The 72089-nt window shown below is 43.5% G+C and overlaps 1 long non-coding RNA gene across 1 annotated transcript; it reads right to left on the bottom strand.

Moving 5' to 3' along the window:
* Window positions 1-21950: 21950 nt before the first annotated feature.
* Window positions 21951-48847, bottom strand: LOC111827547. The gene is made up of 4 exons (XR_002831160.1): window positions 48811-48847; window positions 45404-45522; window positions 22117-22228; window positions 21951-22026 (listed from the first exon to the last, which is right to left on the bottom strand). It is a non-coding gene; the product is annotated as an uncharacterized LOC111827547 (long non-coding RNA).
* Window positions 48848-72089: the final 23242 nt, after the last annotated feature.

Genomic DNA, 72089 nt, shown 5'->3' on the forward strand with positions numbered 1-72089 from the left:
CCTGGGGATGGTTGCTGCTTTCTGCATTTAGCATCTCTGTCACCTCAGTGTTTGCATTCTCACCATTCCTCCAGAGTGGATGCTTGTTGTTAAAATAATTAGCATAATTTTTGTTATCCTGACTAGAACCCGATGGACACTGTCAATTTTAGGACCCAACCAGGTTCTGCCTTTTTGCTTTTAAATTCACAGGTCCTTCTGCCTAAAATCCCATACCCTAGCTCCTCTGTCTCATCAAGTCCTTCTCATACCTCAAGAGTAGTACATCTGCGTACTGTTTACTTTTCTTCCTGCACTGTGAGCACCTTGCAAATAGGGACTCTATCTTCTCATCTTTTCTGTGTCCCTGTGTTCCCAGAGAGTTGAGCACAATTCTTAGAAGATCATTGTGTTGAGAGACAAAGAAATAGAACCAATAGAGTATAGCACACGCTTATGAAATAAGGAATTGGCTTGTACAATCAGGAAGGCTGGCACATCCCACAATCTACAGGGGGAGTTGGCCAGCATGAGGCCTAGGAGAGCTGATGGTGCAGCTCCCGTCCAAAGGCCCCCAGGCTTGAGATCCAGGAAGAGGCAATATTTCTATTCACATGTGAAGGCAGAAAAAGTCTATTTTATTTGGGAGAAGGTCAGCCTTTTTGTTCCATTCAGGCCTCCAATTCATTGGATGAGGTCTGCCCCCATTACAGTGAGCAACCTGTTTTTGTGTGTGTGTTTGTTTGTTTTTATTGTTGGCACTATTATAAATGTCCCCCATTTCTACCCACTTTGCTGTCCTCTACCTATCCCTCTGCATCCTCCCTCCCCTGGCCTTCACCACACTGTTGTCTGTCCATGGGCTCTGCATATTTGTCTTTTGGCTAATCTTGTCACCTTCTTTTAACCAGTCCCTGTTTTACTTAGGCCACTAAATTAAACATTAATCTCACCCCAAAACACCTTCATATAAACACTGAAAATAATGTTTGGTCAAACATCTGGTTATTCCATGGCTGAGTCGAGTTGACACATAAAATTAAGCATCCCAGTGTGGTTCACTATCCAGTGTGAAAGTTCACTATCCAGTATGGTTAAAAGTTTAGGGATGGTATGGTGTGAATGGTATGGTATGGTATGGCATGGTATGGTATGGTATGGTCTGACCAGAGAGACCTGGATTCAAGTCTCACTCCACCCCTTTCTAGCTTGTGTGACTCAAGGCATGGGACTATACTCTCTGACCTTTGTTTCCTCATCTATAAGGGAGAGTGGCCATGCCTGCTCAGGGCTATTGGTTCTGTGACCCTGAGCTGAGAGGTGTCTTACAGATCGTGCTTCACTCTTTGGAGGCCAGAAAACATTGCAGACCAAAGAAAAGAAAGATCCCTGCCAGGTGGGTGGGGTTGAGGAAGAAACCTGGTTCTTCACTTAGGATGAAGTCATTCAAGAACCTACCCAACCCCAGGCCTGACAAGTGGTGATCAGTCTTAAGTTTCTGATCAGAATAAGTTCCATGTTCTGCTGGGATCTCCCAAACAGCCCAACCTGAGTCAAAGGATCTCAGTCCTGCTGTTGACTTTATAAATGTCCCCAGTGCCACAGAAATAAGACCTGCAGCTCTCTCTTTGCTGTCCTCTCTTCAATGAGACAATGGGTGGATTCTGGGGCTCTGGCTCTCAGCACCTGCAGTGGGTCAGGGGCTGGTGAGTTCCCCCTCGCCTGAGCTCTGTCTATAGGGGATTTCTGCTCATTCGCTTTGAAAGCAGGCCCAAGGAGCATCACCGCTCAGCCACTCAGCTGTCTGACCTGTTGAGTAAGTGGTTTTACTTCTCAGATCCTGAGTTCTTTCATTTGTAAGCTAGGGTAAATAATATAAATTACTCAGAGCTTTATTAATAACTGGAATTTATTGAATTCTTACCATGCCCTAGATGCAGCAATTATCTCAAAAGCTGTAGGAGGGACGGTTTCATATTTCCCAGGGCCCTGACCTTTGAAGGGCCATCTTCACATTCTCAATAACTTTTTAATAAGGTTTCCAATTTTCAACTAAAACTAGACGCTGAACATTTGCAGCCAATCCTGGCTCTAAGAAACAGAAATTACCCTTGTCTTCCTTTTACAGTTGAGTGAATCATGACACAGAAAGGTTCAGGAACTTGTCCAAGGTCATACAGCTAGTAAGTAGCAGAATAAGGAAGTCCCCTGACGCATGCCTTTAACTACTTCTGGATAGTGTCTTAGTGAGAGAACTCCACAGAAAGCCATTATTAGTCGATGCTTTATAACTCTGCTTGGCTTCCATCCCTGAGTAGTCTTTACCCTCTGCTAATGACCCTTAGCCCAGAAGCTATTAAGAAATGACCCCATGTTGCAAATGCATATGATTCTGGAATATGCTGCCTTGTGTCATGCTATGATTAGACTGAGGTGGCCTGCCACAATGAAGTCACTGCCCTGGGTTGAGGCTGAGTCTCTTTAAAGAGAAGCGGAGGATGGAATACCTGATATGAATACTTTAGAAAAGAGACAATAAATTATAAAGTGGACAGAGTCTGGGATAGTCTCTCATCCTGGGAGATCCAGCTCTCTGGTTCTTAGTCACAGAATAGTCAAAATGTTTCAGGTCTATCTTTTTATCCCGGGCAAGCAGGTGAGGAGTGTGAGAGTGACAGGAAAAAGGTTCCCCCCAGGAAGCAGCAGGATGAGAAAGCCAGGACCAAAGCAGTCACCAGGACACAAGGACCCCTGGATTTTCACCTGCCCTGTGGGACTGAAGGACAAGTCTCCTGGGGGCAGAATCAGAAACACATCAAGGCTTGTGAGTCTGGAACCCAAGAGATGGACAGGGTGTGGCAGGAGCAGGATCTGTACCATGCCTTCTGGATACAGTTTAATCCTTTTTGTTTGTGAGTTTTTCTTTGTTTGTGTGTCTTTGCTTTGCCTCTGTATTTATGTTTTGTTTGCTTTAAAGCTGCTAAGTTCCACTGTGCTTAATGAAATCAGGAGAATGGGTTTGTGCCCATACATGGGCCAGAGTTTAAAAGGGCGGGGGGGGACAATATAAGCCCAGTAACTCTCTCTGCAGCACCTGGTGGTGGCAGTGGAATTAGGGAGTAATGGTCAGGAGGAGGAGGCAGGTCCTTTAGATTAGGTGGGGGTCCCCTGGATTGGTGTTTCTACATCTTTACTGTGCACATGAACTATTAGGACATCTCTTTAAAATTCAGACACTGATTCAGGAGGTTTGGGGGGGGGGCCTCAGCCCTTACATTGCTACCAAACTCCCAGTGGTGCAGATGCCACTGGTCAGCAGACCACACCTGGATCACCAGGTCCTAGAAAAGGGCTCACCCCTTAGGCTCCGGGCCTCTCGTCAGGTATGTTATTGTGGAAATGTGAAGAGGAGGAAAATGCCAGCAAGCTACATTCAAGGAGAACGCATCCCCTACAACAAAGTCTGATAACTCCAGTCCATCCAACCCTTTCATTTTATACAGAAAGTGGTCTCCTAAGATTATATGCATTCAAGGTGGATGTATCTAAACCTATTGTACTATTTTCCCAGACAAACCACCTCCTTACTGCCATTTCTTGGGATTACCACTGCAAAGAGAATAATCAGGAAGAAAGAGAAGTTGAATATTTTCACTGACACATTCATTTTTTCTTTCGTGAAATTTAGTATGATTTTAGGAATGACCCAAAGCCCCAGCTATGTCTAACACCAGTCCCTCCTTTCCACAGTGTTTGAAATTCCCACCTTGAGGGAAAACTACTGCACTTTATTAAGGCAGCATTTCCTCAAGAGTGCCCCACTCTAACATTGCTCTCTATGGTGAGTCACTCCATGTAATCCTCTAAAGTCTAAATCTCTACCGAAAATGTCTGTGAGATAATACAGAAGCGCATTCATGTTACTACGGAGACTGATTGCAAACTCCAGGTACAACTCTCCAGCTCTCCCTCTATCTCTGACTGCTGCATGTGACCAGGGAACCCCTTCCATGAAGCCAGCAAGGGAGGCTATTGCCCTGGCCCTCAGATCCAGGCTGGCCTTGGCAATACCTGCGGGGGCAATGAGGAAGTGCCAATTCCGCACCTAAGACTCTCATGCCTCTGCTCTCTCTCCTGGGATCCTGCCACCACCATACATACAAGCCCAGGCTGGCCTCCTGGAGGGTGAAGGACAAAGTGTAGGAGAGCTGTGAACCCACAAACAAGTGAGGTCGCCCAGCCAAGATCACTCGGCAGTAGAACTCACCCCTAAGGCCTTGGCAGGGCCAGATCAAATTATTTCACAGGCCTTATACAGCCAACGGGCCAGACGTTCCCCAACCCTCGATAAGTTATAGAGTTATAATGTAATGTAAAAAGACAAGGAAAACTACAGGATATAAAATTGTATCCACTAATATGAAATCATTATAAAATAATTAGAACAAAAGGGGAAATTGTATACATTAGAATGAATAAATGATTGTTTGAAGGCAGTGGGCAGACTGAAATATTGATGTATTTTTCTTTATCATTCTACCGTTCCACATTTCCCAAATTTTCTCTGATGAGTATGCAATACGCTTGCATATTATAAAAATGGTTCACTTAAATTAATAACTCAGCAGTCTTATGTACACTTGGCATCTGCCAGATACTCTAGACTCTAAACTAGTCCAAGGAAAAGTATAAGTATTTCAAAAATTATAAAATATCTTAGAACCTGGAAGGTGTTAACTGTTTTTTTTTATTGTGGTACATACATGCATAATTGTCAAATGCTCTGATAGGATACAGCTCTTTCTGCTCCAAAATTGGTGGCATTTTTACATTTTGATTTGATTTGAGGTTAAGAATGTATTAACCCTAAGAAACTAGCAAAGAAATGACCTGAGAATTCCAGCCAACCTTCCTATCTCCAAGTAATGCATCTAGCAATAACAAACACATTTCCTGCCTGTATCTCAGGGCAACTCCTCTCGCTAAAGAAAGCTGAGCTTTCATCTCAAATGGTAGCTCTGGAAACAGCGAGTATGGAGCAATCCCTGAGCTGTTTACAGAGACAGTAAAATGAGGAGCACGTCCTCTCAGGATAAAGGCTGTTTTATGGTACATAAAGAAAGTCCTTCTTTGAAAGTACAGCTAAAATTGAGGAGACTTTGTAGTTCTATAGCAACTTTCATCCAAGCATCTGAAAGCGTTTTATTGACATACACCTTTAATCTATACAACCTCCTGAGGGTAAGTGGCAAATTTTACTATTCCCACTTTACAGGTTGAAAACCCAAGGCAGGAAGATACCAGAAAAGGATATGTATTAGTTAAATGTCTTTAATTGCAAGCGACAGAAAACAATTGGCCAATAGAAGCAAAATATATATTAATACATGACTCTGGGGGAGGGGGAAACCAACAGCTCCCAGGCCTTAGGCGCCAGGAACCAAAGGAAAGTCTCTCTTCAGGGTGCTGGTGTCTGGATGAAGCTGCTACAACCATTTCTCAATGTGATGTCAGTTGGTTCAGAAGCAAATTCTAGATAGAGAATGCCTGACCACTCTAGTTCAGATCACAGACCAACCCTATGAGTATTACACAACATGAATGAGAGGCAATTCCCAAAAAGAAAATCAAAAGAAAAAAAGTGAATGTGGGATAGGGAAGGAAAAAACAAACAAACAAACAAAAATATCCACCTATGCACTTTGTGAGATGATGGAAACTAATGGAATGTGCTTTCAAATTTCTGCCTGTCCATCACTCTGCCTTTTCTGGAAACTACCAGAAGGTTCTGGAAGCCAGGGAGGGGGTATGGTAGAGCCTGTCCCACAGCCTGACAAAGAGTTGTGTTGAATGAAAGAACATTGAATGTCCGAGTGTATGCATGAACCATTTGGTATCTGTGCAATCCTTGACAAAATATTGCAGCGTTTTATTTGTCTCCCATTCCTCTGCTACCCGTTTCCTCACATTTCAATACCCCAGGTCATTTTCTTTGTTTCCAGGACCCTTCCCAGTGGGCAGTGTGTTTCTATCTACCAAATCCCCTATCCCCTAGCTTTGTTCATTCTCAAGGTTGCGTCCATAACTGGTTCTAGTGTTGCTAGAACCTGAGTCCTCTGCTGCTTCATTTTCTTATTCGTCAAAAGGGAATAGATAATAATAGTTCTACTGATAGGGTTGTTATGGAGATGAATTGAAGTATTATCGTAAAGCACTTACGGTAACCCTGGCACAGAGCAGGCCTGTTTGTTAGCTGCCATCATCATCTTACTGTCATTCTTATTATGGAACACTTCATATTTAATATCAACAACTTCCAATAGTGGTAGATTACCCTCAGTGCACCCAGTGTTACCATCATCATTCTCATGTAATAAATAAAGACCCAAGGTCAGAGAGTATAAGTTATTAGCCCAGGACCAATCACTGTTAGGTGGTACATTCTATTACTTCTCTCCAAAACCCATCTTCTTTCCACTACATCATGTTTATGACAAAAAAAAAAGGCAAAATGCTTAGTCAAAAATTGTGAGCTTTCAATGGTAATTTCCAGGCACACAAGAGGAAATTTCCCTCTTAGTGACTCATAACTCACCTTGAATAGGAAACCTTTCCCTGGCTATGAGGAAGACCCATCTATGGTAGCCCCAACCATTCCCTGACCAAATTTCTAAAAACTTTCTTCACAAGTCTTCCCAGTTTCCTTCCCTAGTCCATTGGTTCAATGACACTGACCAGATAACTATATAAGTCACATGTTAAAAATGACAGATTCATGACAACATGGAACTCTGTGTTATGTCACCCATCATTTATAACATTTCAACACCTACTATGTGGCTTGTGATAACAGGTCTTGTCCCTTGAGAAGTTCATCCCATGGTTGAGAAGATAGATGATTAAATAGAAAACCAGAGTACAGTGAAGTACAATGAGGACCGGGCTGGAAGAAAGCCCACACAGTGGAACAAATGCCTTGCTCTGCCTGGCAAATGAGAAGAGGCATCAGTATAACAGCTTTAGACACCACAAGCCGGTCAGATGAAGCAGGACAGTAGAGGGGAGGGAAGATGTGTGTTTTTTCCCTTTCCATTCTAACTATAAAAATACTCTTCCTCTTGTTAAATAGAGGTTAAGGGGAAGTCATTAAAGATCGTGAGCATGCAAGTGACATGATGACTGGGCAGGCTGGAGGGAAGCCAAACCGGAGGCGGGAGGACCAGTTCCAAGGCTCACTCTCTGCTTTCCTCCAGGATGAGCTGCCTGCTAATTATAACCCGCCCATGAAGCCACAGCCCAGTGGCCTGTGATGACACAGCACTAAGAGGCCTCTGCTTTTGCTTGGATTCCTAATGTTTCCCTGGACAAAGGACTTGGCTTTCCCAGTATCTAATTCTTTTACAAAGCCCAGAAATCACCTGATGTCTCAGCCCTGGGCTTCTGTGACCTGATCTCTGACCCATAAGTGCCCCCTTGACTGACTGATGGTTCTCTCAGGGTGAACAAGGAGAGAGCAATTAGCTGCAAGAGGAAAACCCACAGAGGCATGGAGTTCCCCTTGGCCAAAGGAGAAGGCGTGTGCCAACCACAATGGTTCTGCTTAAACTAGGGTGCTCCTTGACCTTGACGGATTGGGCTTAAATTTATGGCTATTTTGAGACTCTCAGAAGCCAGCATGAGTCAGACAACTGGATTGGCCTGGGAGGAGGGGCAAGTGATGGGGTGTGAGTCACAATGGAGAGAAGGATTTGTTAGTATGGGGCTTAAGAAAGACCTGTAGCAGATAGTGATGGTGATGGTGTTCTCTGGTTTCTCACATGTTTCCTTTAAAATTTGAGCTGAGCCAGGGACTTTAGAAAGAACTGGTGGCCTCTTATTAATGAGCCTAGATAATTAGAGAAAAAGAAACACACACACATACACACACACCAGCCCGGGAATACGGGAATAGGGCTGGCTCAGGGGAACCAGAACTCAAATCTCCAGGTGATTTTAGAAAAATGAATAAATAAAGAGGCACATCTTTCTGCCAAAAAAAAAAATGCCACTTGGGAACACTGTGGCACTGCAAGAAGTGCATGAGTGATCTTTGGTCAGTCTGTGTTAGACCCTTGTTCTGCCACTTCTTAGCTGTGTAATTTTTTTTAAATCCTCACAAATGACATGCTTACAGAGAGGAAGGGGGAGAGACAGGGGAGAGAAGGAGAGAACCATCGATGTGAGAGAGAAACATCAATCGGTTGCCTTCTGTACACGCGCATCAAACTCACAACACGGGCATTTGTCCTGACCAGGAATCAAACCAACACAGGATGTTGCTCAACCAACTGAGCCACTCCAGCCAGGCAGCATTAGCTGTGTAACTTTAGGGACAATTCGCTGAATTTTTCTGAGCCTTCGCTCTCTTACTTTTCAAATGGATTTAAGCAACAATAATAATGGCCCCCACTATTGAACAATTGATAGGTGCTAGTGAATGAACTTGGTGTCTTACTGATATCATCTCAGATAATTCCCATCCCTATTGTATAACACTATATTTATTTCAGGGTTGCTGGAAAAATTAAATGGATAATGTAGTGAAAGGGTTTAACTCACTGCCTAGCACATCCTAGGGACTAAACACTTCTATTTTTCTTTACTTTCTTTTTTTAAAATATATTTTTACTGATTTCAGAGAGGAAGGGAGAGAGTGAGAGACAGAAACATCAATAATGAGAGAAAAATCATTGATCAACTGCCTCCTGCATCCCCCACATTGGGAATTGAGCCCGCAGTCTAGGCATGTGCCCTGACCAGGAAGCGGACAGTGAGCTCCTAGTTCATAGGTCGACGCTCAACTACTGAGCCACACCTACTGGGCTGTTTTCCTTTTCACCTCTAAGGAAGCATAACTATCTTGAGCCTGAGGTTTTCTCTGGACGTGTTTATTGAATTTTGTTAGATTTGTACATGTCTACCTTGGGAAAACAAATACATGTGCCTTTTAGTTTGATCGTTCTTGTGTTGCTCTGCTTTATGTGCGTTTTCCCACTAAAGTTAACCTCGCACACATCATCATAACTAATTCTGATTTGTAACATGTGATATCTTAGAAACTAGCTCAGGACATAATAGTGAAAAGCCAATCTGCTTAAGCAGAAATGAGATTGGAAATAACATTGTCTTTGATGTGCCTATTCCTGAGAGACCTTGAAGTTAGAAAGAGGCAGCTGGTCTGGCTTTGTTAGACTGACCTTCAGGTTATACAAATCAAGTCCATTTGGCACTGGACACAGCACTTAAGTCCAGATTCTAATAAATGGGAGAGTGTGAGAGAGGAGGAGGGAAGAAGCCTGTCCTTTGGCCTCGGATTCCTTCTCCATATTCAGAGTAGGATTCCTTAGGTAAGTTTTGTTTCTTTTCTTTTTAAAAAGGATTTTATATTGATTTTGAAAGATAGATAGAGAGAGAGAGAGAGAGAGAGAGAGAGAGAGAGAGAGAGAGAGATGATAGCAGAACACTGATCAGCTGGCGTAACCCTGACTGGGGAATTCAGGCCAGCAAACCTGGGCATGGGTCCTGGTCCAGGGAATCAAAATCTGCAACCTTTCCGAGCTCAGACTACACTCAACCAACTAAGCCACACTGGCCAGGGAAAGTCTTGTTTCTTACAAAAGATATAATTCTATAATAATTTAGAATTTCAGCTCCCTAAATGCAGGGGATTTTGGAAATTGCCTTTGTTGAGTTCTCCAGGAGGAACAATATCAGGAATTTCCTGCCCAATGATGATAAGCAAAGAGAGGACCAGAAGGAGGCTGAATTTTACTGGACTCAAGAAATGCTGATTCCTGTCGGCCCAGGAGCTATGAGAGATGGCAGATGAGCACTGGCCTCAAAATCAGAGAATTCTTGAGTAAAATCCAAGCGTCGCCACTAACTTGGATGAGGCACATCAACTTTCTGAGCCTCCATTTCCTCACCTTTGAAATTGGGACAGCCATACTTCTGTGCTAGGCAGGAATTTCATCTATATGTAATTATCTCCTCTCTCTCTCTCTCTCTCTCTCTCTCTCTCTCTCTCTCTCTCTCTCTTTCATCCATAATCAATCAATAACCTAAGACCCTATGAGAAAGTCCACTCCTTTACCAAAGAAGCAGTTTGTTCTTTGTCATTATCATCATCTTCTTCATCCTGCACTCATTTGAACAGCACTTCACAGACCGCTATGTCTGTTCCCTAAGATGAGTTGGGATGGTGAACAGCCTAGGGAGGCAGGATATGAAGGTGGACAAGGACCTGGGCTCTGCAGCCAGAGATCCTGGTCTTGACTCTTGCTTCTGTAAACAATTAGTTTTTGACCTGGTAAGTTCATGAATTTCTCAGTATCTCAGTCACCTATTCTGTAAAATGAAGACACTAATAACATTTACTTCCTGAAGTTGTTAACCGTTGACATATGTAAAGCACTTAGAATGGTGTCCTGTCCATAGTAAATATTCACTGAATCTTCTATCCCTATGGTTGACCTCACTTTACGGATGAGTAAATGGACTCTGAGGGGGTGAGGGAGAATCTGCTCCATGCTCTCCCCTAGCTTTTGGTGAATTGCTAGAAATCTGTGTCATTCCCCTCATAGAGGCACCACCCCCATCTCTGCCTTCACCTTCCCATGCCATTCTCCCTCTGTGCACATTTATCTGAGTCCAAATCCCCCCTTTTTATATGTGATATTGGATTCGGCCCATCCAAGTGATGCTGAGCATCTATTGGCAAAGGCCCTGTTTACAAACAAGGTCTCACTCACAGGTGCTGGGGGTTAAGGCTTCAAAAACTTTTTGGATGACACAAGTCAACCCATAACTTCAGGTGATTCTGTTGTGCAGCCAGGATGAAGGACCAGTGTGGTAGATGGAATGGGTGTGCAGCCCCCTGGGAATCCTGCATAACTGCAGATTCTGACTCGTGGGTCTGCAGAGCCTGACGCTGCTTTCCAACAGGAAATGCTGATGTTGCTGGTGCAGGGAACGGCACTTTGAGTACCGAGGTCCTTCCAAGACAAGATTCCCAGGAAAGCCCAAGATGATAACTAAGCAATAGAAGCTCTTTGCCAAATTTCTCTAGTGCAAAGGGTTGATTTTTGTCTTTTTAGTTTTTTAAGTCTCTTAGTGTGCAGAAAAAAAAAGCTAGTAGAACTGTTGGTCCCTCATGCCTGTTCTGAAGAGAGTAGCCTGGGATAGCAAGAAAGGATCAGGCTCCTAGACTCGGGCAAAAGCTTCCCTTCTTCCTGTTCCCCCTCCCCTTGCCTTTGCTCTGTTCAATCTTACATAGTCAGGGTTATTTTGTTGTTCCTGTTCTATCTGTCCCTGCCACTCCTCTCCCTTTCCCCACTCCCCACCCCAACACCACCATTGGGTAACCCTGCCCAGCCTGAGCTTGGGTTAGGTGCAGCTGGCTCCCACAAGGTGACTGCAGCCTGGTCCCCTGCACTGGCTGAGTCCAGGGCCAGAGGCTCCTGGGCCAGCCCCCATCCTCGGAGAAGCCCACCCTTGGTACCTGTGTCAATCCCACAAGTGTCATCCCCACTGGCCCTGTCCCAAAGCTGGTAACCTCATCCACCATAGTGTAGGACTGGCCAGGCGCAAGAGGACAGCTGCAAGGCAGGGCGGGTGAGGTCTCAGCCAGAGGGGCAACTTCCACACCACACAGCCTCCTTAATTTATTTATAGATGTGCTGGCTCTTTATGTGGCCTAGTTAAGGACGCCTTTCCATAAGTACATAGAAACGGATGTTATTCTAAATCCACAGAGAATAGACACAGCTGTAGAGATTGCTGCTGGATTAACAGCTCCACCTCCCTCTGATCCCCTCATCCCCCCAAAATAGAAAATAACGTTAAAAATGCATGCCAAGTTTTTTTAAGATTTTGTATTATTAAGACAGAAATTTGACTTAATATGAGCTATTTCTTTGAGAGGCAGGACAAGATTTCTTAACTATATCTTTGTTAACCAAAAAAAAAAATGGTCCCTACCCCACTTCGTGGTAGCGATACCTGGGCCCTCTGCTTTCATCCTGAACTATGAACATCTGTTTAACCCAAACATAATCCTCTTGTTCCAGAGGCCACACATGGCCCATTTCTCTGCAAACTATAATTTGCCCAATATAATTCCGGCTCTTTCCAATGTGATCATTTGGGGTGCTGGCTCAGTAACTGCTCTTTGGAGTCCAGGGCCCAGGAAAAATCAAATCATTACAGAGCTGTGACCAGTCCCCAGCCCTGTCTCTTTGTTATTTCTCCCAGTTCCTTCCACAGACCCTTAATTCTATTAGCCAGTGGTAATTTGGCTCTGTGTCTCTCCAACATTCTTTCCTCTCTCCAGCCCCCTTTCTCTTTAATCGATTGATTCATCTATAATTGGATTTTCTCTGGCTCTTACCAGCTATTAAAAGTAGCTGTGTGAGTGAGTGTGTGAGTGTGTGTGTGTGTGTGTGTGTGTGTGTGTGTGTATGAATGGGTGTGTTTTCTAATGAGGATGCCACCCTTTCAATGCCTTGCAATCCTGAATCTCACTTGGGTTTCTTAGTAGGAATTCAATTGCCTGATTCCTTTTGAGGAAGGAGCAGAGTAAATACAAGCCTTGGACTCAGACAAAACCGTATCATATTTTGCTTACCTTGTTTTGTGTCAGGCTGACATTTATTGAGCTCCTACTACATGCCAGGCATTCTTCCAAGCACTTTACAAACATTAATACCCTCACCACCCCTTTTAGGTGAGTACTGTTATTACTGGAGACAGATGGGGCTGAGTAACTCGCCCAAGGCCACACAATGAGTTCATGGAAGAGCTCTTGACCAGGGTGCAATTTCCCTAAACCCTACTCTTTCATATCTGTATAACTTTGGGCAGGGATTGATTTTTTCTGCCACATCCATAAAATGGTTAAGAGTAGGTTTTCCTCACAAGACAATTGTTAGAAAAAACTGAGAGTACAGTGCCTGACTCTCATTGGGGATTAAATACATGTCAGATCCCAGTGCCCACTGGACACATAAAGGGAGCCCAATGACCTCTGCCCTGTGGATGAGACCAAGGAATAAATAAGGGAACCACATTAGCATTGAGAACAGAAATAGAGCTCCATCCTCTAAGCCACCACAGTCTTTGCTTTGGACAAAGCAACTGAAACCAAGGAGATCACTCTATAGAATCACTATAAAGATTCACAGCCAGAAAGCAGTGTGACTTTAGACAAGTCTTTTGGCTCTCCAGCCCTTACTTTTCTCAAACATCAAATGATGGGGTAGAGCTTGCTGACCACCCAGACCTTGGGGGTCAGGCTCAGTGCCAACACATCACCTCAAGACCAGACCGTCTCTGCCATGGTGGTCAAGCAGCACTTGAGCACGAATCAGTCTCCTTTCAAACAATTATTTTACCATCACCACAAAGGCATAGAGTCCATATGCGTACCCCATTACACACATGGGGAAACTGAGCCACAGAGTGGTTAAGTAACATGCCCATGGTAAGTGGCAGAAACAAGCTTCAAACCATGTTTTCTTCAGTAAACCCTAGTTGTTTCTGGGTGTAGGACCTCCAGGGAGATTTGAAGAACTTGGCGTTTTCAATGAGACAGGGTGGGGCAGGGGGCAGGGGTGAGCCTGGCACTGGGAATGGGGAACCTACTGAGGGGTGAAGGAAGTACCAAAACGGACTCCAGAATAGCTTGTTGCTTGACCACCACTTGGGTTGTAAAATACTTCCAACCTCCATTTCTTAACAACCCTATAGGCTGTTGAATGAAGTAACTCATAAGAAACACTGAGTAGAGCAGCTGGTCCTCATAGTCCAGTGGTTCTCAACCTTCCTAATGCCACGACCCTTTAATACAGTTCCTCATGTTGTGGTGACCCCCAACCATAAAATTATTTTTGTTGCTACTTCATAACTATAATTTTGCTACTGTTATGAATCGTAATGTAAATATCTGATATGCTATATGTGTTTTCTGATGGTTGCGACCCACTGGTTGAGAACCACTGTCATAGTCTTATGGCTTCCTAATTCTTGGGAGTTATAATAATAATAATAATAATTATTATTGTTATGAGAATGAATTTTTAAATATGATATATATGTATGCAAATGTATATATGATTATTAAAATATAGTTACCAGATTTCTTTCATATCAGATTAAGGTAAATTTTTTAAGTCAAATTTTAAAAATTACTCCTAGAAACTGAACAGAATTTGTTCCACCCACCCCCTCCCACTTACCCCTCTTCATACCAAGTTCAAATGCTGCTCAGAGAGACAAAAAATACAATTTTGATTGTCACTCAAAGAGGGGGAGTCAGGAATTAGCCTCTCCTGTGAAGAGGCACAGTAACGTCATTTCACAACGTCAGGCAGTATTTTCAGTGACCACACTCGGGAAATCCCCAAAGAATGTTTATCATTCTGCAGATTTAGAGATTTGTTTCATTTCTAAATTTTCCTGAAACCACATCATCCAAAAATGTAACACTCCTTTTCAAATTCAAACAGCCTATGTACATTAACTCTAACATAGCTCAAAAACATAACGGGACCAAATTTCACAGACTGATCATTCTAGTACACGATTGCTTCAAATCATACATAGTTGCAAGCAGGTTACATCCAATGGTGAGGAATTGGGTCAGTAACTCTTGAAATCTCAACAGTATTATAATGACTTAGCCAGGGGCTAGAGGGAGGAGGAAATCGGGAGTGACCTCAAAGGGACATGAGATTTCTTCTGGGAGTGATGAAAATGTCCTTGAATTAGAAAACAGTTTGGTTGCTCAACCTTGTGACTATACTAAAAACCACTGAATATAAATTTGAAAAGGGTGATTTTTATGGTATGTGAACATCTCAATAAAAAAAATGGTAGTGGAAAAAGATTGGTAGAATTCTTGGTAAATTGAGCTAATAAACTATGATAGAAAATCTGGAATAAAAGGATGTTATAGAAATGTACCTGTTGACATAGAATAAGATTAACATATTAAGTGAGGGGGGGGAATCAATGATCCAAGTAAACAAATATGATGACCAATTTGGTGAAAAAATAATAGGTGACTCCATATGGATCTAGAAAAATATATACCAAATTGTCAACTGGTTATTACTGGGATGATAGGTGGTTTTATTTTTATTGTTTTGCCTCTCTCAGGAAATATATATATATATATATATATATATATATATAGAGAGAGAGAGAGAGAGAGAGAGAGGAAAAAAGAAGAAAATAGTTCTTGGGGAGGCGGACAGATGAAAGATGGAAAAGTTTTACTTCAGACCTTCAAACTAACTCAACTTGAACAAGTGTTGACAGTGTTTCCAGCGAACTCCACAATATGTGCTGTGTTAGAAAACACCCACCGACTGCCAACAACACAGGACAAACAGTAAACAGTGCTCCAGGGTTCATGAGCTGATGACCCCTCACCCCATCTCTTACATTTTGATGTAGGAAATGCAAGGACCTGTCTCCTGATATAAGTTACAAGTAAAGCCAACCTCACTTCTCAACTGTTTTGTGATCAGCGTAACTGCATTTCCAGAGCCCGAATTTGGTCTATTAGGAAGAATGTTTAGATTGGTTGGTTCTGTTCCACTCCTCCTCTATGTCAGGTGTGTTTCCTTCCAGGAGGTATGGATGGTGATATTCACTTAACCTTGACAATGGTCCAGGAGGGGAGTGGTGTGATGTCTCCTGTCTTCGATGGAAGAGGGGCTTGACCAGCTTGAAGCTGCCTGAGTGGTGGGTGGCAGAGCCAGGGTCTGAATGCCTGTATGTCTGACACCCAAGAATCATGTTCTAATCCTCTATAGCCCTTCCCTACCCTTGGTCACCCCAGGTCCTGGTAGCCAACTAGTTACCAAACGGAACCATAGATTTTTGCTCCTATGAAATAAAATTGATCTGCTGCCACACTACTCACTAAATTGCTGGAACAATGCTCAACCCTGGCCTTCCTCATTGAGGATGAAGCCCTGTTTCCCTCTCAGGCACACACACTCCATGTGCTAGAAACATCATATGGGAGGGGGGAGGGAAAAGAGAGGGGGAGAGAGCAAGTCATTCTCTCTTGTTGCCACTCTACCCATCAAGGGCTCCCCCGGCCCCGGCCCTGCAGTTGGCCCCATTATCGCTTCCACCCTAGCTAATTATAGTCACTGATTATCTAACAGCAAGCCCCACTGTCACCTGCTTTGCCCTGACAGATTATGCCATCTGGGCCACGTGGCCGGGGTCCCAGAGCCCCGAGAGGTCACAGAGAGGGGCAAATGGTTCTGAATGGGAAGAAATGTGTTTACAGCCCTGACAGCTGACGAGGCCATTAAAGGGGCTTTAGCCGTGTGTTCCCAGCTGAAACCCCTCTCGAGGGGCCTCACTATTAGCTAATGGGATGTGGCTGTGCATCGCTCTGGTTCCAAATGTGGACATGCGAGGGGGCTGCCTGCTCTCCTTAAAAGGAAAGGACAAGGACCCAGGAGGAACCCGGGGCTCCCAGTTGTTGGGGATCATCGTTGAGTGGGGAGCAGAACCTGTTGCAGAGGCCGTGCTCCACATCCTGTGCCATCGACATTACATCGGGCATGTGCATGGGACCCACTTTGTGACATTCAATGACCTCTGTAGGACACTTTTCTTTCTCTAAGAACTTCTGCGTCCTGCACATCAGTGTGTCTGTCTCAACTTGAACATGTCTGCGAAGGACTAGGTTTCTCAACTATGATGCAGATTCCAAATCTGTGGATGGGGGAGGGGTGGGGAAGGAGGAGCCCAGATTCTGTGTTTCTAAGGAGCCCCTAGAAGATTGCTGATGCCACGGGTCTAGGGACCTTGCTTTGAGTAGCCAGGAACTAATTGGTTGTTGAAAGAAACTAAACTACAGAATCACATTATACAGAAAACATACAAAACAGTATTTCTCAAACTAAGTATTGCAGAACACCAGTCAGCTGAGAAAGCTGCCTCTTCTTTCCTAATAGGTTCTCCGTGGTGTAGGTTCAAGGATTCCTACATCCTCTGTGTCCCCCTGGGAGTTCCCAGTACGCATCATTTTCATGTTGGAACTGAGGAGGCCACGGTGATCTGTTCCACTTAATTTATCTATTTATCTATTTTATCTGTTCTATTTTACTAGTAGATGTGAACAGTTTGTATCCAACTAAAAGTTTGGTGCTTTGTGCCCGAATTCTTGTTGCAGATTCTGCATTCCCAGTATCCCGATTTCTTATCCTGTCTATCAATTTCTTAATTTGAAAAATGCCATGAGGAGTTATTCACGGAACACATGAAACTCACACAAGTGAGAGAAGGGCTCTGAAACCATGAAGCCACGCTCCCAGGAGGTCCAGTCATGAAATGCAGACATTTGACACTGAACAGTCCAGTGGTCACAGACCCTGCTCTCAGCTTGAGGAGGAAACAGAGACAGATGAGGAAAAAGCCAGGGACAAGAAGCCAGGGACAAGACCATAAGGACTGGTTCTGTAGTAGGTCTGGGGACCTGATCACAAAGTCCAGTTATCTATAGAGGTTAGAGCTTCAAGAAGGATTTGCTATGAAGGCCAAGGGAGGGGGAGGCAGGGCTGGGTGGAGGTGGGCAAAGGCGGAGAAAGGGGGGCACCTGCAATAATGTTTTATGAAAAAAGAAAACGACCCTGGCCTGTTTTTCTCAGTAGTTAAGAGCATCGGCCTGTGGACTGCAGGGTCTCGGGTTCGATTCCCAGTCAGGGACATGTACCTGGGTTGCGAGTTTATTCCCTTCTCTCTCTCTCTCTCTCTTACTCCCCTCCTTTACTCTCCTCCACTCTCTCTTAAAAAAATCAATGGAAAAAATATCCTCAGGTGAGGATTAAAAAAAAGAAAGACATGAACCTGGAGACTAGTATAACTGAAGCAAGACTCCAAGGTCTTTGAAAGTATAGTCTAGTCTGGATAGAGAAGTAAAACTGAATGTGTTTTGTATACAAAGAAATAAATGGCCTCAAATCCATAAAAAAACTGATTTGCTTAAAATTTAACTTAAAAGAAATCCAAGTGTATCAAACTGCTTTCTAAAAGTGTTTATATGACATCATGACATGCTCGCCATATAATATTAAGTAAAAAAATAAAACAGGCAAAACGGAAGACACGATGTCATCACAGCTTGTGTGTGTGCATGTCTGTGCACTTGTGTCTGTGTGCACATGTGCATGTAGAGGGTGTGTGTGCACCTAATGCACACATGACTTGGAAGGAGTATACAGAATCGCTAAGAAAGCTTTGGAGTTAGTCAATGCCGGGTTCAAGTTGTTATGGATCCAAGCTTCTCAGCCTGTGGTTTGTATTTGCTATAAGATGTGGCTGGCAACCCCACCTCTGGCTCATGTGGAAATTAAATGAGATGATGTCTGCAAGCACTGAGCACATTGCCTGGCTCAAACTAAGTACTTACCAAATGGGAGTTCTGATTGTAATTAATACAGAAAAGGACAGGAAGAAAATGCACAGAAACTAACAGCAGTTCATCCCTGGGTGGTATGTCAGAAGCGATTTTTACTTTCTTTTTTGTATGACGCACAATCATTCAAAGAACAAATGCCATGTTAAGATTAAAAACTATAAAACAAACTTTATGAAGTAAAATGTTAATTGTAGTTTTTTTCTGGTTGGTAAAATGCGAGTGATTTTTATTTTCTCCTAATACTTTTAATATTTCTTAAAATTTCTGCAACTCATTAGTTCTAACCATTTTTAAATATAAAAAATACTAGAGGCATGGCACACGAAATTCGTGCATGGGTAGGGACCTTAGGCCTGGCCTTCGATCAGGGACATCTTCCTCAGCTACCAGCACCTGGCCCTGCCCCCTACCTCCCTCATCTGCTGCCACCCACCCCGGTTCCCAGTTCCCCATCAGGCGATTGGAGCCTGCCAGCCAGGGGGAGGGAACAAGAAGTTGGCCAGCAGCCCCCCTCCCCCCCCCCCCATCGAGTAATCAGGGCCTGTGGGCTGGGGCAGCTCCTAAATTGAGCATCTGCCCCCTGGTGGTCACTGTGCATCATAGTGACTGGTCATTCTGCCGTCCAGTCCATTTGCATATTACACAGTTTTATATACATAGACTAGAGGCCCGATGCACAAAATTTGTGCAAGAGTAGGCCTTCCTTCCCCTGGCTGCCAGCACCGGCTTCCCTCTGGCACCCAGGACCCAGGCTTCCTTCCGGACACTGGCAGGCATCTGGGACCTGAGCTTCCCTCCACCTGCTGGCAGGCACCCGGGACCCGGGCTTCCCTCACAGCCCCGCTTTGTCCAGAAAGACATCTGGTTTAATTAGCATATTACACTTTTATTACTATAGATGGCCATCCATTTTGGACACTTTGGAAAAATAAAGAAAAACCCTGAAAAGAAAGTCAAAATCACATATGGTGTCATAATTTTTCTGTTTTTATACTTTTTGTTTAAATTTGTGAAGTAGAGATTCACATCTCAATGACTAGTCCCCTGGGAATTGTACAGTGCAGTAACAGACAGCCCTTATCACTGGTCCTGAAATAGCACCCCCACTTCTCATCCTGCTCCCCAGAAGTGGTCACTGATGGGCTTGATATGAATTCTTCCAGTGTATGTATAACATCCAGATATCTATATCATAAAAGGCCTGTGGTCGTGACACCATAACGACCAAACAACTGGTCACCAGGAGGGGAATGGAGCACCTCTTGTGGGCCGGGAATCGCGGCTCATGTGGCGAGGTGGGGCTGATAGGGGGCTAGTGGGGCTGGCATGGCGGAGGCGGGGCCCACGGTTCATGTAGCAGAGGTGGGGCCCACGTCTCATGTAGGGTGGGTCTGGGGTCCTGTTAGCACAGCAGGTCTGGGTCTCATGCTATTTCATGCGCTGGGCCTCTAGTATATTCATATATATACATGCTCAGATGATTAGGCAAAAATGTCCATGTAAGAAATTTCAAGAGAGATGTTAGAGGCCCCCTGATGATACATGGATGAACGAGATACATTTCCTCCCCACAAGAACCTGAAAACCTGTCTCATTCAACAATCAAGTAAACCCACATAGCGAATAAATGAATGAATGAATGAGTGAATATTAAAAAAAACAAAACAGAGTTTTCTCAGACTTGTTTTGATTAGATGCACTTAAGTCCTACTATGTGTTGGCTCTGTGCTCTCACTAAAGTCTGCTTTGATGGAATCCTCATCTGGGAGGCTCTAATTCCTTTCCATTCTGGCTGGAGTCTCTGGAGGCCTCTGGCTTCTGTTGAACAGGTTGAGGCCCAGTGGGCTGGGCCTAAAGAGCAGGTGGATCCCGAATCAGCCCAGTGAGGGCTTTCTGTGTAACCTGACTCACCTGTGCTTTGGCCAGGATGCTGGTCAGATGCACCTATCTCTTCCCCTCGCTCTCAAATTAGGTCTTTATTACACGGGCGCACTGCTTCACACGGCAGAAGCAGTGTTTAGTGGCCCTTGCTTGCGTGTTTCAAGGGGAGGGTGGTGATGAGCAGGATCTGACTTCAGTATATACACAGTACTTTGCACGTGACCACATGGTTGGCACCTGAATGTCCTGAAAGAGTATTTCTATGCTAAAACTCCTGTTTGATTGGGAGGATGAGCCCACACTATGACAAGCAACCCTAGATAAAAAACCAGGAGGCTGCTGGAGGAGTTGCCTGAAGCTCTCCCACCAATGGGGCAGGGGGCAGGGCCTGGCCTGGCCCTGGGGAGGGCCCTGTAAGTGCCAATTACAGGCTTCTGGCCACCCAGGGGGTGACTCTAAAGTGTCTCTGAGGTCCCTAGACATCAATAGCAACAGGATCAGCAGGATCATCAAAAAGCAAATTATAGCCCAAGGTGGCTTTAAATGCCTGTGGGATCAGCACTTTACTAAGCAAGAGAAAAGCCACCTGTCTGGTCTCTGGTCAGGACTGCTGCAATAGCATTCTTACCAGGCGTTCCAACCAGCTCCCTCCCCTGTCCCACACACCCTGAATTTTCTACTTTTTCTCCCAAACAGCACTGGACTCAGACCACCTACCCATTTGCTGGAAGGGGATCCGCATCTCTCAGACTATCCCAGAGACTCAGCCCCAGCATCTGGGCCCTGCACTGCAACTGGGCTCCCTGAAGGCAATAGGCCCTTCCCACAATCCCCTGCCCCCTCCCCAGACTCTGCTTCAGCCAAAGGGATCCCTTCCCTTCCCCTCTGATGTACTGGGGCTTCCCCTCTGCTAGCCCAACTCTGGCATTTCACCTGCACGGCAGAGCCTTTCTCTCTCTCTCTACCTGGACAAATCCCTTTTATCCACTGAAATTTAGTCCCAATTCCACTGCCTGGTGAAGCCTCCTTGGACTCTTGCCATTGAAAGTGCTGGGTTCCTTTCTATGTATTTTTTCTGTGTATCTTTTGGAGGTTTTTGGTTTGTGGTTACCATGGTTTTTGGTTTACATATATATCATTCTAAACCTATAGCATCTTCTTCCACATAATGTGGGGGATAGAATCTCAGGCCTAGGAGTCACAGGCCTGGTGATAACCCTTGAAGTTCCTTTAGCTAACTATCTTCCCTAGAACATGCCTTCTCTTCTTTCCAAGTCTCAGTTTTCTCGTCTGTAAATGGGGATAATAAAAACCATCATGTGGGGTATGTGGCTTATTAAGAATGCAGACTGAGTGACCAGAAAGTAGCTGGCATAGCAACTGCTCAATAAATGTCAGTTGAGTGCATTAAAGGAATTTTCTTTTTTTAAAATATATTTTATTGATTTTTTACAAAGAGGAAGGGAGAGAGATAGAGAGTTAGAAACATCAATGAGAGAGAAACATCGATCAGCTGCCTCCTGCACACCTCCTACTGGGGATGTGCCCGCAACCAAGGTACATGCCCTTGACCGGAATCAAACCTGGGACCCTTCAGTCCGCAGGCAGACGCTCTATCCACTGAGCCAAACTGGTTATGGCTAAAGGAATTGTCATGGTTCACTCGCTGGCTGGAGTTTTGGCTGTGAGGGGAGAAAGGAGATGAGATTAGAGAACTAAGCCAGGTCCTGGTGATGAAGGGGCCCCTGAGCCAAGAGAAAGTCTGGGCTCACCCAGAGGACTTGAGTGGTCATCGAAGGGTTTCAGCAGGGAAGGATTGATGTGATGTAGATCTTAAAAACTTCTCTGGCTCCCATGGAAAGGATGGTGTAGACATCTGGTAAACTAAAGTCAGAAAAATCCATTTGGGAGTCTGTAGCACTCACCTGGACAAGGGTGAATGAGCGGCTGAAGTGGGGGCCCTGGGTGACCATGAAACAGTGCCTCTATCTAGAACAGTGGTTCTCAACCTGTGGGTCACGACCCCTTTGGGGGTCGAACGACCCTTTCACAGGGGTCGCCTAAGACCATCGGAAAACACATATATAATTACATATTGTTTACAGTAGCAAAATTACAGTTATGAAGTAGCAACAAAAAATAATTTTATGGTTGGGGGTCACCACAACATGAGGAACTGTATTAAAGGGTCGTGGCATTAGGAAGGTTGAGAACCACTGATCTAGAAGTTAGTCATAAGTGTGCCAAGGTGAATGAGACCCAGCCTCTGACTTCAGGGAGCTCGTGGTCTACTTAGGGAGATAGATAAGAAAACTACAAAAGAATAATAAGTGGGAAATGGGGAGAAAAGAAATGAGTAACACTTGGAAGCAAAGAGAAAGAAGCTCCATCTACATGTGATGGGAGAGGGGAAGCTGTTTGGACAAGGTTTTAGGGAGTGCACGATCAGTGAGGGCCCTATCTTTTCCAATGGATCCTTTATGCTGTCTTCAGGTTGACCTACATATAAATGTCTAGAGATTCTGCCCTAGCTGGTTTGGCTCAATGGATAGAACTTCAGCCTGCAGACTGAAGGGTCCCATGTTTGATTCCCTGTCAGGGCACATGCCCGGTTGCGAGCTCTATCCCCAGTAGGTGGTGTGCAGTAGGTAGCTGATCAATGAGTCCCTCTCATCATGTTTCTATCTCTCTCTCCCTCTCCCTTCCTCTCTGAAATAAATAAAAAATATATTTAATAAATGAATAACTAAATGTCTAGATATTCTAATATGGTCCCTTATCTACAAGAGAGGAATTCCCACCACATATAATGGACATAAAAGGAGACTATGAGGATAAGATGCATTGAGTTTTTGAAAACCTCTAAATTTCATTTTCAACACTATATTTTGAACCTTTATCTTCCTTTTGTGCTGTGATGTCAGTGTTTTGGACTTTTTAAAAAATTTCTCTATTGATTAAGGTATTACATATGTGTCCTTATCCCACCATAACCCCCCCCCCAACCTCCCCAAATCATGCCCTCACCCCCCTGTTGTCTGTGTCCATAGTGTTTTGGACTTTGGAGGGCAGTTGTTTGAAGAGGGACAATCACTCGCTCTTTTGTTTGATCTATCATCTATCTATCTATTTTTAAAGATTCCAGAGGGGGGGAAAAATTAGAGGAAAACAGGAGCTCTAAAATGAACTGGAAATTAATGTTGGTCCATTAATATTTCAAAAAAATACCTTGGGGAGATAATTACATACCAGGGGAGCAAATTGGTGGTGTATGCCATAGGTCTGCCAGAAAGAAAATGTTTCAAAGTGGGCTATGTCACCAAAAATTATTTGGTCTCGACAATTATGACCTAAAACAATGTTTACATTTGGAGGACTAGTTTCTACTTGGGTTGGGCATTAAGTGATACAGTGCAGGAGTCGTGCTAAATTGAAACGTGATCTGAAAGCCTCAGACAAGAAGGCAGTGATTAGTTGTGGAAGGCAAGAAATGCACAACTAACTCCTGGGTCCTAGCTACCTTGGGCTGCACCAGAAAGGGGTGGAGAGGCCAGGGAGGAAGCCAGGGATGCCCACAGGATCAATGAAAGCCAACTCTTTCATAGAATTTTACGAGCACTTCCCAGGATTTTGTTTGATCTCACTGGAGAATAGGCTGGGCAAGTGCCCTGGTTTGTCCCTGTTTATAGCTGTGGAAACCAAGATTCAGGGGACTCATCCCAATACAGAATGAGGGTAGAAAGGGGCCACAAGTCAGGCCATCTCTTCTGATCCTCAATCCTGTGTTCTGGCTGCCCTGACTCTCAAAAACTTCCGATGCTGACAGCTCATAGTAAGAACCTTGGCAATGAAGGCACATTGTAAATGGGGCTGGTACACTGATGGGCATAAACTGATTGCACAGAAACGACTTGACTTTCTGCTGCCAGGGCAGTGGGCACGGTGCTGCTGCTGCTGAGGCCCCGCAGGGCAGCTGTTTTCAGCTCAGCCCCACAGCTGCCAGGGCTTTATTTGACCTGCCAGGCAGGGGGAACTCGGAAAAAGAGACCACAGAGAGAAGGCCCTCATATTAGACAGGAAGCAGAGCCACCGGGAGTGTTGAACTAATGAAGTCCTGGTAGAGAAATACTGTTCTGTGAGGGAGTGTATGCATAAGGCAACACTTAGGACCTCCTGTGGTGAGAATAAAAGGATGCAAAGCAAGAAGCAAGCACCAGGTTCAGATCAGGAGTCACAGGAGGCCAGGGTGAGGCATGCAGACCAGAGACAAATCTCTTCACATTGCCACGGTGATACAGGAGCCCAGCGGTCCATTAGGGGAGAACTGGAAACTGTAGCAGACCCACTTTCAAAGATTTCCTCAACTGACCTGGGGATAAAGTGGAAATTTCTTAGAAGGATTCACAGTTCCCTGTGGGGTCCCATGTCTCAATATACAACACACCTCACATGCAGACCCACACACAGCCCACACACAGTCTCTCCAGCCAACCAGCACATTTACTGCTTTACTTCCATCGAGAGACATACTCTCTCTTGCTTCTAGGCCTTGAACCCTGCTGTTCTTTGTACCAGCTTCATTTCCTCCTTCCTATCCCAATGGCTCCACTCCTCCTAATCCTTTGGGTATCAGCCTAAAGGTCACTTCCCACAGGAACTGTCTCTCCACCCCCTCCACCCTCACCAGGTTTGCCTGCCACGCTCTCCCGTATCAGCCTGTACTTCCTCAAGCCTCCCTGTAATTGCTTGATTCATATTCCGTCCTCACCAGCTGGCAATTACTTGCTGGAAGCAGGGACTGCTAGTGTGCTCACTATGGTAACCCCAAGGCAAGCTCTGTAGTATTTGTTGAATGATGGGATAGATTAATTCTTTAATTAACTTAGCTGGTGGTAAAATCTAGTAAACAAAAACCATTTCTCCTTTATAGCTGTCAAGTTCAGTTGGTCTCAGCTCCACAAAGATCCAGCTGGACAAGCCCTCACCTCTCCCCAATGTTACATAAACACCTGAACAGAGTCTATTACAGTCAAGATTCTGCTGGAAAAGTGAGAAAGAGTCTTGTTTACACAATTCAGTCTTAAGAGGGCTGATTTCTGTCTGGGTGTGACCCAAGTTATGGAGGGCTTTAAATTATTGGGGAAGACATTATCTCTGGAAACTAAAATCCAATCCCTGTCCCTTGGTTCTTGCCAAATATCTCCCACAACCCACATTAAGTGGATTACTCTGTCCTTAATCACACACTAAATGCCTGCATCTGTGGTTGGCATCAGCTGGCTGGGAGGCAGCTGTGCTCGCCATGTACACATCCTGCTATTATGGCAGGAGAAATATTCTGTAAAAAGCTCCAAGCAGTGACTGAGAGTGAGATCATTCATTCATTCATTTAGTCATTTAGTCATTCAACACTAGTTAAGGGTCAATTACATTCTAGGTATTAAACAGAGATAAATAAACACATTCCTTTTCTCTGCAGGAGCTCTCTAGGGGAAAATAAAGTGTTTGGAGAAGTAAAAATTCCTTTTAATTGTTTAGTCTTTGCTTCTCAAACATTAATGTGCACTTGAAATCACCTAGGGATTATGTGAAAATGAGACTCTGATTCAGTAACTCTGGGGGAGCCTGAGATTCTGCATTTATAAGAAGCTCCTGGGGGAGCCTACACCACTGGTCGGGGGACCACACTTTGAGCAGAAAGCATCACCGTATGGTCTGTATAGAGAGACAATAATTATATCATTACCTTCTTTGATTCTCACAAGAATGCTAAGAGTAGATAGAGGAGGTTCTTTATGACCCTTTCATAGATAAAAACATCGAGTCTAGGAGAAATCAGCTACTTTTCCCAATAATATCAGATGTTAAGATCAGGATTCATTTATTCATGTCCAAGACCCCAAATCCCCAACATAACCATCTATATCCCCTACCCTTAGCTGCTGATGACAGCCACAATGCTCTTCCACCTTTGGACACAGACTTGGCATATCCAGGTGGCCTCCCAACCCCCTAGTGGCACACTGGCAGCCATAGCCCTCTCCTCTGTGATTGGTCTCAGCTGACCTTTTTGGGTTTGGCAACTCCCAGGACAAGAAAAGACAACCATGGGGAGCAGAATAAAAAGGCATGTATGGATTTTCCTGAAAGAACCTATCAGCTTAGGGTGTCAGAAAGGTCTCTGTGCACCTGTCATCTTGTCCACATTTCTGTGGTATCCCAACTCAAGTTACGCACCGATGACAAGCCACACTCTTAAAGGGAGTGGAAGAGAAGGACATTTGATGGGCACCTACCATGTGTAGGACACCCGGCAGGTGTTTTCCCTGAGCTCTCTCTCATTCCACACGTGCAGTGTTGATGAAGGTCTTCGCTCATGCAAGCATTCATTCACTCAACACTAGTTAAGAACTACCTATGTCCTAGGTGCTGAATAGAGATAAAAATAAATGACACATTTCCTCCTCTCAAGGGACAACCTGAAAAAATTACCCAGCTAGGAAGTGTTGCAGCAGGAGCAGGAAATCACTCTTTCCCCAGCTTAAACTCATCACTTTTTCCAACCCCAATAAAGTCTTGAGACTAACAGCCCTCATCGTTTGGGGAACCTGTTAATATCACAGAGATTATGATTCCATAGATCTGCAAGATGGTCAATCATCTGCATTATCATAATCACGTCAAGGAATTCTGATTCAAGCAACCTTCAGATCATACTCTTCAGGCCAACTGCACAAGTTGGACAGGAGCACAGCCCTGCTTCCCTGGGAAGCTGCTTGGGACAGAGAGAACAGATATCCTCCTACCTCAGACAGACTGAGTTGGTTGGAAAGAAGAGTGCAATTATTGCATCCAACCAAATTTGGAAGCAATAGAACAAGTGTTACGTCTGAGGCCAGGAATGCAGCCATGCTAGAATGTTGCAGGGCCAGCAGGGTGTGTGCAGGTAGGGCAGCTCACAAGCACCACCCCCACACCCCAAACATAACAGCATGTTATTATGCTTGGTGCTCTTCCGTGCAGGTGTCCTGCCATGTGATTATTGTGTTGTGGTTCTCAGCCCCACAATCTTAAGGGGCGGGTCACTTGAATCCTTAGGTAGGCAGATTCCCTAATAGCTTGAGTCTGTACTGTCACCTTCCAGGCTGTGTGTTTTCTACTTTAATTGTTAAATTCTAGGAGAGAGAGAATCTCATTGGCCCCAGTGAAGTTGGATACCTACTCCTGGCTCAATCAGGTGTGGCCTGGTGGTCAGGGTCACTAAATGGAAACATGGCCAGTTAGAATGCACTGCATGTCAAAGACAGTTCCCATCCCAAGCAAGGAAGCAACCATACCAAGGTTGAACACAATGATAATTCCTGAAGATCTGAATCTTTCCTGGACTTCTAATTCATTTCCAACTTCAACTGGTGCTCTGTCCTTTCTAAGGCCTACCTTTCAATCCCTCAGAGCTGAGCTGCTATGGTATGCAGAGCTCATAGTTGTGCTGTGTTCACAGAGCTACACCAAGAGCACCAACCTTAGTCCTTCACAATGCACACACTAGCACATCCCCTTCCTCTGATACCTCATTCTCTCTATCCCTGGAGGTCAGCCCTCACTCAATTCTAGAGTTGGGTAGAAAATGGGCTATGATCCACTCCCAGCAAAATGCCATCCCACTGCCATTTTTCAGAAATTCTGTAAGTAAAACTTTATGCAATATTATTATAATGCAAAGTTCTGTGCTTGGTGCTGGGGATAAAGAGAAACCCTAACATACATATATAATCACTAATCCCAAGGGACCATCAGGAGTAAATTAGGAAAGAAAAACAAAGAAAGAGAGAAAGAAAGAAAGAAAGAAAGAAAGAAAGAAAGAAAGAAAGAAAGAAAGAAGAAAGAGAGAAAGAAAGAAAGAGAGAAAGAAAGAAAGAAAGAAAGAAAGAAAGAAAGAAAGAAAGAAAGAAAGAAAGAAAGAAAGAAAAGGTAACAACATAATAAAATAGTTCCCAGTGCTTTCAGCGGCCCAATTCAGAAAGCAGCGGATGGACTTCAGGTAAGGAGAGCATCAGTAAAGCATTTCCAGGTTAAGGTGACACTTCCCTAAATTGTGTTTTAGAGAAGGAGTAGAGGTTACCCAGAAGGAAGGATGGAAGAGAGGACCAGACAAGAGGAATGGCATGGGAAAGGGCTCAGAGGCATTCTGCAATACAGCAAAGGAGGGGAACAGGAGCGAGACCGTGTAAGGCTGAGTCAATCAGGCTGAAATCCCGTAAGTGTGGAGGCGGGGATGGGAGTGGGAGACAGGAAGGCAGAGAGGCCAGCAGGTAGGTGATTACAGAGATCCAGACAAGAGATGAAATAGATACGCTGCAAGGTACAATTTATGCTAAGACCTAAACAACCAGAAAGAAGCAACCTCAGAAAGATCAAGAGAATATTCCAGAAAGAGAAACAAACCACGTGAAGTCCCAAGGAGGAAACATGCACGACTTTTCATAGGAACAGAAAGTAGGCTAGTAAAGGAAGTAAAAGCAGAGAGGTCTTCGTGAAGAAGCCCTGGAAACCTGGGAAAGATGTTTGGATTTTCTTCACAAGTCCTTGGGGAATTTTAAATGACCCATTTACATGATCGTATTAACATTTATTGTTAAAACTTTTCCTTCTTGTGCAGGACTCAAGGGGGTGTGGGTCGGGGGGCGTGTGGAAGATGGAAGCTGAGATAGTGACGTACTCCAGGCAAGAGTGAGGCTGGCCTGGGATTAGGATTGTGGCCAGGGGGAGAGTGACTTGAGCAGATTGGGAAGAAGTTTTGGAGGTAGAACTGACAGGGATGCCTAATGTTTTAGATGAGGGGTGGTGAGGGAAGGGAAAAACCTTTTCTCATTGCCAAGAGGACATGAGTGTATAATAGTTACATTTACTGAGACGGGCAGTCTGGCAAATGCATGAGGTTATATTTTCAGGGGGGATGGAGGCAATATGGAAATCAAGAGTTCTTTTTCAACTGCATTGTGCTTGAGGTGCAGTTTAGATATGTAAGTGAAGATGTCAGGTAGCAGGTGATTATATAATTTTCCTTTTGTGGCTAGAGACACAAACATGGGTGTTATTAGCATATAGATGGCATTTGAAGACATGGGACTGGAAGTGATTATCTAGAGTGAGACAGAGAAGAAAAGGAGATTCAGGACCAAATCTTGGGGCCCTCCAACATTTTAAGATAGAGAGGAAGAAGAGAAAATTGAGGAGCAATAGCATGTGGGATGGGAGTAAAGAGAGTAAGCAGTTTCAGGGACCCAAAGCAGGGGTGGAGGTGGGGGTTGGGATGCATCTTAAGAAGGAAAAAGTGGCCAACTCTAATTTTTCAGGGCAGGCAGGTAAAATAACCATTCCCAGCCCCTATGGACCACAACTGGCACATAGTAGGTTCTAAATAAGTATAAGTGGAATTAATTAACTAAAAAATATAGTCCAGGGATAACAAAAACTGAAGATTTTTGGAACTCCTCCTCTTTCTTCCTCTGTGACAGGCATTAATAATCAATCACTGCTTTCTTTCTTTCTTTCTTTCTTCCTTTCTTTCTTTCTTTCTTTCTTTCTTTCTTTCTTTCTTTCTTTCTTTCTTTCTTTCTTTCTTTCTTTCTTTCTTTCTTTCTTTCTTTCTTTCTTTCTTTCTTTCTTTCTTCCCCAGGTTCAGCCTTGGGTGTCCTTCAGTTCTAGGCAGGCACTGTCAAGTAATTGAAATTGTCATGCAAATTTAAGCCCATTTGCCACTCCTGGTATAGAATGAAGAGTCAGTACAGGACTTGATACCACACCTACTGAACAATGCAGCTTCGGAAGGAACCACACACTATCCATAAAGGGCACAGCAGAAGGAATTCCTGCTTATATGGGACTGAACCAGGTGAGCCCTAAGGCCCATGGAGGAGTCTATGGTTCCAATGGCAGTTCTTCCCATATCTCAAGCATCCCTCTGCTCAAAGCACAAAGAGGAAAAGCCAACCCAGCCTAGGTTAATATGGGTAAACTAAATTTTTCTTCTTCTATGCATTTCGTTCCCCTCTTATCTTTACTGGCCTCCTGAAATGCCTTATCTGCAAAAGCATGATTCTGTTCTAAGTCTCTGTCAATGAACACAATTTCCATTTCTGCTTCTTCCACGAGGTAAAAAATGAATCATGAGATTCAAGACATTAATTTAACTTATCCACCCAGCCATAGGCAGACTAACTTCATCTCCAAATGATGCACTCCCCCACATAAAATAAAGGCAGACAGTTTTATTCTTCAATCCGATGCACTTAGCATTCCTGAGAGACATCTGCTGCAGACAAATCTTGGGTCTTTGGAGTCTTAATACTTTAAAAGTTATTTGCCTCCACCACCTGCAGGCTTGTGCATGCATTTGTGGACTTTTCCACCCAATGCCGAGGTGCAAGCTAATAAGCAGTTGTTGGTTGATATGTGCATTTGTAGCTCTTCTATGAAAACTCCTACATCTGCAGCAAAAAGAGCAGAGAGTTAACCACCAGGAGCCTCCCAGGAGCCACCATCTCCTCTCACCTTTATTAATCGATTCAACAAACATTGACTGTCAGCCAGATTTTAAGCTATTTTCTACAATAGAATCTAGAGGTATAGCAAGTAAAAAGATATAGTCTCTTTTCCCACCTGGGGCTTATGAATGGGCTTCAGAAGGTCTATGTGTCCTCTGCAATGATCAAGAAAATTCCCTGTGTATGTGGACATATGTGTATATATCTCCAGAGAATGGTCTATAAGACTATAATTTTCACTGAATTAGAATCCAAAGAGTGTAGGGATCAATGGGAATGTAAAGGCAACTTTGACATCTCCCTCTTCTGCCTCCCCAGTAAAATACAAAGCAAATGCCAAGGTTTGTCAGTTTTTTCTCCTCAACTGCTTTACTTCTAACCCCTTTTCTCCATGCTGCCCTTCTTTTTGAAAATAGCCTCCTCATAGCATAATCCTCTGAGGTATCCTCGCCCTTCTGCAATCTGTTTTCCAGGCAAAAGCCAGCACATATTTGTGGATCTCTAATCTGATCATTTCAATCCCACATTTAAATCATTTTAATGACTTCACTGAGCATGGATGGAGAACAATAAGTTGTCACATGATCACAAGCAATCACAACAACATCGCCCTTTACCATTCTCTTTCCCCTGTGAGCTCCAACCTCATCCTTCCACCTCTTCACATTCTTCGTGAACTCTCTTGCCACTGGGATTGTGTGCATTCTGCAGTCTCCACCAGAAAGGCATCTCTCTCCTTTCTCCAAATTGTATTGTAATCATTGCTTCTCCTGTCAACATCCCCTGACCTCCCTTACAAGATCAACCACCCTATTGTGAGGGCTCATAGCTCCATGAATGTCTTCATAGCCTTTGTCCAAGCTGGAATTATGCTGGATTTTATGACCCATTTATTAATAGCTCTTCCTCAGCAAACTGGGCTATTGGTCATTGTATCCCCCATGCTTCACAGAATGCTGGGCACAGGAAGGCAAGGACTGGATTAATACCCAGTGAATGAACAAATGAATGATCAAGTGAGTAAATAAATAAGCAATATGGTAGATGCCATAATTTTAAAAAAATCACTAAGTAATGCTGGGGCACAAAGGTGGGAATATCTCCTCAGTAGGTCGGGGGCAGGGACTGTGTCTCATTCATCTTCAGTGTCTAATCCAGGCTCATCACATAGGATACATGAGCCATGTGCATTGACAGAACCTGTGAAAAGAATCTGACTCTGCCTGGGAGAGGGATGGGGGCTTCCAGGGGAGTTAACAGTTGACATCAGTCATAAAGGGAAACTGAAAGTATCAGATCTCAGGGGAAAGCAGGAGGCAAAGGGCATTTTCAACAGAAGAGGCCTGAAGCCACACACAAAAAAGAACAAAAATTCTGAGAAGAAAAAGGAGGGTAAGTCCTGATCTTCCTTCTGGGAAGGAGGGCCTTGTTGCCCCAGCTACTGTGTGTGTGGAGGACTGACACCTCCAGCTGTCAGCTCCTTAGGGGTGGCCTCTGTTGCAGAGAGGTCAGCTGTTCTAGGAACAGCCCACTCCTGGGTGTGGCTGAGACAAAAGTGCAAGTTCTAGACATTGTGGATCATCCAGGAACAGTAGTGCTGGAAGCCAGACCCACACTGGCCACCAGCACCACCAGTAGGGTTGATGGATGCCACCAACAGCCTTGTGTCACCACAACTTAACTGCCCCTCAGCCCTCCTCCCCACTGGTATTAATCTCACCTGAGCACTAAACTGTGTGAGAGGCTAGGTGGGGGAGGTTTCTAGGTGGTTTATACTGGGGAACCAATTAGAAAGTGAGTTTGGGGCTAGAGCATGAGGCCCTCCAATGCTGTGCTAGGAGGTGCCCAGGTTTCCCCCAGGCAGGGAGGAACCAGAGAGGCCTTTGAAGCAGAGGGTGCTGGGGTTAGACTAGGTCTATATTGGAAAGACCCCCCCGCAACTGCTGTGTAGGGACTATATTAGAACTAAGCAAGGAGACCTCCTGGGGGTATATTGTATCAGCCTAGGAAGGAGAAAGGTGAGGTTCAAGTTGCAGAAGTGGTGGGTAATAGTGAGGAAGATTAGTGTTGAGAAGGAAAAAGTCAATAGGCCTTCATGACACGTTGTCTATGGGGCAGAGTAAGTAATAAATGAACAATGACACTGAGGGAGAGTAAGTCCCAGGTGTGGTGGGGAAACACTGCTAACTTTGGTTAAAAATAACATCAAGAGTTAACAAAACTGTATTATACACTTAAACATTTGCTAAGAAGAAAGCTCTTTTGTGAAGGGTACTTATCCTAAAAAGTAATAAAAAAAAAAGAGTAGTAGGAAATGCTTTGAAGAAGATGGCTATTTATGGCATAGATTATGGTTATGGTTTCATGGTTGTGTACTTATGTCTACACTCATCCAGTTGTGTACACCAAGTATGTACAGCTTTGCATATGTCAAATGTACCTCAATAAAGATATATATATATATATATATATATATATATATATATATATATATATCTCAACCTGGAAGAGAGCTTCTTTCTTCCAAGGCCCTTTTCAAGGCACCCCACCTACAGGTAACTGGGATGATCCAACAGCTTTAACATACTTAATAAACCAGGAAAGTTTCATATGAAAAGAATCGTCATCAAAGGTTTTGTTCATTTGTTAGGATCTTGAGGCTTTTTGCTTGATATAATCAGATATTAAATCGCTAGAGAACATTCTCATGTCAAACAGACAGATCCTCATAGACGAGAAGGATCAAGGGTATGAATCTGCGAAATGTAAGGCCAATCAATGCTGAGTGAAGAACTTGGCAGGAATATTATTCATTCAATAAATATAGGGAGTCCCTCCAAAAAATCTATGCACATTTTAATAACTGATAGCTCAATTGATGTTTCTTTCTTTTCAGATTTAACCCATTGAAATTTATAATTATTCAAATTCTGTATACATTTTTTATGATACTGTGTATTTATTGAGCATCTTCTATATGCTAAACACTATGCTAGGGACTGGAAATACAGTGATGAGGAAAGCCCCATGGACTCCAAGCTAGAAAGCAAGCACATAGCTGGGAGATTAAATATAAAGAAAGTATGGTTTGCTGGGTCTAGCATGGCCTGGCACATCAGTTTAGTTCAAATCCCTCCTATTAGGCATCTGCAGCTGTGGATTTTGAACTGTAATTGCTGTTCGTGGTTCTTTTCTCTATATGCAAGAGCAGATAAATATACCAATCCTTATCTGAACCCTTCCTAATGGTGTGACCTTGAGCAAGTTGCACATCTAGCCAATGTGGACGATTACCCCAGCCGCCCAGGGTGCACTTGAAGATGCATTCAGGCACTGTGAGCTATAGTTATACCACTACAGGGATGTGTCACATAAACATTTACCTTACCTGAATTCAACAAAACCAAAGGAAGATGAGGAGGAGGAGAGGGAAATAATTTAAAGTTTGACCCGAACTGACTACATAATGTGTAGGGATCAGAGAAAAATGAACTAGAGAGGACAATTTGTTCAAAAATTACAAGATATTTAAGGTGGTAGCAGCACAGCATTGAGCCAAATACGGGGACCTTCTGAGCACAAGGCCCCAGGATGCACACACCCATGAAGCAGGCCCAGGATAGGACTCTTCCATTCCTATCTGCTCAGTGACTCTTGGCTCCTACATACTTCTAATGTGCTGAACATGTTGTCCTGCGATGAATCTGATTCCAGTGTAAACATATATGTCTGTTTACCTGTGTTTTGTTTCCAGTGGTCACTAAGCAGAAGCAATCATTTGCCTACATAAAACCATATTGGCTGTCCTTCAATTTAAGGGATTTTCAAGGATGGATTTTACTCTGCTTTTCCCTTTACACATTGGCTTTCAGAAGCTTGCAGAATGTGAGTCTGTAGCTGTCATTTCTCCAGGGACTTCTAGGTGAGGGGCCCACCTTGAGTCAGAGTATAAACTACCTTCTTTACCTACAGAACCTCATTCAACCCTCAGGCAACCCTGTTAGGTAAATACTACCACCCTGTTTCCTAGATCGGGAGGAAGGGGAGACTCAGCCCAGGGGAGCAATTTGCTCAAGTTACCTAGCAAATAAATGGCAAACCTGGGACTCAAATATGGGTCTTTGGACCCCAAGGGCCACGCTCTTTTGATGATGTCTTAGTAAATGTTTGCTATCTTCCAACTCTCTGCTTGTCTGCAAATCTTGCTCCAACTCTTTAAAATGAAGACTTGTGTGGCAGACAGGAAATGTGCTTTTTTGAATTATGATCATGGAGAATGGTTCACCAATTCACTTCGGCATAGAAGGTGAGAGGCAGAGCCACAGGGAGCCTGGGAGTCTGACTGGTGCTTCCAGGGCCCTGATGGTGGATGGTGGAAACTCGGGATGACGTCATTAATCCCCACCCACCCAAATGTGAGCCCCTATGGAGAGAATCTTATAAGGGGGGAAATACCAAAAGTCATTTAGAATGAGTGATCAATGTAACTAATGTTACTGACCATGAAAATCTCAGTTGCTGAAAGACAAAAGAGTTAGTGGTGAGCTTGATGTGAAACTACGCGCTGTCTGCTGTTGCTTAAATACTTAACAAAGAGAAGCACTTTCTTGCTCAATACACAAACTTTTGAGTTGAAACACCATTTAAAAGGTAGGGGGAAAGCAGACTCTGTTATATTTCCAGTGCAGTCATGTTTGCATGTGTGCGCGCTTTGGAGTTAGTTGTCTTAGCATTAAGGTCTTTCATTGCCCAACCCCAGGTTCCCCGCTGTGATCACCCACCAAGGTTCTTTCACTAACAATCCAAATCCTACCAGTCACTTCAGAAGCAGCTTCACCTAGACGTGAAGCATACCCAATCCCTACCTAAGAAATGCAAGCCATACAAGGGCAGGACCTGTTTGCAAAACAATGAGAAGTTCAATGTGTTCCAGAATTTCAGTCCAGAATGCCCCCTTCCACCTCACCATCTGGCCTGCATGCCATCTCCACACTGAGTTAATCCCTTCCTTCTCTGAGTGTGGTCAGCACTTACTTCATGCATCTATGACAGGGCTCAGCATGCTACAGTGCATTACATATCTTGTCATTCCCCTCAAAAGCTCAGAAAATACTGATACATGATTGAATGGGTACATGGGAGTATCTTTCCCACTAAACCATGAAATACGTGAGAGTAGTATCCTCAGACTGCTCATCTTTGCACCTCTCACTGTCCTTGGCATAGTGTTTTGAACAAAGTAGGTGCTCAGTAAATATTACATAGATATATTTGCATCCATCAGTATTGCCTTTAATGATCACAAATGTGTCACATTCTACATGACATTTGGTGCCTCTTGAAAACAGAGGCAAACTGATTATTTAATAACACAGAGATCTTACCAGACTGCTGTATTGAATTACTGAAAAATTAAAAATGGCATAGGATGCATAACTGATAGAGCAACAAACATGAAAGGTGAAAAAGAATCCTTCATCTGGCCCATGTAGGTAAAGTGGAGTCACTGGTCTTGACCCTACAAAATTAATGCTAATAATAATAATAGCTATTGCTTTTTAGTGATGTATCATGTGTCAGATACTTGCTCAGCCCTTTAGAATCATATCACATTAAATTTTCTTGCTACTCAAATGAGGAAAGAATTATTATTAGTATTGCCATTCCTTATCCCCTTATGGATGTTAAGCTTCAGAGAGGTACAATAATTTACCTAAAGTTGCAGAGTCAGTAGGCTGAAGAGCTGGGTTCAAATTCAGCTGTTGTCCCACAAGCCCATGCTCTAAGCTAGTCTGCTCTGTAAGGTAAAATAGGATATCAGGTGACACTCTTATTTGAAACATAGATGGGGTCATTTATCAGATACACTTCAGTCTCCTCATTTTACAAAAACAAAACTGAGATCCAGAGAAATGAAAGAGTACAGGGTCTTAGAATCTCAGTATTGAAATACACTTTAAAATTCACCCAAACACCTTTATACCCAGCTTCTGACTTAACAGATTTTGAAATATTGGCCTTATTGAAATATGACCCACAAACTACAAAATTCACCAATTTAAAGATACAATTTGATTGTTTTTAGAAAATTCCCCAGACAGGAAGCATGCTCCAATGTCAATCTATAATCAAAGTTGTGTGCCAATCTATAAACAAATTTTAGGACATTTCTATCACCCCACCCCTCCAAAAAAAATCCTGTACCCATTATCAGTGAGTCCACATCAGACCTCCAACCCCAGCCCTAGGCAACCACTAATTTGTCTCTATGGATTTGCCTACTGGGAACATTTAATAAAAATGGAGTCATAATATGTGGGTTAGGTGATTGACTTCTTTCACTTAGCTTAGTATCTGTTTCTGAATATCTTGAAGGCAGCAAATTAGTGGTAGCCACAAGAAATGGTGAAGGTGAGCATGTTTCCTCATGCAATCTTCATTAGCTCCATCCTATAAAGTACCCAAATAAACATGAAATCTAAATTATGAGTTGAATTGTGCTTCTTCTCCCAAAATTTATATGTTGTATTCTTAAAACCCAGCACCTTAGAAAATGAGTTTACTTAGAGATGGGGTCATTACAGTGCTAACAAAATTATTAGAGCAGGCTCTAATCCAACATAACTGGTGTCCTTATGAGAAAGGGAAAGTTGAAAACAGACATGCACACCAGGAGAATGACATGGGAAGACTGGAGTAAGGATACACCGGCCAAGGAACTACCGGAAGCTCAAAGGGCCTGGGAAAGATTCACCCTCAGAGCTCTCATAAGGGACCAACCCTGCCAACTTCTAGAGGTCAGACTTCTAGCCTCTAGAACTGTGAGATAATAAATTCTGTTGTTTAAACATCCAGTCTGTGCTATTTTGTTGTAGCAGCCATAGTAAACTAATACAATATTTAAACACAGTTTCTACACATTTCCTCTCCCTGGCAAGTACGTTGCTACTCTTAAGTCTATTCCCCACCAACATCTAAAAATCGCCATTTCTCTAAAATCATATCCATAATATTTTTATCCAATCCTGGTCTTCCAAAGATCCCTAGTATAGGCACTGGCACTGCTACCCAAACAAATATCCCAGCCAGAATTCCAGAAGTCATCATTGACTCCTCTTCTCCTTCATGCCCCACCCAACCACACCCACCCATGCATACACACATGCCCCCCCCACACACACACATAGCTCTAGGATAAGAGTTTCACAAAAGGATTCTAATATGCCTTTCAAGACAATGTCAGTACTGTTTAAAAATATTCCAGATCATTAAAACTTAAACTTGCAAATTTCTTCATGAAGTCAGCAAATTATTATCAGAACCTGAAAATAAATAAATAAATAAAAGAAAGTTACAGAATCTCAGTATTGAATATCTATATAAACCCTGATTAAGATATTCAGCTACTTAATCCATGGCTGTTTAAAAAGAATAATATGTCATAACCAAATACAAATTAGCTCAGGAATGCTAGTCAGCTGCCTCTCAATTTACTGGCCCAGAATGTTATTATATAAGCACTAGAGGCCCAGTGCACAAAATTCGTGCACTCAGAGGAGTCCCTCAGCCCAGCCTGCACCCTCTCACAGTCCGGGACTACTTGGGGGATGTCTGCCGGCAAGCAGACGTCCCCCGAGAGGTCCTTAGTGCTGCTGCAGAGGCAGGAGAGGCTCCCACCACTGCTGCTGTGCTCGCCAGTCATGAGCCTGGCTTCTGGCTGAGTGGCGCTCCCCCTGTGGGAGTGCACTGACCACCAGGGGCAGCTCCTGTATTGAGTGTCTGCCCCTGGTGGTCAGTGCGCATCATAGCAACCAGTTGTTCCGCCATTCAGTAGATTTGCATATTAGCCTTTTATTATATAGGATGTTATTATACAACCCAGTATGATTTGCCTGTGAAAATCCTGCATTCCTTGTTACTTAGTAGCCTAATATACTTTCAATATATATGTTTTTTCATGTGTTTTTTTTCCCCAGGAATCTTTATAAGTTTCTTGGCTCTGGACATCATGCTTTTCCCGTTTTTAAATACACTAATAGTTTTGGAAAACTTTAATCTATTGAAATGTTTGTCTACTAAAGCCTCTTGCCAATATTAATGCAGAAAAAACCCTCACTGCCAACATTTAATGGAGATGACCAGTTACATAATAATCAAAAACAACCTTTCTCACATCTGAATTTGAATTTAAAAGCCCCAAATCCACTTACTGGAGAGAAATTTCCTGGAATATTTTCTTTAGGTCTGAAATTCAACCCAACTGAATGTCACTACTGTCATCATCTATGGCTGTGTAACAAAATATCACTCAAATAAAACAAAAAAAATGCATTATTGTCTTCCGTAGTCCCATGTGTTGACTGAGCTCAGCTGGTCGGTTCTCCTGTTGGGTTTCTCATGTGGTTGCAGTCGGTCGACGGTTGACCTATACTGATCTAAAGTCTTGCCTGGATTGCAGGTCCAAAATGGCATGCTCACATGACTAGCAATGATGCAGGTGACTGGCAGGAAGATCCATGGGGCTTGTTGACCAGGACATTCTTTGCAACTCAGATAGTCAACAATGTCAGAGAGGTAAGACCAGGAACTTTAACAGGCACAGTAGCCAATGACTGGCTGGAGCAGCCCGCTGTCAGCTCCTTTATATCCCCTACAGCATAAAGACACATCATTGAAAGCCCTAGAAACTCATGAAAAAAATTCTATGCCACTTAGCGATCTGGGTCTCAGTCACGTGTGGAGAGAGAGAACTCTGGAACACCGCTCCAACATCCTTGAAGGTTCTTAGAGCACTTGGCTTTGAATCTGGCAAGCCTAGGTTCCCAGCTGAGCGGATTTTACAACTTCATAAGCCCCCTCTTTAAAAAGAAGACAGCATTGTACAATTTATGAAGTTGTGGTGAGATTTTTAAAAAGTTAATATGTGTGAAGTGCCTTGTAAAAGGTGGGGGGTTAATGAATTGTATTTATTATCATTGCCATTAATATCATTATTGCTTTTGCAGAGAAAAAGAAGGGCTATATTTGGGAAAAAAAATGATTTTCATATTTTAAACATCTATGGCTTATATTATTCCCCTTTTTAACTAACTATGGGTTCCATTTTCATATAAAAAGTCACATGAGACTATGCGATCTACATTCTCTCAATTAGTTTCCAATCTGAACATATTTCTATTTATATATGGTTAAAAAGAAAGTGTTGTGTGTGTGTGTGTGTGTGTGTGTGTGTGTGTATCTGAGCACAGGGAAAGGATTGGAAGAACATATACCAATATGTAAGACTGGTCATCTTTAGGTGATAATATTAGTCACACTTTTGTAATTTCCCCCACATTCTAAAGAATTACTCTTAAACTCAAAAGAAGCAAAGAATACGATGTGCTCCCATGTATGTCAGACTTCTTGTCAAGAAAATAGAAAATACATAAAATATAAAACTATTTTTCTGGCTGCCCTGATGAGCCTATAAATAATGGAAACTAGCATTTCTGTAGTTACAAAGGCAATTCAGTTATTTTCCCTCATTTACAGCTGTCAAGACCTGCAATGTCCTGGGAATCCGGACAGACTCTGAAGATGCTTAGATAAAAGGGACCCTTATCCTTCTTTAAAAAAAAAAATCCCACTTCTCCCTAAGTTTCCCCACCTGTCAATATCCTGATGCACCCTTCCCCTCCAGCCCCCTCTAGAGGTATCTCCCTTGTGTTGCCACACAGTGTGTGTCTGAGGAACCTGGGGAAGTGTTCTTGACCCCAATGGACCATGTGCTCCTTGGAGAAAAAAATGGACCCCTTTCCACATCTCTCTTCACTCTGATTCATTCACTTAGTGGAAGCCAAATCATTATCTGTTGAATTAAATGTGCTTAACTCCCTTTTTTCATAAAATAACTCAAACCAAGGCAGGTTTGTGATATGCCTGGAGTTACACAGAAGAGCCAGTATCTCTGCTCCTTCCTCCCCAGCGTGCACCACTGTGCTCCTCCAGTCAAGGCTATGGGCAGCTTGGACAGGTGTGACTTGTAGATAGTGGGACAGGAGGAACTTAGGACACATGTCTATACATGAGGACCCTTCTGGACAACTGCCTTCCCTACCAGGTGCTCTACCTGGCAGTGTGGTCCCATGGGGCAGGGCCTGTCCTACTTAGATGAAGTAGTTGTACAGCCTGAAGTAGCATAGCAGAGAAGTGCTGAGCTCTGGGGTAAGCAGGCCTGGGATTGAATTGCATTTCTTACCAGCTGTGTAATATGGAGTAAGTCATTTTTCTTTCCTGAGTTTGTTTTCTCCTCTGCTAAATGGGAGATATACCACCTACCTGGAAGGAACAATGTAGATGACCAGTAAAGGAGGCTGTTCTGTATTATTATTTTTTAATATATTTTTATTGATTTCAGAGAGTAAGGAAGAGATGAGAGAGAGTCACTGATTGGCTGCCTCCTGTACATCCCCCTACTGGAGATTGATCCCACAACCATGCTCTGACTGAGAATCAAACCGAGACCTCCTGATTCATAGATCGACTTTCTACTGCTGAACCACACCGGCTGGGCTGTTCTGTATTATTAATCATTTTGACAATGACACCGTGTCCTGGTTTCCCACAAATATAACTTCACTGTCATACCAAATATCTACCCACTATCACAACTCTCATCTTCTGCCCTGTGGATGAGGCTCTGGGACTAAACTACATGCTGCCTGGAGTAAGAAATAAGTAATAGTAATAAGACTTTTTCTGGAATTCTTAAGGAACCACCTTTGGAGAAGCTCTGGTTATCTGCAGTGGGTATCTCTCCACCCCAGGGGTTCACAGCTACTTGGGGCTCCTACACACTCTCCATGCCTCTTCCCTAGACTCCCTGTCTGCTATGCATTTTCTTGGATGAGACATTCAAATAAGACAGTATATCTAAAGGCAGTAGATTAATCGGAGTCTCCATTTCTACTTATGCTAGGTGCCCAGAGAAGAGAACCATTGGTAGGAATTAGAGGTGTTCAGAATCTCCTGAAAGAGATGATGTTTGGGCTGCACTTAAAGAAAGGCGGGGGTACAACTAGGGTCGAGGACTTGGTCCACTCACACATTGAGCCCTAGATGACATCAAAGGGACTCAGCGCAGATATTGCAGAGAAGCAGCATGGTGTTGTGTGTAGGGTGGGTATGAGGATAGATGGTGCTGTTAAATTGAAATGAGGGCTCAGTTCTTGCCCCACTCCATCCCCACTTTCTGTGCCACACAGCTTTGCAGCACTAACTCTGAACTAGCCTGGACATGCTGGCCTGGCGATGACAGAGGCATGAGAGAGCAATGCCCAGAATGCAAGGCTGTTTCAAGACACTACTTGTGTCATGTTTTACCACTGGCCAAAGCAAGTCATGTGATTAAGTCTACTCTCAAAGGGTCAGACAGAACAGTGGCAGGACTGAAATAGCCTCTATAAGCCAGCAGACTTGCATGCAATGGCTCAGAGAAGGAGATGAGAGCTAGGGCAGCCCATGTTCCCCACCAGCTCCTGTCTTCCTGCCTGGCCAACCTCTGTCTGCACAACAGAAATTAAGGAAAGGGGTTAGGGAAGGTTCCTGTGACCTGGCCAGGAGTCCCAGCTCTTCTTTCTCGCTCACTGTGACTTGGATAGGCCCCTGCACCTTGCCTGTCCTCCTCCATTTTCCTCCAGTGGGGAGAGGTAGCAATGCCAATACTTGTTCTAAGTCCTTCCCATGCTTAGTTTACTTTAGTTTGGTTTTGTTTTATTCAAGAAGAGCTTATTGAACACAGGACACGTGACTTAGTTTTTCAGTGGTTCCCTATAGCCTACTCATAAATGCCAAGCTCCATAACTAGGCACTCAAAGGCCCTCTGTGATCTGCACACTTTCTAACCCCTAAGCTGTCTATGTTCTGCTTTGCACTGTGGCAGTTTCTGCAGAAATCTTATCTTGACTACTCTAGGGAACTTCTTCAGGACAGGATTGGGGTTATCCAACATTTATCAGAGATCTGGGCTCTAGTAGCAGGTGCTTCAGATGTTTTTGACTTGTTGATGAGATAAAGTATCAAACAATGCCAAGATGTGGCTAATGTGATCATCTCTGAGGTGAAAAGAGTACTGGATGGGAGACAGAAGACCTAATTCTAGGTATTAACTCGGCTTCTTGCTTCTGGGTGAACTTGGGACTATTACTTATTCTTCCCAAGTGTCAATATTCTTGTCTTGTAGATAAAATGATAATATCAATTTCCCTGGTTATTATAAGGGGAATGAAAATGCAAGTAGAAAGGGAAAAGATGCAGGACAACCTAAAAGAAATGTCACTGAAACTCTTATTTAAACCAGATCCTTTGAGGAAGCCAAGGCTGTTACCACCAGACCTGTGACAATGCAGAGTTTAACAGGGGTTTCTTTCCACCAAAGTCAGTTAACTTATTTTTGTTTTGCAGGACTAAAGTCACATTTTATTTTAACAAATTGTGAATCTTAAAACTAGAGGTAACATCATTGAGTCAAAGACTTTAAATTAAAATAGAGTCAAGCCCTGACTGGTTTGGCTCCGTGGATAGAGCGTCGGCCTGCGGACTCAAGGGTCCCAGGTTCCATTCCAGTCAAGGGCATGTACCTTGGTTGTGGGCACATCCCCAGTAGGGGGTGTGCAGGAGGCAGCTGATCGATGTTTCTCTATTATCGATGTTTCTAGCTCTCTATCCCTCTCCCTTCCTCTCTGTAAAAAATCAATAAAATATATTAAAAAATAAATAAATTAAAAATAAAATAGAGTCAAAGACATCAGGTAAGATAAGTAAATGGCTCTGTGAAAAGTAAGAGGTAATAAGGCATCATTATACTAATTTTACAGCAAGACCACTATGGACCATGAAGGCCAAATGATTTGCATAAGATAACAGTTAAGTTATGAGTCAAATATTATACAAAATATCTCAGAAAAAAAACGCATCTATATTATATACACATACAGCCATGTTTAGTTGCTCAGATCATGGGAACACTTTCTGTGACTGTCCCAGGCTGTCCAGATATGGATATCTCAAAGAACAGTGTTGAAGTGAAGAGAGCTTTCACTAAGCAAACCCAGCCAAGAATATCCCGTTGAAAACTTAGTAACCAACACAATTTGGCACCATTGCAGAAGTGAACATTTTTTTTGCTTTTCTATCATAAAACCAAGTTCACCAGCAGTCTGAACCTGTCCCTACATTGGAGACCCAGAGCTCAGTTGGCTCTAAACTAGAGAGATCTATGAGCCTTTCATTGCTCTGGGGAGAGATTACAAGTGCTGAGAAAAGAGGAGGAGGTCCTGGGTGCAGTGGGAAGTTCTGCCTTCTGCCCTAGGGCACTTTCCCATTCAGGTTTTGCAGGTATCTCATTGGAAGCTGCTTCATTTCAGCAGCCTCCAAACTGCCCTGGAAATCCTTGCCAGCAAAGGAGAGGGTGGTCCTAAGTAGTCCAGTCATCCTATTTAATGGCCATTCATTTTACAATTTAAATTACAACTATACTGTCAGACACTGGCCTTTCAGCTTTGAGTTACAGTCAGTCTTGCCAGGAAGCCAAAAAAGTGGCTACTTCTGTGGGGATAAGGGGAGACATGAGCAGACTGTTTGGTTAGGAAACATTGCCCTTTGTCTTAAGTCTGTCTGAAATTCTTTCATTAAAACTTAAACTTCAGTTTGCTTCTTTTGATAGTCCCACGATAGACTATCCTTGGGAGAAGATTCCCTTGCAACATTGTTAAGACATCCTTAGAGGTCATCTGATCAACTGCCTCACTTTTTAGATAGGAATGCAGAAACAAGAATGAGGAAGGAACTAGCCCCAGGTCACCCAGCAAGTTAGCAGCCAACAAAACACAAACACCAGGTTCTCACCACCCCTTGTCCAGCCCACTTTCTGCTGGGTCATATTCAACCCCTCAGCTGTTTAGGAATATCCCAGCAAGGATTCTTGGGTCTCATAAGCCAGTTCCCTGGGCTTGACACTGGAAGGAAAGAAGTGAGTAGGGAGTCATTTTCACTCTGAATGTTCTCTCAGTCTATACAGCGAGGCAGTCATAAAACAAAGACCAAAGTAATCCCATGGAAGGAGTGCTTCAGTGGAGGCCGGTGCAAGGTGCCAGGGAAGAACAGAAGATGGAAGTCCCCCTGGACAGACAGGGTTGGAGAGGCCTCACCAAAGAGATTACAACTGAGCTGACTCTCAAAGGGAAACTGTGATGCAACAAGACAATGAAGGAATATGTGCAATATTCAAAGTCCTATTCTAAGAACCCTGGGCAGGGCGTAGATCCTCTGTTGGCTGTCTCTGGAGAATGGAATAGTGAGAGATGCTAGAAAACAGGCAAGAACAGATCCTGGATGACCTTGTACATCATGATAGTGGTCAGGGGTTTTACCTAGTACCAATGGGAAGTGCACTAGTTTGATAGGGCTACTTTAACAATGCAGCACAAACCGGGGGTGGGGTAGCTGAAATGACAGAAATGTATTATCTCACAGTTCTGGAGGCTGGAAGTCTGATATCCAAGTATCTGTAGGGTTGGTTTCTTCTGAAGGCAGTGAGGAAGAATCTGTGCCACATGCCTTTCTCCTGGCTTCTGGCGGTTTGATGGTAATCTAAGCAGAGATGTCGGTAGGCGGTTCAAAGTACAAGAAAGAATGGGGATTTATTTTTTTAAACATATCTTTATTGATTTCAGAGAGGAAGGGAGAGGGAGAGAGAGATAGAAACATCAATGATGAGAGAGCATCATTGATCAGCTGCCAACTGCACACCCCCTACTGGGGATCAAGCCTACAACCCGGGCATGTGCTCTTGACTGGAATCAAACCCGGGACTCTTCAGTCTGCAGGCCAATGCTCTATACACTGAGCCAAACCAGCTGGGGCAAGAATGGGGATTTCTTGCCACAGCTACTTCAAAGGACCTACTAAGTAGATGACAGTCTGCTGGAGTTTGAGAAACAAATGTGGATTACAGCAGATATTCTGTTCCTTCCTCCTTAAGGTAAAATCACCAGTTTGGGGCATGTTAATCTTCCCATGTGCTCAAAGAAGATGGTTCAAGGCTAGGCCCAAGGAATGATATTGGTCAGTCCAAACCAATAGAGGTGATTCTATTCCTTTTGACAGGGCTCCATTAGGCATGGCTATGTGATGAAACCCTGGGCAGTGAGGCACAAAGGGAAGACTATTGGGCATCTATAAAAGATTTTCCTTCCTGATAAAAAGAAATAGGTAACCCTACCTTGTTTGGCTCAGTGGATAGAGTATCAGCCTGCGGACTGTAGGGTCCCAGGTTTGATTTCAGTCAAGGGCAGATTCCTGGGTTGTGGGCTTGATCCCCAGTAGGGGGCATGCAGGAAGCAGTCCATCAATAATTCTCTTTCATCATTGATGTTTCTATCTTTCTCTCCCTCTCCCTTCCTTTCTGAAATCAATAAAAATATATTTTTTTTTAAAAAAAAGAGAGATAGGGCCCTAGCTGGTTTGGCTCAGTGGATAGAGCATTGGCCTTCAGACTGAAGGGTCCCAGGTTCGATTTCAATCAGCACAAGCTCAGGTTGTGGGCTCGATCCCCAGTAGGGGGCATGCAGGAGGCAGCTGATTAATGATTCTCATCATTGATGTCTTGATAGCTCTCTCTCTCTCTCTCTCTCTCTCTCTCTCTCTCATTTGTTTTTTATTTTGGGGAGAGAGAGAGAGAGAGAGAGAGAGAGAGAGAGAGAGAGAGAGAGAAGAGATATAGGTAAAAAGAAACACCCTCACAGACAACTCCAGAAACAATGTTTAACCTGGGCATGGGTTGGTCCAATTAAATTGACACATAGAATTAGCCACCTGGCTTCTTTGAAATATATTCTCCATCACATGACCATTTTAGCCATCTTCCCATAACTGATATAGCAAGACTTGCCAGGTTGCATTAGCCACAAGACCATCACCTTCCCAAGATCATACTGACATAACTCTTGTTCTTAGTGTTAGTTGTTCCCCTAAATATTCAATAGATGAGGAATTTTATTCTGACAGCTTTCCTCTAGGAAGATCGATCCACCAAAATAACAAGCCCTCATCTTCCTCATTGCTGTACTTCCAACCTCTTGAGTACTGAATGTTAGCCAAGAGTCAGAGTCATGCTTTAATGAAAAATAACCAATCATCTCAGGCTCTGCTTTGGAAATAAGAAAAGGAGAAGCTCTCAGCATTTTTAACTTGTTCTCTCTATCCACTGTGTAAGAATTCTATTCTCCCTGTGGTTCATGATGCACTGTCTCAAGCTATGGATATTAGAGCATGTTTCAGGCCACAGTTTTCCAACATGTGTTATCTGGTTATGTCCCACAAGACACCAATAGTTGTTTCTACAGCAAAAATAAGGAAAGTAGAAATAAGGAGCTTCTATTGTTCTATACACTTATACAGATGTCTTTACTTTGTACAGATTTCTTTACCTCCTTATTTACATCTAGACATACCTGAGCCACTAATAATCAGCTAATGTGTTAACACATGTTAAATACTGTGAATGATACAAACATATATTAAACTAGAGGCCCGGTGCAGAAAAATTTGTGCACTGGCAGGGGGTGTCCCTCAGCCCGTCCTGTGCCCTCTCACAGTCTGGGACCCCTCGGGGGATGACCACCTGCTGGCTTAGGCCCACTCCCAGGGGATTGGGCCTAAGCTGGCAATCAGACATCCCTCTGGCAGCCTGGGAGACCTCGGGAAATGTCCACTTGCCAGAGGGGAGCAGGCCTAAGCTGCAGTCTGACATCCTTAGTGCTGCTGAGGAGGCAGGAGAGGCTCCCACCACCACCGCTGTACTGGTAGCCGTCAGCCTGGTTTGTGGCTGAGCAGAGCTTCCTCTGTGAGAGCGCACTGACCACCAAGGGGCAGCTCCTGCATTGAGCGTCCGCCCCCTGGTGGTCAGTGTGTGTCATAGTGACCAGTCATTCCCAGTCATTCTGCTGTTAGGGTCAGTTTGCATATTACCCTTTTATTATATAGGATAGAGGCCTGGTGCATGGGTGGGGGCCGGCTGGTTTGCCCTGAAGGGTGTCCCGGATCAGGGTGGGGATCCCGCTAGGGTGCCTGGATAGCCTGGGTGAGGGGCTGATGGGTGTTTGCAGCTAGTCACACCCCCTTCAGGATGGGGGTCCCCACTGGGGTGCCTAGCCAGCCTGGGTGAGGGGCTGATGGCTGTTTGCAGGCTGGTCAAGCCCCCGCCAGTGGGGACCCTCACCTCATGGAGGTTTGGCCAGCCTGGGTGAGGGGCTGATGGCTGTTTTCAGGCTGGCCACACCCCCTTTAGGGTTGGGGGGTCCCCACTGGGTTGCCTGGCCAGTCTGGGTGAGGGGCTGAGGGCTGTTTTCAGGCTGGCCAAGCCCCCCGGTGATGGAAGCTCCCAGCCTCTCCTTTTTTTCTTTTTTTTTTATTCTGGGATTTATTTACCTTCTATAATTGAAACTTTGTTGCCTTCAGTGGAGCTCAGAGCCGGCTGTGAGAAGCTTGGCTTCCTCCATCACTGGAGCAACCAAGCCTCCCGCTCGCTCCAGCTTCGTGGCTGCCGGCCGCCATCTTGGTGGGGTTAATTTGCATATAGTCGCTCTGATTGGCTGGTGGGTGTGACTTAAGGTGTAGCGAAGGTACGGTCAATTTGCATGTTTGTCGTTTATTAGATTAGATGTTCATTAAATGTTAGCTATTTTATCAGTAAGATAGGTCAGGTTATGTTTCTATAGCAAACAACTCTAAAATCTCAGTGGCTGAGAACAACAAAAAGTTACTTTGTATTCACCCTGCATTTCCATCACATGTTGGTGTTGGAGTGGGGACTCGTCTTCATATCCATAATCAAACCAAAGAGGTGAACTCTAGTAATGGCACTCCACTTCTACTCACATTTCAGTGGCTCAAGCAAGACATGTCTCCTCGCCAACTTCAACAGCAGGGGAAATTCATTCTCTCAGCACGCCCAGAAATGGAGAGGGAGATGAGGTATTGGTGAGTGTCTATGTCAGCAACTGTCTATATATCTATTTTCTATCACTATTGTTTTTGTTATTATCGCTATCAATATGACTTTCTAAGAATCAATATTTTCAAAATTACTCAACAAAGGAACCAGTTTCTCTTAGAAAACCCATTGATAAGGAGCACAGCTTGGAAAGTGCTCACTCAGAATAATTCCCATGCTGCTCCATCCCTCCAATGCTTTATTCATGCTTGAATGATATAGTTGGTGCTGAATTCTCTGCTCTGTGCCCTGATTTTAGACCTGTGATTGAGAAGCCATCTCACCTCTCTTCATCACTTTGGGTCTTTGGCCACCCATCAGCCCTCATCTTGCCTCTTCTCCACCTCAGCACTCACCCTGCCCTATAGCCCCAGTGCCCTCTCCTTGCAGCACCTCCCATCCAACTGGACATATACATTCACCCTGTCTCCAACTTCAGTCAAAGAAAAAGAGAGAAATTTGGAAAATCAGCCAGCAAACAAGCTTTTGTTGCTATGTTTTCTGATTGAGGATCACACAAAGAGAATTCAATGTATCTTCACATTTTTTTTCACATTCCAGCATTTTCATGGAATAATAATTAGGTCCCCATGGGGTGGGGGAAGTAGGAGTTAGTGTCCCTCATTTCCCCCTTTTGCAGTTGGCCATTTTGTGTGGAAAAGTTGGGGGAAAGGACATAATGGCATGATGCTGGCCCACCTAAAATTTCTGTTATGAAACTGAGTTGCATAAGCCGTAATAGAAAATAAGTTATATTCTCAGGAACAAATTCCAGTGAATCAGCTCATTTTAGCCGCATATCCTCATCTGCCTCTAAAGTGGCTTATTTAAATTTTAATAGAAAATGTTCAATGTGGGTTCAAATGGAGGGAAAGAAAATAACACTGTTTATCCCCAAGATAAAATTGTGTCAGGATGAAGAAAAAAAAGAGGAGAGAGAGAAATGTGATGCAAATTTTTTGAAAACAAAACTTCTATGTTCCACTTCTTAGGGACTGGACAAAGCAATATAAAGTCTATTGTACTGAACAAAAGCAACGATGGTACATCGAGAAACTCACTGCCCCTTTTTACCTGGCTCTTTAAAAAATCATTCAAAGAAGAAAAGTGCCCATGGGGGAAAGTGAGAAAAACTTAATATAATTATTTCAATAATTATATTTTATCTCCAGAAAGAAAGTGTTGCCACCTCCATAGAGTAGTTTCAGGAGAAAAAGAATAGGAGAATGCATGGGGTAGTAGGAAGGTCTTTCATGGGCTTGGAAGGAAAAGATATGGGTTCAAATACTGACTTTGCCACTTACCAACCATGTAACATGGGCTAAGTAAATTAACAGTGACAGAGTGTACATTATTATCTCTAATAAGGAGAATAATAACTGCTGCTGTATGATGCTCTCTCATGAAAGGAAAAGAAAATGTCCTCCCCAGCCCATCCTCCTCCAGGGTCATATGTTAATGACCTTCACACACTTTGGACCAAAGGCTAAATCAGGCCTGCTTGTTGTGCTTCAATACGGCTTAATTGACAGTGCCATGCCCTTTGTTTACCATTGTCTATGGCCACAGACAGAGACCACATGGCCCATAGAGCCTAGAACAGGGGTGGGCAACCCTTGGCATGCGTGCCAAACATGGCACACCAGTAACTTTTGCTGGCACACGAAACCCTCTCTTATAATCTTCCATTTACAATTTTTTTCTTAATATCGACTTTTTTATTTTTCAGATAAATTCAGTGTAGGTGCATCTTAAATAAATAATTTTATATAACAAGTTATCTTAAAGACCATAGACATGGATTGACGAGAGAGGGGAAGAGCAATTTCTATACCTCTGCCTTAACTCTCCCTGCCTTCCTAGATCCGACCAGTGTTTTGGTTTCATCCACATACCTTTGTGAATCTTTGTTCTCAGTGATGAATTTTGTTAAATCTTGTAATAGAAGTAGCCTGACGGATGAAAGTAGTAGCTCGTGCATATCTCTGAAGGTCACGAAATATAAACCTGATGTAAAATTTCTGTCATCAGTGATGCAGCAGCAAAAGTCCCACTGATAATATCAAACGGAGTCATAAAGTTTTCTGTCGAACTATCAGTGTACATGTATACATTAAAAAATAAATGTATTTTTCATCATCATATACTGTGTTTTTGTCGCTCAAATGAATTTTATTATTTCTTCAAGGTTCTTCATATACATACACCTTAAGAGATATCAAGTAGGCGTAACATGTTCTCAAAAAATTAGGGTTGGCATGCAGAAAAATTTTGAGTCAGAGATTTTGCTGGTTTTGGCACGCACTCACAAAAAGGTTGCCCACCCCTGGCCTAGAATATTTATCTGGCATTTTGCTAAAAAAGTTTGCTGAGTCCTCCTCCAGATAGTTGTGAAATTTGGAGTCATCTCAGGCAAACCCATCATCTTTAGTCTCAGTTCCAATCAGTCACCATAGCCTGTGGATTTTGTCTCCAAAATATCTCTGAAACCTTTGCACATCTCCAGAGCCACCACCCCATCCAAGTCACCACCAGGACTACATAAGTCTGCCCACTTTGGTCCCTGCCCACTTTCCAAGGCTTCACATCAATTCCGAGCCTCCTATTTAATTCATTTTCTGTTTAAATAAGCCAGAGTTTCTTTTTTTGTTTGTTTGCAAACAAACTGAGAGGGACAAACACCTATTATGTACAATTAACTCCTTTTCTGTTATCTCATCAATTGTCAGAGCAACCCTACTAAATGGGCAGTATTCCAGTATGGAACTATTTTTTCTAGGATTCCACATGTTAAAAGTGCATAAACAACAAAGTTCTTCTAACTAATCCTATCTAATAAAAGAGAAACATGGTAATTAGCCGTACATCCGCTACCCTTCCAATTGGCTAATCAGGGAGATATGCAAATTAACTGCCAGCCAAGATGGCGGCCGGCAGCCAGGCAGCTTGAAGCTAACAGGGAGGCTTGCTTGCTCCAGTGACTGCGGACTCCAACATTCCCCGCCTGAATTGCCGGCCTTCAGCTGCAACTCTAAGCAACTATGTTGCAAATATAGAAGCTAAACAAAACCCCAGAAACCTGCGTTAGTCAGCCGGGCTTCAGCCAGCCGGACCACAACATTGTATCAAATACAGAAGGTAAACAAAGGCCAGAAACTTGCTTTCAGCAGCCGAGGCCTCAGAGCTAAAGCTGGCCCAGAATAAAAAAAAAAGAAAGAAAAAAAGGAGCGGTTGGGAGCTTCAGTCACCCGCCAGCCTGAAAACGGCCCTCAGCCCCTCAGCCAGACTGGCCAGGCACCCCAGTGGGGACCCCCACCCTGATCCAGGACACCCTTCAGGGCAAACCAGCCAGCCCCCACCCGTGCACCAGGCCTCTATTCTATATAGTAAAAGGGTAATATGCCTCCCGGCACCAGGATCAGCGTGACAGGGGGCAGCGCCCAAACCCCCTGATCGCCCTGCGGCTCTGTGTGTGACAGGGGGCGGGGCCACAACCTCCCTATCCGCCCTGCTCTGTTCATGACAGGGGAAGGCGCCCTAACCCCCTGATCAGCCCTGCTCTGTGCCTGATGCAGGAGCTCCCCAACCCCTGATCGCCCTGCGGCTCTGTGTGTGACAGGGTGCAGCGCCCCAACCCCCTGATCGGCCCTGCTCTGTGTGTGACAGGGTGCGGCGCCCCAACACCCCCCCCCCCACGGGCCCTGGTCTGTGTGTGACAGGGTAGAGCCATAACCTTTCCATCGGCCCTGCCCTGAGTGTGACAGTGGTGGCACCCCAACCCCCTGATCCGCCCTGCTCTGTGTGTGACAGGGGGCGGTGGCCCAACTCCCCTATCGGCCCTACTCTGTGAGTGACAGGGGGGAGTTCCTCAACCCCCTGATGGGCCCTGCTCTGTGATGACAGGGGGGGAGCTCCCCAACACCCTGATGGGCCCTGCTCTGTGTGTGAAAGGGTATGGAGCCCCAACCCCCCTGATGGGCCCTGTTCTGTGCATGAAAGGGGGCAGTGCCCCAACCCCCCTGATCCACCCTGCTCTGTGTGTGAAAAGGGGGGGGGGGCCCCCAACTCCCCCGATCGGCCCTGCTCTGTGCGTGACAGGGGGGAGCTCCTCAACCCCCTGATCGGCCCTGCTCTGTGTGTGACAGGGTACGGAGCCCCAAACCCCCTGATGGGCCCTGCTCTGTGCATGACAGGGGGCAGTGGCCCAACCTCCCAATCGGCTGTACCCTGAGCATGACTAGGGGTGGCATCGCAACCTCCCGATCCTCCCTGCTCTGTGCATGACAGGGGGCAGCGCCCAAACTCCCCAATCGGCCCTGCTCTGAGCCCAACCAGGGGCAGCACCTAGGGATTGGGCCTGCCCTCTGCCACCCGGGAGCAGGCCTAAGCCAGCAGGTCATTATCTCCTGAGGGGTCCCAGACTGCGAGAGGGCACAGGCCGGGCTGAGGAACCCCCCCTCCCCTCCGAGTGCACAAATTTTTGTGCACCGGGCCTCTAGTAGTATTTATAATGGTCAACCATTTATTAAATCACCTGTTAGTAATGCATGGGTTTGCTGTGGCCTACTGTGCATGGGAATGATGTGATCTGATGGACTGAAGATACCTGCTGTGTAATGCCTCAGTGATATCTCTGTGCATGCCTTAGGAGTTCTTGGCCATTTACATAATTTGATAGAAAAACTATTGTGAAGAAATGAATTGCAATTGTGTAAATACACATCTAATTTCTAAAACTCCATAATAATAGACTTGTTTAAAAGCCAAGAAAATATCCCAAAAGAATTTACCCCAGAAATATTGAGGCTGAATCAAGTCAGTCTCTCTCTTATTACTTTACTCTTTTACTGTTGATAAACCTAAGCTACAGAAATAGTCCTACAATGATATACACCAAATCCCAGACATTCTGAATAAATGGTCTCTTCTGTTTCTATTTGACAATTGAGGAAACTGAGCCTCAGATGGGTTCCATAATTTATGTCTAAGATACTACACCAGTAAATTTGAGACACAGTGCTCATTCACACTCATATTTTCTACCTCTTTGTCTCTCTAAAGATAATTTAACTTGTCTAGATCTGACTAATTCACCCCTTCTTTCTTTGGGTGTGTTTGCAAGGAACTTAAAAGAGTATGGAGCATATAGTAATGTATACCTGCCAGCTGTCAGATCATCATTATGATTTATGTTTTCTTTAACCCATCTATTGGATTTCAATTTCAATAATTATATTTTATCTCCAGAAATTCCCTTTCATTCTTTTACCAAATCTGTTAAGTCATGATTGATAGTCTCTTTCTCCTTGCTATTTTTTATTCCATCTTTTCCTTCTTTAAGCATGAAATTCTTAGGTAGTATATCTTCTATATCTAATAATCCCAACATCTGAAGACCTCCAGGGTCAAAACCTTTTGTTAATTGTTTCTGTTGATCAACCCTTTCAATAGCCTGCTTGCACATGGATTTGGTTATTTTTCATTATTTTATATTTGGCTGAAGTTAACATGTGAGCATCCTGAAGGCTCTGAGTTTAAGATGCTGACCCTTTAGAGAATGTGTATGTGGTGTTTCTAGATATCAGGGACAGTTGTCAAAATAAGGCCACTTTAATTTGTTGGTTTTACTTTTCCTAAAGCCATGAATGGTATAAAACACACTAGGTTTACATGAGGAAAGACCTGGATTGCAGCTATCACACTCCAGGGAAGACACGTACTATTGTCAATTAAATTCCATCAAGAGTCACTTTATTGTCAGTTGCAGACAGTCTTTTGTTTGTGTTTTTGTTTGTTTTTAGTGCAGCTTTTCAAGGATTGTGTAGAGGCTTCAGGAGTTGAGGTTTATGAAGGGATCTCAAGCAGTTGCATAAGCTCCAGATCCATTTTCTCATCATCTGTGTGATCGGATCAATAATCCTCAGATCTACAGGCACTTGGTTGTGTCATTTTAACCATGATTGCTCTGCTTTCATGATGACACACCTCTCTTGTTTCAACTCATGGCTTGTTAATTTGCAGTTTTGTTTTTTCAGAAATTCCTTACTTGTGGGCTCAGCAATGCACTGGCAAGTGTATGTGTGTGTCTGGGCTGGGGGGAGCAAGGGGGTGTTATTATAATTTACTCGACACATAGGTATTTCATAGCAGGAACGTTCCCCAGGCCATCTTGTCTACCACATGGCTGGAAGAGGAAATTCATACAAACCAAAGAGATGACTGCAATTATAATGACTGGGCTCCAGGCCAAATTAGCCTGAAAGGAAGAGAACAGCACAGAGCCCCAGTCAGTGTGGCTCAGTGATTGAGCATCTACCTATGAACCAGGAGATCATGGCTCAATTCCCAGTCAGGGCACATGCCCAGATTGCAGGCTGGATCCCAAGTGTGGGGCATGCAGGAGGCATCTGATCAATTATTCTCTCTCATCATTGATGTTTCTATCTCTCTCTCTCCCCCTTCCTCTCTTTGAAATCAATAAAAATATATTTTTTAAAAAGTGAGAGAGAACAGCACAGAAGCTTTTGTGCTCCCACCCCTCTCAAGTGCCCCTAAAAGAGTCCTGCCAGGCCCTAGGAAGGTGCTCATGAATGAGAATTACCTGACTTTTACCTTTTGCCCTTGTCCTCTCTGGATCATGGTGCTACTATTACTCATCATCAATGACACCAAAGTTACCACTTTGTTCCCCTTGTCCACCAAAGGGCCCTCCCGCCCTGCTTCCCGCTGTTGCCCACTGCTGCCCAAGGCCCAGAACACTGATTTCATGACCAAGAATGCCGATGCCAAGGGTCTCATCCTCATCCAGCCAGTTCACCCTTGTGACCCAGGCTATCATTCCAAGGCTATTGGCATCTAGGTCCTCAATCTCTTCAGTAATCCTAGAAATGTCACTTTTTTATTTAAGCAGTGGAGTTCAAGGTCAAAGACATTCATTATCCTTGGGAGTAACATTTGCTGAGAGCACCAAGCACTGTGTGTTTTCTCTGCATACATTATCCCATCCATCCCATGAAAATCCTAATGTCTGCAACCAGGATTTGCCAACCAAATGAAGGTGTCTCCTACTTTTTTTCAAATGAGTATTTAAACTGTGGTTAAGGATGCTGGCTATGGAGACTCACTTGGTTTAAATTCTTGTTCTGCTGCTTACTAGATGAGTGCCTTTGAGCAAATGACTTCACCTGTCTCATAGGCTCAGTGATCCTATCTATAAAATGGAGCCAATAAGATGACATGTCCCATAGGATTGTCATGAATGTCAGAGAAGAGAATCACTATGAAATGTCTCATTCTAACTGCAAAATACATGTTAGACATTCTTCACGGTGTGATATTATTGTGGATCTCAACATAAAAGAATAGATTTTGCTCATTGTGACTTTTCTATTGAATGATACTAAAAGTATAGTTAGTGTGACAAAGTTGACACTAAAAACAGGAGAGAGGGGCACAGATTTAAAAAGATTATAAACTACTGGCCTATGCCTACTGCAGAGGACTGTTGTGAGAATTAAGAGAAAATGGAACTGGGTTATCATAGGTCCAGGAAGGTCACACTCACCTCTCATGGAGATCAAGGCCAGCAGGACCAGAGAGGGTGGGCTCTGGAGCAAGAGCATCTTGTATAACAGAGATTGGTGCAAGGCTGTGCCAGATATCTTCCTAGGTCCCTGATAAAGGGTGTGATAGACCAGACCTGCCTACATGTTGAAGTTCTAAAACTGTTTGGAAAGGTTAAAACACACGAAGTCAACATTTCCTAAGCACAGGATCTCACAGTGGCTGATAGGAGAATGGCTTTCAGGAATCTTTTATGGTTTCTGAGTTTTAAAAAGATATATATCAAAGTAACATACAAGAGAAGAACAAAGGGAGGTCAAATGAATGGCACAGACTTGAAGATATACCAGGGAGATTATACTTATATCTATATTTAAATCCACATCTGTACTATATCTGTATTTATATCTGTGCTTTTATCACTAATCTCATCTTTCCTGTGCAATTAGGAGTTGTCTTATTCAGACTTGGCAAGCAACAGATATTCAGGATGGCCCTAAAATATAAAAATCCACAGTGATAATTGCTTATTCTCTCTCTCTTTCTCTCTGCTCACACTGCATGACTTTTCTCTTTCTTGGGATATGGAGTCCTCATTTATACTCATTAAAATGTGTTAATGAGAACTTTGCAAAGAGGAAAAATGAGGAAAGTGGGTAGGAAAGGAAGAAAAGGACACATCAAGGGAGTTTAGGTTCTAGTTAATAAGCAACAGATCAAAGTCAGACAAAACCAAAATTGTAGTTTTTGGTCATGAACATGCTGTTAGCTCACTAAAGAGCTTATTATGCCTTCCCTGGTTCCTATGAGTCCAAAGAAAACTCAGTGGCATGAATTAGTTTTCAATTCAGTAAATTTATTTTTAATACCTACTGGACAGGAGACACATAGCTGGATGTGTTGAAAAATATGAAGCTCAAAATACGTCTCTTTTCTTTCTGCCAAGGTCCACTTCATTTAACCATAGTCACCCTCCAAAGTTCCTATGTGCTTGTCCTATAGTAGGTGCCACTCAATAAATACTAGTTTAGTGAATAAAGAAATAGGTCTACCCAAACATAATCAAGACACCCCATAGTACTAGTGGGCAGGGAGATGCCTCTTTCTTTAAAAATAACTCAGAGCAGCCAAACCATGACCATTGGTATGTGTTTCCTTCCTTTGAAACATCCTCATTTAGGAATTCCTCTTACTTCCTTCATCTTGTAGTTGCTATAATCCCTCCCAATTCCTCACTCCACTTCTGGCACCTTACACCTGTTGCATGATATCAGCACAGCTATTGAAACACCTGTCCCCTGATTCTGACATTGCTGCAATATTTCATATCAGACCTTTAGACTGGGTGTGAGGTGAGCTTTTAGCTTTTCAGGAAGGCTCCCCAGCATATACTAGGTGTCAGTCTCACTCATCTCTGCTTTTCTGCTCTACTATGTGTTTAAGGGATGCATGGACATGGTCAAAACTCTGTTCTTTGGGGAGGATTACTGCAGAAAATGAGAAATTAAAGGGAAATTAGACTGAAGGCAGGAAGTTAAGAAAATATTCAGTCATCTAATGAGAATAAATGAATGTCCAAACTAAGGTAGGGGAAGGGAAAGAAGGAAGAAATGCAATACATTAGGGAAGCAAATGGCCTTAGAAAGTGAGTGGATGTGAACAGGCTCCACAGACAATGGTGAACAGGCAATCTGTAAGCATGTGCTGTGTCAGAGAAAAGAGCAGCCTGAGAAGATGCCATAGAGATGATGAAATGGGAGCCGAGTCCTCGAAGACAAAGGCATGGTGATGAGTAGATTGGATTCCAGGTGGGAGACAGTGAATGGGGAAAACCTGGTGGAAACCACAGAAATGATCTTGGATAATGTAGTGGCCTTCACATGAATATGGATAAATGAGAAATGTTTAATAGATGTCTGTTGTTCTTGTCTGTCCAACACTCACTTCTCCTTCTTCTGGAAACAAAGACCATCTTTCTTGTGGAGACCAAAAGGTTATGAGTCTACTCTTTCACCTGGGCTCCCAGAGTGAACAAATCACCCAGACCCAGCGAATATGGGGATTCTATCACTCTGACCTCAGTTATTGGCTCGATTTTGGACAATTGGCCCCAAAAGATTCAATTAGAATTACTTAAAAGCTTGAGGTCACTTATTCCAAGGTAAATTTTCTTATTTTAGCTAGATTTGAATGGACTCTAGCATATTTTTACCTTTCCTCTATTCCACATACCTTACTGTTGCAGTCCCAAGGATCTTTTGGTTACATATAATAAAAATAAAAATCCAATGCCAACTAGATTAAGAGCCTAAGTCCAAAAAAATAAAAAATCATTCTGCTTCCCGAGCTAATTTTCCTTCCACTATCCCCTACTATCTTTATCACCCTGTAGAGACTTCAGCAAAGTTGTGTAATGAAGACAATTTATCCCTTCTGAGAAAAGAAATTTATTCTGCTAATTACACAACTGTCCTCTTGATATTCCTGCTCCGTTACCTCTTCACACATTTTTTTAAATATGATAGAAGGTGATGTTACTTGGCATTTACGCCCCCACATAACCATGCCTTCGGAAAGGCAGTGCCACTAACTTTAATCTGTTGCTGCTTGGTTGCTTTTACAGTTCTCTTTCTTTTCCTATGCTGGGTTTCTAAAGAAAAAAAATAGCCTTAGAATCAGATAAAAGTTAGTGATGAACCAAGACCACCCTAATGTTGCAAGAGACTAACTTGCGTAGCTTTAGAGCTTGCCTCAACCTTAATAGAACATTGGATCTCTCTTTGTAACACTTTATCTTCATAGAGATCTATAAACTACCTGTTACAGTATACTCTGACAAATGCTTTGAAAACTTGGGGCAAGCATAAGGTGCTGTAGGAGTACATGAGGGGGCATATAACCCAGATAACTCAGCCTTTGGGGTGAGGTCAGGGAAAGTATCCTGGAGGGAATGATGATATTGGGCTGAGTTTTAATGATGAAGGTATTTTCAAGAAATTAAATGGAGAAAGTTTTCCAAGCAGAGAGATCAACCACAGAAAATGAGAAAGAACAAAGCATCGTTAAGGAATTACAATCATTAGACATGATACAGAGAGGTTCTGGAAGAAGTATGGGCAATGAGGAGGAAGATCAAGGTGGAGACCAGCTGATGGTGGGTCTATATCCCAGTTTAGAGATTGTGGACTCCTCGGGGAGTTAGAGAGATTGAATCACTTGGTGAAAGAGAGATTCTGTGATCAAATCTGTCTCCTACAGACTTACAATGGAAAATTTCCGGGAGGACAGAATAGCATGAGTTGAGACCAGAGGCAGACTATCCCACAGCAATGACTGGAACGTGCATTAGAGAACTGGAGGTGGTGATGGAGGGGGGAATACACACTTAGTAGACATTTATAGGAGGTAACATGAGTAGGATTTCATGACTAATTGGGTGTCAAGGGCAAGAGAAGGAAGAGCACTGGCTGTCTTGAAGTTTTCCAGTTGGGGGAACTGGGTCAATGATGATGCCATCTGCTGACCTAAGCGGTGCACAATTGAGGTAGTGGCAGAGGTGGGATTGGTGATAGTGGGCATAAATGAATATTTCCCTGATGACTGAGGATCTCAAATGGGTTTTATTCTGAATATGTGAATATATACCTATTGACCATGGCTTTTGAATACAATTATAGTACAAAATGAATGTGCAATGTACTCCAAGAGAAGGAAGACTACATACTACCTATGGGGTGTCTAACATTTTTAAAAATATCATTCAACTCCCAAAAATAAGACTTTCAGGTAAATTGTATCCACATGTCACAAATGAGAACACCAATTAAAATGTAAAAATTATTTAGTAACTGGGCCAGGGTCACAGGGTTCATCCAAGTCTGGGGAGCCTGACTTTACAGCCCATCTTCTTTCACATTGACCTCTGGACAAAGAGGCGAAGGGTGCTTTGAATCACACCTCTCCATTTACTTGCTGTCTGAATTTTAGAAATGTGCTTAACCACTGCACTCCTCAATTTTACAAACTATGGGATCTTAGATATGTTTAATTGACCCTCTCATGCCCCCTTTGTACATGCCACCACAAGCTTGGTGGCTTCACATGACAGAAATGCATTCTTTCCCAGTCCTTGATATCCACAAACTGACATCAAGGTGTCAGCAGGATGGGTGGTACTCCCTCTGAAGATTGTAGGAGAGGACCTGTTCCTGGCCTTCTCCAGCTTCTGGTGGCTCAGGGTGTCTCTTAACTCATGGCCATGCCCTGCATTATCTGCCTCCATTGTTACATGGCCTTCCCCTCTTCCCTAAATGTCTCTCCTTGTTTCTTATAAATATCTTTGCCATTGTGTTTATGGACCATCCTAATAATCCAGATATTGTCCTCATCTAAAAATCCTTAATTACTTCTGCAAAGACCTTTTCTCAAATAAGGTCACAAGCATAGGTTCCAGGGACATAGATATAACATTTTGGGGGGAGGGTAAAAAGGCACCATTCAACCCATTACAAGGTACTATAATAGGTAGCCTCGCTCTTATATTTCTTGAGAATATTGAATGAGATGATGTATGTAAAGCTCTCAGAACAGTACCTGGCAGAGAATATATATTCAATAAATAATGCCTAGTATTAATATTAGCATTAGTATTTTTTCTATAGTGATTGTCTTAGAGGTTGGCACATATATAGTTTCTTAATACTTGGTTTCCTAATTTAAAAACTGTTTTTTAAGTTAAGGAAATAATTAGAACACTTGAGACATATTGCTAACAGCAAGCGTTTAACTAGGTTTTGCTAGTTAGTCTTCACTTTAACAATAAAGGTCAATTAACCAGAGGTTCTCTTCCCCCAGCACACATGAACCTTGGCAGTGCTGTCTGTAGTAGCTGTTTCCCCAAGGGAGATTATCCATGCCAAGGGCAGGGAGTTCTTTGCTCTTTGCCAGTTTCAGAATAATGAATGGCTTTATTTGAAATAAAGTTGGAGAGGTCATGGGTATGTGATTATAGACCTAGAAGGGCTAGGATCACAACCATCAAATAACCACTCAGCAAGATTACACATGCGAGGGTGTATCAAGGTTAGCAAACAAATTATTTTCCCCAGATCACTTCTTGAGTTGGTGACAAAGCTAAAGCTAGTACCCAGGTCTTCAGATTCATCCCACTCTGATTCTCATCAATGATCTAGTTCATCCAGTTGACACTATTCAGTACAAGAAATTAATGCAAATGTTAACATCAGCTACTTAAAAGGATTAGAGAAGGTCAAGAACTAATTTTTGCAACTCAGCACAGTCTTATTATCATTTCTATATTCTATTCCAATGGACCCATATAATAATATAGGTAATAGCCACACAAACTTATATTTTACTTTTATTTGGTAATAGCAACAGAGAAAAGTAGTGTAGTATATTTGAGTCACCTTATTTTGACTCCCATGTTCCTCTACAACTTTCCTTGATACTATGACTACTTTCTCCGCCCCTTCACAAACCTTTTGCTTCAATTAAATAAAGTGTTCATTAATTCCATACCTATTCCATGCTTTCATCCAGTCCACATTTTTATTCCAGCTCTTGTTCTTTGGATGTTGAAGACCTTCTCCTTTACTTCTACATCCCCAAGTCCTGCCGTCCTTGAAGTCTCAGTTCAAATGCTACCTGATCCAAAGAGACTCCCTTGCTTACTGCCACCTGGAAGTGACATATTTTTTGTTTCGTATTTTTTTAAATATATTTTATTGATTTTTTACAGAGAGGAAAGGAGAGAGATAGAGAGTCAGAAACATTGATGAGAGAGAAACATCGACCAGCTGCTTCCTGCACGCCCCCCACCGGGGATGTGCCCGCAACCCAGGTACATGCCCTTGACCGGAATCGAACCCGGAACCCCTCAGTCCACAGGCTGACGCTCTATCCACTGAGCCAAACCGGTTTCGGCTTGTTTCGTATTTTTTAATCTCTCTTGTAGCATTGGTCATTTCTTAATTTATATTTTTATATCTTTTCTCTTAATATATTAAATGGTTATAGATACCAATAAAATGAGAGTTAAATAATATTTCTGTTAGTTTATTACCAACTGGGAACCCCATGTCCACAGGACTTTGTGATAGTGCCAACATGTGAGCTTGACATCGTGGCTACCACTGAATGGTCCAGGATGGGAACCCAGTCCAAGGCCAACCAGTCCCTAGACTGACCAGTCACTGTGCAGTGGCAGACGTAAATGAAAGTGATGTCTTAGAGTTGGCTCATACTGACTGTTAGGATTTAATGGTTCAATGTTCACACTTTGAGGAGCCAGGTGACATCATGTTGGTAGATTGAAATAAACTATAGTGGGAGTGTTTGCACCAAGAAAATTGGCAAACATTACAAACCAGGGCTTCTCCTCCACCCAAGCCTCCACAGACAGCCAGTTATTAAACATTTACCAGCACCCCACTGAGCTGACAAGCTGAATCTTCCCCCCTAGCAGTTTGAGTGTGAGGCCCACAGAATGAGCCAGTGGTCCTTAACAGAGACAAAAGCAGAGGACCTCCTCGGAAGAGAAGGCTGTGAGCAGAAGACATGAGACAGCAGAAGCTATGGGGGAGCAGGAGCACATAGCAGAGACAGAATAGAAATACCTTCGTTAGTGATGGCAGGTTCAGTGTAAGCACAGGCAGAGAGTGATGAAGCTGTTATGATGACAAGCTCCTGGAGTAGGAAAACACAGACGCCTCCTTCTTGGATGGTGACTAATCCTGTTTCCTGGAGCTCTGCTGGATCCCATGTGACCTTTCCTAAACCCTGCTCTTCTGCAGAGCTGGCTCTGTGGCTACTCCTGCTTTCCTTACTTCCCTGTCTCTCTTGAAATAAAAACTCATCACAGGGGACTGGCAGCCGAGAGCATGACCGAGTGACCGTGACACTTTGCAGCGCATAGGGGCTGTCACATCCATCCTCACATTTAACTCTCACAACAAGACACATAGGCTGCCAACTCATTGGCACCAACCAGCACACGGGACAAGGAGGCAGAGGCTCAGAGAATCTGAGGGACTTGCCAAAAACAGGCAGCTAGCAAAGAGCAGAGTGAGACACAAGCCCAGGTTCCTTGCTCACTTTGGGCCCAGGTCTGACACTCTGCCCACCCAATCACATTCCATGAACAACAAAAGGGTTAGTTAAAAATCATAAGGAACACAGGACAGAGGTAGAGAATGTGAGAAAATGGAGGGGGAGAAAGGGAAAATGTGATTTGAAAGTTTGGATGTCATATATATAGATAATATAGTGTATAGGCACACACACATGCTTACACATATCTGTAAATATAATACTCATAGATTATATTTCATATATTATGTGGCGTCAAACACACCTGGGTTCAAATCTAAGCTTCCTAATTGTTGCTTGTCAGAATATGAGCAAGACATATACTCTGAGACTTCATCTATAAAATGCACATTAATTTATCCATCTACTTTGTAAGATTCTGGTAAGGCTTAAAGAGAAAATGTATGTAAACTATTTGGCACAGAGCTTGCCAAAGAGGAAACGTTTGATGTATTTGATGAACAATTGCTACCATTTTAAGTCAATAACAAAAAAGCAATGACTAACTTGAGTAACTGTAGTTAATCTAACTTTGTCCTAAAGAACACTGACCACTAATGAGCCACCACTGCACACAGACGGGCGGTATTTTAGACACGTGCACAGTCCGCTCTGCCACACACAGAATGAGAGCACACAGGGCTCAAATTAAACGCCCTTAAATAAAACATAAAGCAGAAACAGCTGCTGCTGGAACTCCGTCCCCAGGCAGATTTGATGTTTGAAAATGGCAAAGAGGCCCAATTGCGCTTGGATTTCTGGGCTGTGTGAGAACTAGGAAGCATGATTGCTCCCTCACGTAGACAGCCTGCTGAGGGGAAAGATGCAGATGCTTAAACAAAGGAGGATGTGTATGCTGGACACACAGCTCTCCGGGACCCTCGGCCAGCAGGGGAGTCTACGGCCACGTCACAAACAGCGTTGCTGAATTTCCTTCCATTTTCTGAAACAGCAACCGCCACAAATGAGACGAGACACCCTAATGGGCACCCTAAATGCGAAAAGAGCAAATTCATTAGGCTGATATAGAAAAACACTCTTTGCCGTGGGCAGAGAAATCACTTCTATTTCCAGAGACCTCAGTATGTGGCCTTCTCATTTCCTAATACAGCCTCGGTTAATATAGCACAGACCAGGGCCAGTTCCACCTGGGAGATGAGTTTCTCGTGCTGTGTCCTAGAAATTAGACCCAGGATGTCCTTCGGAGATCTTTTTGAGTATAATTCAAATGTAGTTCTTTTTAAATAGAATTTCCAAGTTAGTAAAACAAAACCAAAGAAAGCACACACTAGAGGCGAGAATAAAACCTACCACCAAACACATCACCCTAACACAATTACTGCCTTGTGTGTAAGGGCTTTCTGGCCTTTTGCTTCTCACATGATTGCTTTTGATGAGCAGAAGTCAGAGTAGCCACAGGATTTTGCAATGTGGAGTTTCAGGCACTGGGCTGGCGTGCTGGGAGGGGCAATGAACAGTGGGAGGTGATTTGAAGTTGTGTCCATCCTGCCCCACCCCCCTGCCTGGATACCAGAAAGTACCCTGTAGAGGAGACTCATTTCTTTAAAGAAAGGATTATGAATTCAGGTGCTTCCCTCCAAATGAGTAGGAATATTTCAGGAATAAAATTAAAAAACAACCCAGCCAGTGTGGCTCAGTGGTTGAGCATCAACCCATGTACCAAGAGGTCACTGGTTCACTTCCTGGTCAGGGGCCAGAGTTTGGGCTTGATCCCCAATAGGACACATGCAGGAGGTAGTCAGTCAAAGTAAATGTCCTTAAATGAAACATAAATCTCTCTCATTGATGTTACTATCCTTCTCTTCCTTTCCCTTCCTCTCTCTCTAAAAAGTTAAAACACTTAAAAAAATAAGAAACAGCTCCTTTGTCATAATGCCAGCTTACCTTTCTTGCCTTCTCATATCACTTTCTCCCTCACACCCAGTGTTCCTGGCACAGTGAACTGATTCCAGGTTTTGACCACCTCTCAAGGTATTCATTTTCCCTGAAACTCCCCTCCAGTTTATGGCTGACTCCTTTGGACCAGTCAGGCCTCATCTTCCATGTTCCTCTGCTAGGAAGCCTTTCCTGACCTGACCCACCACCTGGGACTCTGGAGCTGATTCAGACCATTGCAGCTGTCTCTTCATGGCACTTATTACACTATTCTAATTTTGGTTTCCACATCAGTCTCTCTCCCAAAGGGAAGACATGAAGTCACACCAGAAGGGAAGTGAAAGTCAGGAACCTGGTCTGTGCCACCACCCATAGTGTGCAGAGAGCTATAGTGGTGTGTGAGCTGAAAGAAGGAAGTGTGAGCAGTGAGGTCCAGGGATGGCCCACCCTGGAGACCGCCGGTGTGTCCCTCTGAATGCTCCTTTCCCAGAGTTCCCCATGGGCTTCCAGGCTCGGTCAATCCTTAGAAGGATCACACCAGGAAAACAGGAATCTTCAACAACTTGGAGGAATATAGTCATGATCAAACAGCCTGAGGTTCAGAGAGGAGATGGGCCAACATCAGTTCTCACTGTGAGACATGGTTCTGGGATAAAGTGACAGCTGGAGGTGACTGAAGGCCGAGGTGGATGCTCTCTGAGAAACTCCAAGACTCTGAACTGTCAGGAATTAAGAGGAAGACATGAAGCCATGGACAAGAAGAGCATTCAGCCTCAGCTGCAGATCACACCCCTGTGTTCAGAGAAAGAGGCCAGAATAAACTCAGAATTATGGTCTGCAGGGCTGAGGCTGTCTAGGGAAAAAGAGATTAGAACTGCCCACTGCAGTTCCAAAATAGTTTATCTATACACTTGTGTGATCTCCTCTAATAGTGCCCAAAACAAGAACTGGTAGATGGAGCATAAAACAAGAACTGGTAGATGGAGCATGCTGGATATGTATTTGTTGGATGGATGGATGGATGGATGGATGGATGGATGGATGGATGGATGGAAGGATGGATGGAAGGATGGATGAGTGAGTGAACTGCTACTATAGGATTACTTAGAGATAATAGTAGATTAGAAAGTATTGCAAAAAAACAATATTACTCAGGCAGCCCTTGTGTCAACCAGGAGCCTGGAAGGACAGATCCAGAAGCAAAGAGAGAAGCAGTTAGCAAGAGCACAAAGAGAAGACTCACTGGCCATGGTTCTGTCCTTCAGCTGTACCCTCTTCTTGACTAGGTGTCACGTTAGGGAATACTCAGGACAGAGTGCCAGCATCCTTAGGTGCAAATGAAGAATTCTGTGGAATTAGAACCCTAAAGGATTTCAGGAGTTCTGAAGGGAGCTTTAGCAGTCCCCAAACTACTTCAATAGTTCAGATATCCTTACAGAAAATTTACCTTTATCAAATTAAGTTCACATGGGCTAAGCATGATGGAGATCACAAAAAATGCAAATGGGTTAAACTCATCTATTAAAGGACAGAGTCTGGGGGTTGTTTGTTTGTTTTTAAATACAGATTAATGTATCATAATACACACTCCTAAAACAAAACCACCAAAAAATAAAATCCTAATATATAAAAAGCCAGGGGCCGTCACAACCTAAATGACTGGACAGATGACCAAACAGCAGGCTGAAGACAGGAGGCGGGCCAGGGCATGGTGGCGGCCAGAGGGAGCTCTGGGACCCAGCGGAACTCTGGGTCTCACAGGACCAGGGGCGTGGCTGGCCTTCAAACTGGACCTTGACAGGAGGGAGGAGGGAACCCCATTCCTCGCAGAATCAGCCATTAGACAGCTTGCTGTCAGTGGCCTGCCAGCCAGGAATCCCATTCACCTGCACCCAGGACCCTGACGGGAGGGAGGAGGGAGCCCCATTCCTCACAGAATCTCTGACACTTCTATTATAGAGAAAGGACAAATAGCAATATTAAAATATTTCCTCCTGCCCTAACCAGTTTGGCTCAGTGGATAGAGCATCGGTCTGAGAACTCAAGGGTCCCAGGTTTGATTCCGGTCAAGGGCATGTACCTTGGTTGCGGGCACATCCCCAGTGGGGGGTGTGCGGGAGGCAGCTGATCGATGTTTCTCTCTCATCGATGTTTCTAACTCTCTATCCCTCTCCCTTCCTCTCTGTAAAAAATCAATAAAATCTATTTTTTAAAAAAAGAAAAAAAATTTCCTCTAATTAATTCCCTTTTAATGTGTATGAATTTCATGCACCAGGCCACTAGTAAAAAATAAAAGATTAGAAAATTATATGATAGGCACAAGTTGACAAATGGCAAGCAGATATAGCATTATTAATATCAGGTCACCTAGTTTAACTATAAAATCGCCTCTTTGCTAATGATTGGGATTTTATCAATACAATGAGATGTTAATGTAGTTCATCTCCTGCTGACCAGCAGCTATTCCATTGGCATTTCAGCATTTTATTTACCTAAATAAAAGTTAAGTAAATTAATACATATAATACTATCACAAAGTAAAAATAAATTAATAAAATACATATAAACTAATAAAAAGTAAATACACTCAATGTGTTTGGTGGAAAACAATGTTCAAGATATAGATTCCTTGTGGGAACAGTAAATACAAGGGGAGGTCCTCTAGAGGCAAGCATGGGAACCCCAACATTGTCCAAAGTTCCCAAAGGACTGCAATGAGGCCAGCAGAATTTCTGGAATCTGCCCACAGACATACCACTGGGCTCTTTGACTCTAACACTCATGCTCTTTTGTATTCAATCAGTTCTGTCCTACAAAACAAAAGGCCACTGCAAAAGGCTGAGTGACTAAGGACCCTGCAGCGTGGCTGCTTAGCCCCCACCCAGCGTGGCACCCAGCAGGTGATGGCACAGAGTCTCCCTTCCCCAGTCTGCAGTGAAACAGCAGATGCCCCTCAAGTGCTGTGTGAGTCCCAAGGACAGAGTCTGAGGGTTGTTTGTTTTAAAAATACAGATTAGTGTATTGTCATACACACTCCTAAAACAAAATCACCAAAACATAAAATAAAGAATTAACAGTTTAGAAAATTATATGACAGGCACCAGTTGACAAAAGGCAAGCAGACATAGCAATATTAATATCAAGTCATCTGCTGGAAACTCAAGCAGGGTTTCCATGTTGCAGTCTGGATGCAGAATTCCTCCTTTGGGAAAATGCAATCTTTGCTCTTAAGGCAACTTGATCACCATAGTCTAGCCAAGTTGATTCACACAATTAACCATCATAGCCACACTTCTACCAGCATCCAGAAAGCTCTTGCAGCAGCAGAAGAAAAAAAAAGGCTCTTGGCTTTGAAGATGCAAACTTCTTTGACTTCCTTTCCAGATTCTGGAAAGAGTGAAATTATACAGTCTGGGTGAGAGAATTACAAGTTTTTAAAGTGCTGACAAGGTGCAAACCAGCCACAAATGGCCTTCCAACTGGGTGATTACCACATGCAGGGCAGGGCTACCTGGGCACCGCCTTTCTCAGTGCATTCCTGCACTCTGGGCACAATCCATTGGCCCATGTGCCCTGCATCTTGTGGGGAGTAGGGAAGACCTAACCCACATGATGAAAGGGAGTTCTTTTATCATTAGATGCGACTCTTGCCCCAACTTGCTCTGCCTTGCTGGTCTGTGCCAGAGCATTCATTGTATTGCCAGGTTGTCATAAATGTTTTCCCAGCCCAGCTACATGTCCTTTCTGCTTAGCTGCATTTTGGTGTCATGGGAAAGCATTCACACACCCCTGCCCTCTGTGAGCCAAGGGAAAGCGCCCAAACAGGCTGTGGGAACCCCTGGGTTGGGTGTCCCGTCTCTGCAGCCTGGCACTGACTGAGACACTGCAGACTTTGTTGGTTTGACTCATTGGCTCCTTCATGCCCAGGCCCGAGATATCAAGGCTTTCCTTTTTAAGATTTCATTTATTGCCCGGCCAATGTGGCTCAGTGGTTGAGCATCGACCCATGAGCCAGGAGGTCAGGGTTCGATTCCCAGTCAGGGCACATGCCTAGGTGGCAGGCTCAGTCCCCAGTAGTAGAGGGCATGCAGGAGGCAGCCGATTGATGATTCTCTCTCATTATTGATGTTTCTATCTCTTGCTCCCTCTCCCTCCCTCTCTCTGAAGTCAATAAAAAAATATTAAAAAATTTTAAATCTCATATTCTCAATGAGGCCCACCCTGCATGTCCTAGTTCCTGCTGCAAATTACTCTGAGTCCCCATTTCCTTTCTCTGCTCTTCTTTCTTGTTTGTGTCTACATGTTCTTTTTCAATTGTTTGTTCTTTATCACCTGTATTATATCGCTAGAATAGCAGCCTCACAAAGGCAGCCATCTTTGTCTGTTTTGTTCATGACAACATTCTAAAGTCTAAGATTTGACCCTGACAAACAGTGGGTGCTCTATAAACATTTGCTGAATGAATAAATGAGTGAATGAATGAAAATGGACTTTGGAGCCAAATAGACTTGGGGTTTGACTCTACCTCCACACTGCCCCTTTTGAGCAGGCCTATTAAGCATTCTAAGACTCAGTTTCCTCATCTGTATGATGGAAATCATCATGTATATCTCATAAGATTGCTATGGGGATTAACTCAGAGAAAGTTCCTGGCATAAAAGAGGCTTTCAATAAACATTAATTTTCTTAAAATGTTTTTAGAGATAGCACTAAGAGTATCTAAAAAGAGAGGCTGCTTAATTTGATATTGTGGACTAAAATAATCAATAAATATGTATGACCACCAACTCAGTGCCAAGCCCAATACTAGGCCAGTAAGAACAGATAAGAAAGTGTCCCCAGGGAGCACCGAGTCCTGGAGAGCAGCAGAGCCCACAGTTCTAGGTGTGAAATGTTCTATTAGAAGCATTTGAAAGGTGTTACAGGAAAGAAAAAGCAGCAGAAATGAACTCTTAAAAAAAAGTTTTGTTTTGAAATAACTTTAGAGTTACAAGAAATTGCCAAATAATGCAGAAAGTTCCTGTGTACCCTTCCCCCTGGTAACCAATTACATAACCATAGTCCATCATCAAAACAAAGAAATTGACATTGGTCAGTTTCAACTACAGATCTTATTCACACTTCCCCTGTTTTTATATGCTGTGTGTGTGTATGTGTGTGTGTGTGTGTGTGTGTGTGTAACTATGACACTGATATAGAGAATAATTGTTAAATAAAATAAGGAAGGATTCACAAAGGTAGCATAATATCTTGTTTACTGTTCTGATGCTGTGGGTTTAATATTTCCATGTAACAGATGGTATTATGAAGCTCAGAAAAGCTAAGTGACTTGCCTAAGATGACATGGTTCCTAAGTGGCAGAGCTGGTTGGTACCTGCACGTGTCGATGTGAAAAACCTTAAGGTCAGAGTTGGATGAAATAGTATTAGAAAGGGTTCATCAGGGCTTTGTCTTTGGCCTAAACTTGCCACGGATGTGTCTGTTCCTACAGAACTGTTGTTTTCTAAGCTCTACCAAATTGCTAGTTTCTTTGATTTTGCCCCAACATCTGGGCTTCGGAACATCTTTTGCAAAACGCAGGGGAAAGAGCCCTGCTATTTCAGGATTTATTGGAGAAATGATTCCCCAGGAACCCCTACTCTCCTCACACTTTCCAGGCAGACTCACCCTGGGCTGTCAGCTGGAATCCTACAGAGCAAAGAAAGCAAAAAGGTTTGAAATCAGGGGACATGGGGAGAGGCTTAAACAGCCTGGGAGGGATCCTGCAGAAAGAAAGTGACTGTTGTTCTTCCCTCTGAAGCTCCTTTTTGTTGCCCAGTCTGGCTGGAAGCAGCAGGGTCTGAACTGCAGCCAAGGGACAAAGGGCTTTTTCTGGCTAAGAGAAGCAATTGTGGTCAGGATGGGCCAAAACAGGAGGGAAGTCTTTTACGTGGAAACAGGGCCTAGCAAATGTCAGAACTGGCGCCTGCGGGATGTAATTGAATCCTGCAGGCATTTACTAAGCACCTGCTTTGTTCCAGGTGCACTCGCATGATTAAGAGACAACCCCATCCCTCAATGAACTCCCAAACCAGTACAGGAGTCATTCCTTCTCTTCACTCCTTCATTAAACCCCTCATTCTTTTGGCCATATAATATAGTAGTTAAGAACATAGCCTTGAAATAAGAGAAACAAGTTTAGTGATTCATTCAAGAAATATTTGTTTGGTGCCTACTGCGTGCCCAGCAAAGCACTAAGGGAACAAAGGTAGACAAAATATATTTCCTCTATATTGATTAGTTGGAGGCTGGAAGAAGAAGACACAATGACATTGATTGTTTGGAGCCTGGGAGAGGAAGATACAATGATGATAAACATAACACATAAGTTATGTAGTATATTAGAAGCTGATAAGTGCTATGGGAGAAAGAAAACAGAACAAGTAAGGGCCTGGGGAGTAGGGACCAGAGGTTTTAGAATGCAGAATTAAATAAAGTTGTCAAGGTAGATTTTACTGAGATGAGGCTGTGAGCAGAGATGGAAAGCAGGTGAGGGAGTGGCAGTCATGTGGATATAGAGTTAGGAAAGGGAAGAATACAGATAGGGGAATAATTA

The sequence above is a fragment of the Myotis lucifugus genome, unplaced genomic scaffold (assembly GCF_000147115.1).
Source record: "Myotis lucifugus unplaced genomic scaffold, Myoluc2.0 scaffold_183, whole genome shotgun sequence".
Lineage (NCBI taxonomy): Eukaryota > Metazoa > Chordata > Mammalia > Chiroptera > Vespertilionidae > Myotis > Myotis lucifugus.